The following is a 72089-nucleotide window of genomic DNA, read 5'->3' as shown; positions in this document are numbered from 1 at the left end:
AAAGGAACTTCTCTAGGCAGGAAACACAAGAGAAGGAAACGACCTACAATAACAAACCCAAAACAGTTAAGAAAATAGTAATAGGAATGGACAAATTGATAATTACCTTAAATGTAAATGGATTAAATGCTCTGGCCAAAAGACATAGACTGGATGAATGGACACAAAAAAAAGACCCGTATATATGCTGTCTACAGGAGACCCACTTCAGACCTAGGGATACATACAGACTGAAAGTGAGGGGATGGAAAAAGATATTCTATGCAAATGGAAATCAAAAGAAAGCTGGAGTAGCAATTCTCATATCAGACAAAATAGACTGTAAAATAAAGACTATTACAAGAGACAAATAAGGACACTATAGAATCATCAAGGGATCAATCCAAGAAGAAGATGTAACAATTGTAAATATTTATGCACCCAATATAGGAACACCTCAATGCATAACGCAAATGCTAACAGCCATAAAAGGGGAAATCGACAGTAACCCAATCATAGTTGGGGACTTTAACACCCCACTTTCACCAATGGACAGAGCATCCAAAATGAAAATAAATAGGAAACAAAAGCTTTAAATGTTACATTAAACAAGATGGACTTCCTTGATATTTATAGAACATTCCATCCAAAAACAACAGAATACACTTTCTACTCAAGTGCTCATGCAACATTCTCCAGGATAGATCATATCTTGGGTCACAAATAAAGCCTTGGTAAATTTAAGAAAATTGAAATCATATCAAGTATCTTTTCCGATCACAATGCTATGAGACTAGATATCAATTACCAGAAAAAATCTGTAAAAAATACAAACACATGGAGGCTAAACAATACACTACTTTATAATCAAGAGATCACTGAAGAAATCAAAGAGGAAATCAAAAAATACCTAGAAACAAATGACAATGAAAACACAGTGACCCAAAACTATGGGATGCATCAAAAGCAGTTATAAGAGGGAAGATTATAGCAATACAATCTTATCTCAAGAAACAAGAAACATCTCAAATAAACAACCTAACCTTACATCTCAAGCAGTTAGATAACAAAGAACAAAAAAAGCTCTGAAGTTAATAGAAGGAAAGAAATCATAAAGATCAGATTCGAAATAAATGAAAAAGAAATGAAGGAAACAATAACAAAGATCAATAAAACTAAAAGCTGTTTCTTGGAGAAGATAAAGAAAAGTGATAAACAATTAGCCAGACTCTCATCAAGAAAAAGAGGGAGAAGGCTCAAGCCAATAGAATTAGAAATGAAAAAGGAAAGTTAACAAGTGACACTGCATAAATACAAAGAATTATGACAGAGTACTACAAGCATCTTTATGCCAATAAAATGGAAAACCTGGAAGAAATGGACAAATTCTTAGAAAAGCACAGCCTTCTGAGACTGAATCAGGAAGAAATAGAAAGTAGAAACAGACCAATAACAAGCACTGAAATTGAGACCTTGAATAAAAATCTTCCAACAAACAAAAGGCCAGGACCAGATGGCTTCACAGGAGAATTCTAACAAACATTTAGAGAAGAGCTAACACCCATCCTTCTCAAACTCTTCTACAATATAGCAGAGGGAGGAACACTCCCAAACTCATTCTATGAGGCCACCATCACAATGATACCAAATCAGACAAGGATGTCACAAAGAAAGAAAACTACAGGCCAATATTACTGATGAACATAGATGCAAAAATCCTCAACAAAATACTAGCAAACAGAATCCAACAGTACATTAAAAGGATCATACACCACGATCAAGTGGAATTTATTCCAGGAATGCAAGGATTCTTCAATATATGCAAATCAATCAATGTGATACACCATATTAACAAATTGAGGGAGAAAAACCATATGATCATCTCAATAGATGCAGAAAGAGCTTTTGACAAAGTTCAACAGCCATGTATGATAAAATCTCTTCAGAAAGTAGGCATAGAGGGAACTTACCTCAACATAATAAAGGCCATATATGACAAACACACAGCCAACATCATGCTCAATGGTGAAAAACTGAAACCATTTCCTCTAAGATCAGGAAAAAGACAAAGTTGCCCATTCTCACCACTATTATTCAGCCTAGTTTTGGAAGTTTTAGCCAGAGCAATCAGAGAAGAAAAAGAAATAAAAGGAATCCAAATCAGAAAAGAGGAAGTAAACTGTCACTGTTTGCAGATGACATGATACTATACATAGAGAATCATAAACATGCTACCAGAAAATGACTAGAGCTAATCAATGAATTTGGTAACACAGCAGGATAAAAAATTAATGCACAGAAATCTCTTCAATTCCTATACACTAATGATGAACAATCTGAAAGATAAATTAAGGAAACACTCCCATTTACCACTACAACAAAAAGAATAAAATTCCTAGGAATAAACCTACCTAAGGAGACAAAAACCTGTATGCAGAAAACTATAAGACACTGATTAAAGAAATTAAAGATGATACAAACAGATGGAGAGATATACCATGTTCTTGGATTAGAAGAATCAACATTGTGGAAATGACTATACTACCCAAAGCAATCTACAGTTTCATTGCAATTCCTATCAAACTACCAATAGCATTTTTCACAGAACTAGAACCAAAAATTTCACAATTTGTATGGAAACACAAAGGACCCTGAATAGCGAAAGCAATCTTGAGAAAGAAAAACAGAGCTGGAGGAATCAGGCTCCCTGACTTCAGACTATACTACAAACCTACAGTAATCAAGACAGTATGGTACTGGCACAAAAACAGAAATAAAGACCAATGGAACAGGATAGACAGCCCAGAGAAAAACCCACGAACATATGGTCACCTTATTTTTGATAAAGGAGGAAAGAATATACAATGGAGAAAAGACAGCCTCTTCAATAAGTGGTCCTGGGAAAACTGGACAGCTACGTGTAAAAGAATGAAATCAGAACACTCCCTAACACCATACACAAAAATAAACTCCAAATGGATTAAAGACCTAAATTAAGGCCAGACACTGTCAAACTCTTAGAGGAAAACAGAGGCAGAACACTCTATGACATATATCACAGCAAGATCCTTTTTGACCCACCTCTTAGAGAAATGGAAAGAAAAACAAAATAAACAAATAGGGACTAATGAAACTTAAAAGATTTTGCACAGCAAAGGAAAACATAAACAAGACGAAAAGACAACCCTCAGAATGGGAGACAATATTTGCAAATGAAGCAGCTAACAAAGAATTAATCTCCAAAATATACAAGCAGCTCATGCAGCTCAATATCAAAAAAACAAACAACCCAATCCAAAAATGGGCAGAAGCCCTAAATAGACATTTATCCATAGGAGATATACAGATTGCCATCAAACACATGAAAGGATGCTCAACATCACTAATCATTAGAGAAATGCAAATCAAAACTACAATGAGGTATCACCTCACACCAGTCAGAATGGCCATCATCAAAAAATCTACAAACAGTAAATGCTGGCGAGGGTGTAGAGAAAAGGGATCCCTCTTGCACTGTCTTTGGGAATGTAAATTGATACAGCCACTATGGAGAACAGTATGGAGGTTCCTTAAAAAACTAAAAATAGAACCACCATACAACCCAGCAATCCCACTACTGGGCATATACCCAGAAAACCATAATTTAAAAAGAGTCATGTACCACAATGTACATTGCAGCTCTATTTACAATAGACAGGACATGGAAGCAATCTAAGTGTCCATTGACAAATGAATGGATAAAGAAGATGTGGCACATATACACAATGGAATATTACTCAGCCATAAGATGTAATGAAATTGAAATATTTATAGTGAGGTGGATGGACCTAGAGTCTGTCATACAGAGTGAAGTAAGTCAGAAAGAGAAAAACAAATACTGTATGCTAACACATATATATGGAGTCTAAAAAGAAAAAGTTTATGAAGAACCTAGGGCCAGGACAGGAATAAAGATGCAGTAGAGAATGGACCTGAGGACACAGGGAGGAGGAAGTGTATGCTGGGACGAAGTGAGGGAGTGGCGTGGACATATATATACAACCAAATGTAAAATAGATAGCTAGTGGGAAGCAGCCGCATAGCACAAGGGAGATTAGCTCGGTGCTTTGTGACCACGTAGGGTGGGATAGGGAGGGTGGGAAGGAGATGCAAGAGGGAGGAGATATGGGGATAAATATATATGTATAGCTGATTCACTTTGTTATAAAGCAGAAACTAACGCACCATTTTAAAATAATTATACTCCAATAATGTTGTTTAAAAAAAAAAGGGCAAAGGTTACCCATAAAATGGAAGAGTGTATTTGAAAATCATCTGACTAGGGAACTATGTTCAGAAAAAAATAAAGAACTCTTAACAATTCAACAAAAAGACAACTCAACTTAAATGAGCAAAGAATATGAATAGACATTTCTGTAAAGCTCTTATACAAATGGCCAAAAGTATGCTTGACATTAGTCAATGTCAAAGTGCAAATCAAAATCATAATTAAATACCACTCCACCACCTCCCCACTAGAATGGCTATAATCAAAAGCATAAAATAACCAGCGTTTGTGAGGATGTGGAGACATTTGAACTCCCATACATTGCTGGTGGAGAAGTAAAATGGCAGAGTCTCTTGTGGAAAACAGTTGGGACTGCCTCCAACAGTCCAACTTTAAGTTCCCATATACCCCAGCAATTCCACTCCAAGGTAAATATCCAAGATAGACAAAAACATGGAAGGTAAACAAAAGCAAACATAAACTCAAAAAATTGTACATAAGCGTTCTTATCAATATTATTCATAACAGTCAAAATTGGAAACAATTCAAATATCCATTAACTGATGCATGGATAAATAAAAAGTGGTATGCCCATACAATAGAATATTATTCAGAGATAAAAATTAATGAAGTATGGGACATAGATAAACCTTGAAAATATTAAGCTTAGGTGAAAAACATAGTCACAAAATTTCAAATGTTGTAGGATTCCATGTACATTAAAAGTCCAAGGGCTTCCCTGGTGGCGCAGTGGTTGAGAGTCGGCCTGCCGATGCAGGGGACACGGGTTCGTGCCCCAGTCCGGGAAGATCCCACATGCCGCGGAGCGGCTGGGCCCGTGAGCCGCGGACGCTGAGCCTGCACGTCCGGAGCCTGTGCTCCGCAACGGGAGAGGCCCCAACAGTGAGAGGCCCGTGTACCGCCAACAAACAAACAAACAAACAAACAAACAAGTCCAAATTAGGCAAATCTGTAAAGAAAGTAGATTAGTGGTTGCCTAAAGCACTGATGGTGGGGAGGATAGGGAATGTCTAATGATTATGAGCTTCCTTTTGGGGATGATGTTTGTATACTCTGTGAATATACTAAACATTTTCCTATTATACACTTGAATTGTATGTTGTATTATATATATCTAATAAAACTTCTAAAAATACTTAGAAACCCAAATTTGTTAAGGAAAAATATCAAATTTTCTTCAATTTTTTTCACCAGTGTGAAGGTTCTTAGAAAAATATTTTTTTAATTCATTGTCATAATAGAGCAAATAGATTACAAATATATACATCACAGTTTCTGTCAGATATTTTTCAGACTGCTGTACTTCAAGGCATTGGATGTAATGTATACATTCCCTTATAAAAATGAGGTTACCTAGATTCATTTTTTCTTCATTCATAGTCAATAATGTTTGAGATCTTCAAAAGTTTATTTCTACACACACGTAAAAACCCATGACTTAAAATGTGCAATTTTTGTTGGTAAATGGGACATTTAGAGATAGAAGATTACCAAATTGGTACCATTATCTAACACAGTCTCAGAGAAAGAAGAGACTATAGAAGCAAAATTATTTTTCCACCCATTGGATTTTGACTGTAATAAAGAGAAAAATCCTCTGTTTTCTTATGCCAAAATGAATATTTCACTGGGCTTGGATTTAGTAGAAAGGAGATTGAGCTGAGGCACCCTGCTGGGCACCCCATGAGTAACTAGCAGTAATTTAACCCTTCGGCTATTGATTAGTAGGAAGGATGACTTAAATATTCACATAAGAAAGTATATGGGTTTTTCTCTGGCTTTCTCTAGGAGAGCAAATATTTTCTTACTTACTAATTAATACATAAACATTCCAAAGAGCATTACATAATGAAATGAAAATTTTTGCAGGAAAAAAACCCTGACTTATGAAGTAGTTACTCTTGTATTTAACTTTCAGAATGCAGTCGTTGGCATGCTTCTAACGCTTATCATTTGGGTCACATATGCTGTTCCCACATGCATAGACCTAACTATGATTGTGCCAACTCTAGCATCACAATTCTCTTTTATACAGTTTTCCTTGGCTTTTGTAGATTTGCTTAAGGCTTTTTACATGGAAGGGATAAATTTTTCAAAAGAGAGGACCTGCCAGAGCATTTTGTACATTGCCAATGACAGCTGCAGGCTTCTGATTTCTAAAGTACCACATTTTAACTCTGTCATAGGAGTGACATGAAACTACTGCACTGAAAAGGAGAATTGGTAAATATAATTTAAAAATATGATATATTTGTAAACAAAACAATTTGCTCAAGCATTGTAAACAGCCAATGCCATTTCATTGGTAAAGAGGTAATTATACGTATATCAATGGCAAAAGGAATGAGAGTATTAATACAAATTGTATTTTAATATCTTGTTTCCCATCCTAATCACTTAAAGAAACTTAGAAATAGAAGAATTGCTTTCATTTTTAAAAACGATTACAATTTATATATGGGCTAACAGTTTAATATACAGAGTTGAGAATCAATTAATGTTTCATAACTGAATTACCAGACTCACGAAGTTCTTCTCAGTGAATACATATACACTTGAGAATTAGTGCTTAAAGGCAAAAAAGTATGTAGTTGTTTAAAGTATCACTCCCTAACTATAATAAACTGAACATATTTAATTTGAAAATATGTTCTTTCCAAATACAATATTATTATTCAGACTTTTTTTCTTAAGGAAAAAATAGTGAAATCTCTTCAGAATGATGTGTCTACTGATAAAATGAAGTTCATATGTAAAGCAATTGTCCAAGGGATAATGGCAAAACAATTTGAAGGAAAGATGCCTGCATTACTCAGATTCTCTCTTTTTCTATTTTTGTCTCTCCATAGGTATATGTATATGCATATATATCTGTGTGTATAAACCTTTATATATTTACACATAATGATCATAAATATAACATGCATATGACAGAATTCAAGATATTATAAATATATATGTACATGGTATTTTATATAATAGAAATTACATAAAATATACTCAAATGTATTATTTTATTAAATATTTTACTTTATGAATATTTATCAGCTATTAGAGTGTGCCTTCTCTATTTTGTTTCTTCTATATAGATCAGGTATACAGATGGCTTTCAAGGGAGACATTAAAGACCTGAGTATCGTATACAAATAATCCTTGTATGTATATATGCACACTTTTTCTAAGTGAAGTTCTATAAATTTCACCAGATTCTTAAAGGTTACACAAAATATACTCAATCATTAGACATAGACTTATTCTATGGGACTTGGTGAAAATATTACTGGAGTTTTGTTTAACAGCATAGGTGTAACCAAGTGGTTGCAAAGGGAAATTTACATAGAGTTTCCTGGATGCCAGTCTATGCAGGTGCTAAAAAGATGCCAGTCGGATATTTTTCATGTTATTTTGCTCTAGCACTATCTTTAGATTTGTTGAACATAACTACACATGAAGGCAGATTGTTTCACTATGTATTGGAACCTCCAGCCAAACTCAATAATACTGACTGTATCTTACCCCCAACAGCAAGTAATCTCAAGACCCTGCTGTTAAAAATTTTATCAATATACTTACTATGTAAGGTGCAGGAACTTTAAGTCATGAGGGAAGGAGGGAGGGGCACAGCAAGAGTGAGGAAGAAGTAGAATCATCAAAAACCAAAAATGGCTGTAAGTCTGCACATTAAAATGTTTTTGACAATGATTATTATACTACCTGGTTTTCATCAAAAACACATAAAATTATTAAATAATGCTATAGAATAATGCTGATTAACTATCAGTCATATGTAATATGTATGTATATCTATCTAACATTATTTATATGTATTATATACTATAAATAAATCTATTCATCACCTTAACTTATGAGGTAGGTACTATTATTTTTACTTTACAGATGAAGAGAGTGGGGTTTAGAGAGGTTAGGTGATTTGTTCAAGGCCACACAGTGTTTCTGGCCTTTCACCTTAGACTGTATGACTAAAACATCTCCACTTGTAACATCTGTGTCATTACTGACTCTCAATATTAAACTATCTCAAATTAAAATACTGAACCAGAGTAACAATGTGTATATACTCCATTGCTACTGCAACTCTGTAATTATGACAACCAATTGTTACAGCTATCTGTTCAAAAACTAATAAATATTTCAGCTCTAGAAGAATTAGAGTCAGGAAATGAAATCAGTCCCAGATTCTTTTCTTCTTCATTGAACAAACTTGCACAATGGTTTTGAATTTCACCAACACACACCATTCTGTTTTAGATAGAACTGAAAAGGAAATTAAGCACTCACTGACCTGATCTCCTTTCATACATAAACACAGGTAAAACAAAATATATTTGTCATTTCTTAAGGTAGTAAAGATTTCCATCAGAATCTTATGTTTCAAAAACTACAGTTAATTTATTTATGTAAATTTGAACACACAACATCGTTCTGTTCTTACTCTGGTGGAATGAAAGTCAATTTAATGACCATGAGCTCAACTGCGGGAACATTAAAGAACCTGTTTGACGGTAACCTTCAGTCATATGACTGGTGGTTTTTTATGGTGACAGCATTGGAATTAAAACCTTCAATTAGTTTTCTGAGTGTCCTCAAATAGATGACACGGAGCTCATCTATCTGGAGATGATAGCCAATTTCAATGGCTTACTCTGACATGGATATGCAGGTTCCTTGAACCAACACTGCTCTAGTTTTTTCAGTGTCTCTGTTCTACACAATCAGTAATTAAACTTTGAAAAAAAACAAGGAATCTATCCAAATATCTCAAACATATAAGGTTACTCCAAAAATGCTGTTTTGGGAATGAAAAGTTTGGAAAATGAGATTTTATAGATTTATTAATAACAGATATGCTAAAATGGACTTCTAGGTGTCGTCTGTTTCCTGCAACATACCCATGCATGTACACACATGCTCCCCACTGCTCTTTTTATCCCCTGGGAGCCTATTCCATTTGAATTCTATCCTTGTGGTTTCTGTTAGGTTTCACCGGTCGGAAGATCCCACAAGAGATTGGAGGTGTGTGGACAGTGCAGTAGGGGTATTTGCTAAATTGTGTCCTTCCCTGTCAGGTCACCATGGGTTAGCTGCATCCCTTGATTGAATCATTCTTTTTCTATCCTGGTTCCAGTACTGTTTTTTTTTTTTTCCTTTATCCTTCAGATTCTCTGCAGTTAATAATTCTTGGAAGCTACCTATGAATGCATTTCCTTGCCTTTTAACCACTTTGAATAAGAAGAAGCCAATGATACAAGTTGAGATGTTTCAAAATTTGTATCATGTTGAATGAGTTTCAGTTATCAATAGACATAACTTTTCAGTTTATGTGTATTAAAAATTTAATGGAATGATGAATAATTAAATATGCCAGGCATAGTAGTAGATGATGGGAAGTACAAATTATATATTATGTTTGTATTTTAAGAGCTCACAACCCTTAGACTCTCTTATTACACTGATATTATAAAATTATAGGACATTAAACACTGTGAAACATAAAGCATCTCAGAGAGCATTTAGTCCAATACTGTCCTTTTCTGGATAAGAAAACTAATACCCAGCGAGTTAAATTCCAAGTGAACATTGGTGCTCTTTCCAGTATATAATGTAATATCTACTTTTTTCCCTAGACAATCTCAGTAATTCATGAACTTACAGATCTATATATTTTGTTTCCATTTTCATAATTGCATTGGAATATTCCCTAACAATTCACAAAAATGAAGCTATAATATCCATAAAAGGAACCAAATAAAATGTAGACTATTTCCTTACCCTTCACTATGTAGTCTTTCTCAGAAAAATATAATAATACAGTTGTAATAATACCACCATAAAGACTGATTTTTCAGCAAAAGTATAATTTACATATAGCAAATATAGATATGTATGTACCAAATATCAATATTTAAATTAAAAGTAATGAAATAAAGTGGGAAAATAATATGTGTAACACATGCATTAGGTAATGTCCTAAGGTATAAAATAATAAAGAATCCGTTTAATGAAACACAACAGCAGCCGGTTGAACAGCCTACTGAATTCACAATGACTTCCAGAACTTATAACAACTAGTGTTGAAGAGGATTTCTCAAAAGAAGATATCTTATATGCTGTTGAAGAGTGAGAGAAACAGACACACTTTGTTTATAGCATATTCATATTGCTTTTACTTAGGTTCCAGTAAATGTAAATATTTAAAGACTAGGTGGACACTGCTCCAGAGTTTTATTTGTTTATATTCATAACATAATTAGTAAGCCATGGCCAAGTAAGGTTTTATTGAAAAAAACAAATTTTATGCATTATCTAAAAACCTCAATATTGGATTCTATAATGTCAAGAATAGAAAATTTGTAATATTCTTTAACAGTTTGAAACCCACAAAACTGTTTAATATGTGAAGAAAAGGTCTGCAATTTTAAATGTGAACTTTCTCCAGTAAAGAAATTCCCACATTAAAACCCACTGACCTTCTAAATTTTATTATCCTGTACTTTTAATGCTTCTTAATTTAGTTCAATCTAAATTCATGTTTTAAGGTCTCAAATAGAAAAAAAAAAACCCTATGTGATATCTTTAATCTTAAAAAAAGAATTTATTAGAGGAGGAGTTGTGATGAGAATAGAGGACTTCAAGTCAGGTATTAAAGCAACAAAAAGAGGAAAATCACAGCAAATTGTCATTATTTGGATCACTATTTGTTTTTGCCTCATTGCTATAAAAAGACTGCCTTTCAATTTCTGGTATTTCCAATCAAAAGAGTCACTTTTTTCCTTAAAAATGCTTATTATATAAAACTTAATGGTTCATAGTTCTAACTTTAGTTCAAATTTGGAAGAAATAGGAAATAAAGACCATTCTAGAAATACATAGTTCCAATACACAAGTCTTAAATATGCAGTCAAATGAAATTCAAAGAAATGTACACGTTATGTAACCACTAGCTAGAACAATTGAGAACTTTAGCAGCATCCCAGAAATCTCCCCACTGCCTCTTCTTAGTCATTACCTTCCAAAGGTAAGCACTACTTGACCTCTAATCAACACAGATTAATTTTAATCTGTTTTTGAATCTCATGTGAACAGCATTATGCTATCAATGCTATTTTACATCTGGCTTCTTTCCCTCAGCATTATTTATGTGAGAGGCTTCCATACCACTGCTTATAGCAACATCCTGTATATTTTCAATGCTATATTGTATGAATACACAAAGATGCACTCATCCATCCTACAACTGATGGACATTTGGATTGCTTCCAGTTTGGGGAAACATGGATACTTTTGCTATGAAAATTGATGTACAGCTTCTGGTGAAATTTTTATGCATTTTTTGCTGGATCTATTACTACAAATGGAATTTATATATCTTAGGTTGAGAAATTCAGCTTTATTAGTGACTTTCAAGCAACTTTCCAAGTGGTTGTACTAAGTAGGACTCCTACCTATCAGCACCATTTCAGAGGTCAAGTTCTTTTAAATCTTCTTGAATACATTTAAAAATATATTTTTAAAATTTTAGCCATTACGGACTATCTCGTTTTTTAGATCATTTGTATTTCCCTAATGAGTAATGGAGTTCATAAAATTACCTTATGTTTGTTGCCATTTGGATATCATCTTTCATAAAGTATCTTCTGAAGGTTTTTACCCATTTATAAAAGTAATTTATGGTATTTCTATTAAAATATAGGCTTTATTTTTATTCTTGGATATATGCTTTTTATATAAGTTTTATTGAGATATAATTCACATACTTATAAAACACACATTTAAACTGTACAATTCAACGGTTATTAGTATATTAGAAGAATTGTGCAAACATGGCTGTAATCAATTTTAGAACATATTTATCATCCTAAAGAGAACTCCAAAGCAGTCACGCCTCCCACTTTCTCTCAATGCCCACTCCTCAGCCCTCCACGACAACTAATCTAGTTTATGTCTCTATAGATTTGCCTATTCTGGGTATTTCCTACATGCAAATTCATATATGTTCTTTTGTAATGAATTCCTACCATATATGGTCTTTTGTGACCTCTCTTGTGCCTTCTTTCACTTAGCACGTTCAAGTCCATTCAGGTTGCAGCTTGTCTCGGTACTTGATTGTTTTTGATTGCTAAATAATATTCCACTGTACGAATATATCACTTTTTATTTATACATTTATTAGTTGACTGATTTTTACGTATGTTCAAAGTTTTGACTTTTAGGAATATTGCTGCTATAAACATTCTTGTACAATTTTTTGGTATATGTTTATTTTCATTTATGTTGGTTATATACGTAGGATAGCAATGGCTGGATCAGATGGTAACACTGTTCAGCGTCTGAGCAACTGCCTGACTGTTTCCCAGAGGCTACACCATTTACATTCCCACCAGCAGTGCATGAGTGTTTCAGTGTATCCACCCTACCTGTCTTTTCACTACCTGTCTTCTTCATTTATTGATGTCCTAATTATGTGAGTGGTGTTTCCTTGTAGTTTTGCAATTCCCTAAATAGCTAATGAAGGTGAGCATATTTTTATGTGATTATCATCCATTTGTATGTCTTCTTTGGAAAACTGTCTAGTTAGATCCTTTGCCCATTTTTAAATCTTTTTTTTTAATTGAGTAGTAAGAGTTCTTTATATATTTTAGATAAAAGTCCCCTATCAAATATATGATTGCAAATATTTTTTCTTATTCTGTGTGTTGTGCCCCTCTAGTGAATTTTTCATTTCAGTTATTGTATATTTCAATCTCAGAATTTCCATTTGATTCTTTTTTATAATTTCTACTTTTTAGTGATATTCTTTATTTGATGGGTTGTTATCATACATACTTTTTAAATTCTTTAAGCATGATTTCATTGTTTCTTTAAAGATATTTACAATGGCTACTTTGAAGACTTTCTCTGGTAAGTGTATACCTTGTTTTTCTTGCAGACAATTTCTACTGTCTGTTTTATTCCCCCATTATGTGTCACACTTTTCGTACTTTTTTATTTTTCAGTTCTCATAGTTTTTTGTTGAAAACTGAACATTTTAGGTGACATAATTTTAACAAGTCTGCAAACTCATTGCATCTTCCCTTCTGGGGCTTGTCATTGTTGCTTGGTTATTGGTTGTTGCTTGTTACTGGTTGTTTATCTGTTTACTGACTCAGCTTGACTATTTTTGCAGCGTGGAGGTTCTGATATTGCTCCTCAGAGGTATCAGCCATGGGTGCATGTACATCACCACGTGACAATAGCGGTTTTGGCCAGGCTCTCTCTCATCATTGCTTCCCCTGATCTCTCTGTTAAACCGTTGACCTCTGTCACTATCATGCCAAGATGTTAGATTACACTAACCATCAGTCAATCACTCTATTGGGGCATACATTTCTCCATAGTTTAATCCAATTAAATATGGGTCTCTTTGAATGGGCAGTTTTTGAGGCCATATTGTGAAAGCTCTTTTTAGCTGTCTCATTCTTTGATATTCCTTGGTAAACTACCTGACCCATGGACCTCTGTTCTTTGGCTTGCCTACCTCCTGACCACAATATCTGAATCACTGCTCTAGACCACAGGAGTGGTTAACTGCTCTCAGAGGGATTCTCCTGCTTTATGAGGAGAGAGGTGGGTGAGGGCAGGAGCATCTGGTTTTCTGAGCTTGCCTCTCCTGGAATGGAGACTTTGACTACTAGCAAGTTTGGTTAAGGTAATCACGGACTCACTGTTCTCAGTCTGCCATGTCTGGTGTAGAGCTCCCTTCTTTTAAGTGGGGGTTGAGTAGAGGATAGGGGCTCTCCCCCTCACAACCTCATTTACCTGGATATTTGTCTCTGCAATACAGACCTGGCTGAATGAGAAATTCTCTATCTCCTGACTAGGAACAGAGAGAGAAGAAGACTCATCTTGGCCACAGCTGTGTGGAGTGCAAAGTCCAATGTAGATATTATATTCTAATCTTTGATGAGAGAAATTCTCAAGTGAAACTTTGAAAGAAGGTGATTTACTACCATATGCATTTGATGAAAAATAACACCAAGTTATATATACAAGTTACTCCTTCATAGTGATCATTTAAAGAGTTAAATTGATTTGTTTACTGAATCCATGTTCTGTAGTGTTAACTTTATCATACTTACTTCTCTATCAGTTTAACTGCAACACAAAGAATGTATCTAAAAGGATTTCTTCAAATCGAAGTGCTAATATATCCACAAGAAATGGTGATTGCTGAAACTGAGAGATGTCTTTAAAATGGCAGGGAAAAAAAGTAAAAGAACAGAAAAACTATAAAATAGAGCAAAGGAATTCCCAAAGTATAAGAGATTAGGTACTTTAAGTAGGTCTAGCAGCTGTTCTTGTGTCAAGAGATCTCAGAAAGCTGGGTTATTTTCTCAAGTTTCCAGTTCTGTTTACCTCTCACCATTGTATCACTTCCCCACCCCACCCCAAGCTTTCCTTGATACATTCTCATTATCCTTATCTGCTCACACTGGTGGTCACAGATAAATGACTGAAAATTCCTATCTGTATTACGGAAGTATGGTCAGCATTTTTTTCTGCATACATTTGAAAAATTAAATTCTTACTCATAATTTTACAATGTTTGAACTCCTTCAGCAGTGAACTTTCTGATTTTGTCTTTACTGTTAGAAAAGGGTATTTCACACCTAGCATGAAAATTAAAAAAATAAAAAATAGAAAAAGGTATTTCACACCTAGCATGAAAATTAAAAAAATAAAAAATGAAAATAAAAAAATAATGGGAGCCACATACCCCACTGGCACTTTTTTAAAAAAAATTTATTTAATTTATTGTAATTTTGGCTGCGTTGGGTCTTCGTTGCTGCACACAGGCTCTCTCTAGCTGCGGCAAGCAGGGGTCACTCCTTGTTGCAGTGCACAGGCCTCTTCACTGTGGTGGCTCCTCTTGTGGAGCACGGGTTCTAGGAGTGTGGTCTTCAGTAGTTGTGGCTTATGGGCTCTAGAGCGCAGGCTCAGTAGTTGTGGTGCACGGGCTTAGCTGCTCCGTGGCACGAAGGATCCTCCTGGACAAGGGCTCGAGCCCGTATTCCCTTCATTTGCAGGTGGATTCTTAACCACTGTGCCACCAGGGAAGCCCCCCACTGGCACTTTTATCAGTAGTCACTCTAAAGTTGTACAACACCAAGAAAATATTATGCTCTTGTAACATCTATGGAGTTGAAACTGTGGATTTCTCTCTAGTCTCAGATCACTCAGCTGCAATTTCAAAATTCCTAAGAGCTGTCACAGTATTTGCTTCAGAACCTTACCTTTTCGTTCAAATAAACAGACAACTCCAGACTATGTCTCACATATAATATTTATATAGATAAGTGAAACAGACAACTATGCTATTATCTGTTAAAGAGTAGTTTCTTTTCCCCAAGTGTCCTGGGTTTCATTTCATAGGTTTAAATCCATCCCATGAAAATAAGAAAAAGAAAAAAGAAAACTCAAACGGAGGGGCAGGTCATTCTGGGTCAGGCCAAATTGGAGGACACATCAAATATAAAAATATATGAGTCACTGGCAAGCTGCAGAGTTAATTAAGGGAAAGGATCGAGAGATACATAATAATGTGAATTCAAAAGATGATTCTAAACAAATGAGTGGGCAAGGAGGATGGAGAACCATTAGAAAAGATCTAGGCCATCAAAGAGATGGGACCAGGAGGAGTTGAGGGAATTCAAAGAACTGCTGGTCTTGATCTTAGTCACCTGTGAGACAAGAACATCCACATGCATGTAAAGTGGCTGAAAGAAGATGAAGGCTTTGAGAGGAGTTAAAAAAAAAAAAGTGAAACTGCAGAAAATGGGAAAAGAAGCCAATTAGGGCTAAATAAGATTGCTGAGTAGGGCTGAATACCTAGCCAAGGTTAGAAATCATAAATTTTGATGAGGCAATTAATACTGTTACGCCACTTCTCTCTGTTAGGCTCTGGCTGTCCACGGGTGTGGGGAGATATAACCTGATGCAGGAGCATTCAGTGGGAATGAGGGCATACAAAGAGAGAGGGATTGAGAGATTATTTTAAGGACAGGGTGTTTTTAGTGTCTTAAGTCATTCTTCAGCTGATTCAGAGGGTCCTTAGACCAATACTAATAACCATGAATTTTTCCAAGTGTCTACTATATGCTAAGCTCGTGTTCCACATTTCACACTATCTCCTTTATCTCGCAAGGAGTCTGTGGAGGGGCTTATAACCTCTTTTAGAAACGGCTACACTGAGGTTTGAAAGGTTACTCAGCATTCCAATGTTACCCAGTCACTAAGTGGCACATCCTGATTCAAACACAAGCTTGTTTAGTGCCACATTCCATGATGGGATAATTCTCTTCTCCTGCTCTTCTAGAGGCTTTATGCATTGACGATTTCAAGACGTGGCTTTAAAATTAAGAACCTACAATGCATTGAGAGGATGCTGTTTGTACGTGTGTGTTCAGTTTGTGAAAATCCAGCTAGTTTATACAATTCTGATATGTGGATCTGTCTGAATGTAGTTTGTACTTCATTACAAGGTATTAAAAAATGAATGAGAACTTTGAGGCTGACTGAATGTGTCTAAGAGGTTCTGAGAGAAACCAGAAGGTCATTTTTAGTGGCAAATGTGATTCATAATAATTTCTGCCTGTATTCTGAAAGTCTTCTCCAGAATTCTACTTCTTACTAGATATATTATTTTGGGTGACATAGTTCACCTCTGTACTCTCATATTATCTCATCTATAAAATGAAGAGTTTAGAATTCTTGAGTTATAAAGAGTCTTTGAGCTGTATAAGACATCTATGCATCTTTTTTTTTTCCTCCCTCAAATTTGATTTTTGTGTTTGGACTGTTTGGATGAAAGAATATTTGAGCTCTCATGAAATGTGCAGGATGATTAAAGTTTTATTACATGCATAATTCTTGGAAATGTATACTCCTTCTATCATATATATTAGCAAATAGTCATCCAGCCCTTCAAAAATAGAATTTACATTTTAAGAGACACTTGAGTCAAGATGCCATAATTTATACATTTACGTTAAACTGAAACAATAAGAGAACTGTCAAATAAACAAAAGCGAAAGCAAAATAAATCTGGACTTAGTAAGAAAAGACTTTATTCAAAAGAGTTGTCGTCATGGGGGAAAGACCTACAGAAGGAGGAGGATTACTGCAATGGGGGCATTCTCTGATCCTACAACCATCAAGTGTCTCAAGGGTTATGAAAAAAGGGGTTTTCTTTTATAGAGAGAAGTCAACAATGCTGAAAAGAACTGTGTGTGTGGAAATAGAATGAAAGGTGTGAGAAGTGGGAAGAAAGGATGGTATGATCAGAAAGCAGATCCGAGAATGTTTTATCCTAAAGCCAGCCTATTTCCCAGGAGGACCTATTGAGGATGGATTTCTGCTGGCTCAGCATAAGAGTGGGCCAGATGTCCCAGAGTCTGGGGGAAGGAGATTATCTTAACCAGAGTTTGATTAATAAACATCTTATTCCAATTAATCAACGAGGACAAGCAGTTCAGCTAAACATTTATGAACCAGAGTGTGGAAATTTGGAGGGGTGATTTTGTTCTTGTCCTAGGTAAACAAAGAGGGTATCTAGGACTATTTATTTGAGACATATGGGGAAATATGGTTGTTTAGAATAAGTGGTTTTCCAGAGCATAAGTAGAATTTCTTTTTCTTTTTTTATTAATAAATTTATTTATTTGTTTTTATTTTTGGCTCTGTTGGGTCTTCGTTGCTGTGTGCAGGCTTTCTCTAATTGTGGTGAGTGGGGGCTACTCTTTGTTGCAGTGCGCGGGCTTCTCATTGTCCTGTCTTCTCTTGTTGCGGAGCACAGGCTCTAGGTGCACAGGCTTCGGTAGTTGTGGCACGTGGGCTCAGTAGGTGTGGCTTGCGGGCTCTAGAGCGCAGGCTCAGTAGTTTTAGTGCATAGGTTTAGTGGCTCCACAGCATGTGGGGTCTTCCCAGGCCAGGGCTCAAACCTGTGTTCCTTGCATTGGCAGGCAGGTTCTTAACCACCGCACCACCACCAGGGAAGCCCAAGTGGAATTTCTTAATCTTTGCTGTTTGTCAGGATAACAAGACAGGTAAAATTTACATGGTCAGAGCTATAAAATAATTAGTACATAGGCAAAGTCTTATTGGAGGAATATAATGGCAATAGATAGGGATAGTTTACAAATACACTGTATTATATAATCCTTATCTTGTACTGACTCTGAACAAGAAATGCAGATTCAGCAATTTTTACATAATGACTACAAGGATATGAAATGGAATAATGCCTTAGTGTGCCCAAGGAGAAGCCAGTGTATGTACCAGGATTGTACACTGAACATAAAATAAGCTTCATACTCAGCAGGGAAATAGAATACAATCAGAATCCAATTTTTTGTCTGTTCATGTTAAGAATAAACTGTATTTAAAAATAATTAAGAAAAAAATGAGCATCGCACAATCTAAAATGTAATTTCTACCTATAATTTAAAGTAGTAAAGTAAAAGTAATGCAGAATAACTGATTTGTACACATATTCTTTTAAGAGAAATATTTAAGCTTGCATTATTTATTCAAATAACTGTGTTGTAAAATGTCTACCAACCTAGCACCTCTTTATACCTCTTCCCAAAATAAAGCAGATTAAAGGTTTTTATCCAGATATTCTTGTTATTGTCAAACTGAAGCATGACAGAAATATAAATTGGTGATAGAAAGTCTCCCCTAAATATAAGCCAAAACAATCTTGAGAAAGAAGAACAGAGCTGGAGGAATCATGCTCCCTGACTTCAGACTATACTACAAAGCTACAGTAATCAAAACAGTATGATACTGGCACAAAACCAGACATATAGATCAATGGAACAGGAAAGAGAGCCCAGAAACAAACCCACACACTATGGCCAATTAATCTATTACAACAAAGGAGACAAGAATATAAAATGGAGAAAAGACAGTCTCTCAAATAAGTGGTGCTGGGAAAACTGGACAGCTACATGGAAAAGAATGAGATTAGAACATTCTCTAACATCATGTACAAAAATAAACTCAAAATGAATTAAAGACCTAAATGTAAGACCAGATGCTATAAAACTCTTAGAAGAAAACATAGACAGAACATTCTTTGACAAAAATCGCAGCAATATTTGTTTGGATCCACCTCCTACAGCAATGAAAATAAAAATAAACACATGGTACCTAATCAAACTTAAAAGTTTTTGCATGGTAAAGGAAACCATAAACAAACAAACAAAAAACCACCTTTGGACTGGGAGAAAATATTTGCAAACGATGCTACCGACAAGGGATTAATTTTCAAAATATACAGACAGCTCATACAGCTTAATATCAAAAAAACCAAACAACCCAATCAAAAATGGACAAAAGATCAAAAGAGACATTTCTCCAAATAAGACATACAGATGGCTAATAGGCACATGAAAAGATGCTCAATATCACTAATTACTAGAGAAATGCAAATCAAAACCGCAATGAGGTATCACCTCACACCAGTCAGAATAACCATCATTAAAAAGTCTATAAATAAACAATGCTGGAGAGAGTGTGGAGAAAAAGGAACCCTCCAACACTGTTCATGAGAATGTAAACTGGTGCAGCCACTATGGAGAACAGTATGGAGTTTCCTCCAAAAAACTAAAAATAAAGTTAACTTATGATCCTGCAATCCCACTCCTGGGCATATATCAGGAGAAAACTCTAATTCTAAAGCATACATGCACCCCAATGTTCATTGCAGCACAATCTACAATAGCCAAGACATGGAAGGAGTCTAAATGTCCATATACAAATGAATGGATAAAGAAGATGTGGCATATACTTACATATATATTTGTGTGTGTGTGTGTATATATATATATGTGTGTGTGTGTGTGTATATATATATATATATATAATGAAATACTACTCAGCAATAAAGAATGAAATGCTATTTGCAGCAACATAGATTGACCTAAATATTATCATACTAAGTGAAATAAGTCAGATAGAGAAAGACAAATATCATATGATATCACTTACATGTGGAATCTAATTTAAAAATGATACAAAAGAACTTTATTACAAAATAGAAACAGACTCTCAGATCTTGAAATCAAATTTATGGTTACTAAAGGGGAAACATGGGGGGAAGTGATAAATTAGGAGATTGGGATTAACATATACACACTACTATGTATAAAATAGATAACAAGGACCTACAGTATGGCACAGGGAACTATATTCAATATTCTGTTAAAAAAAAAGAAAGTATCCTCATACTCATATTCTATATTTCTCATCTGTTTTTATTTTGCTTTTGTAGCTCTGGAATTCTTAGTAAATTAACATTTACTTCTGCATTTATAAAGCAATTTCTGGTTCTGCTCATTCCGTTAAATGGGGCCAATGCATGAATGACCTATTCAGCAAAATTACTGTCACAACTCTACCTTGTGAAACACGATTCTGTGATTTTTCTGGGTCTATCTCCTCAAGATTTTCAAAACTTCATGGACAACAGAGGATTAACAATATGTATCCACTGTGTGATGTCAACTGAAAGAAAAACACTGACAGGCAACTTGACTGTGAAGCAGAGTAACAGCAGCTCTTTAAAGGGTTTGCAAACTGGGGAGACATGGTCTGGTTGAATACCACATGGTGTGCCCACCATTGAGGCAAACGGGCAGAGTCTATACAAAGGTAAAAACCACAAACAAGGTATGAAAGTCATTCGGTCCTGTTTGGTGGGGAACTGTAACAGTTCTTTTGGTTCAGTACTTTCCAAATGTCAATCCAAAGCAGAGGAGAGACTGTCAGATAGCTGTCTTTTTCCATTGCTCTGAGGACTGTTATCAGTCGTCACGGTGTTTCTCATGCTAACCCTGGCCTCTTTTTTTTTTTTTCTTATTGTCAGTGAATTTATTCACTGTACATTTAATCTCTTTGAGTTTATGAGTCTATGTTATTAACTTTCATAGTAAAGCAAAATGTATTTATATAATCAGGAAAACTTAATGTCCATAAATGATAATATCAAAGGGAGATAAGGGAGATTAACATTGCATCACGTTTGTTAAGCTCCTACAGTGTGTTTTTAACTGTAACAGAAGGAATTCTTCAATTTTAAATATATTTTACAAGCCAAACACTGCCATATATTTGACCTTAAGAAATCCTTGCATTTATGGAACAAATGTATTTAAAAAAAGAAAGAAAGAAATTCTCATAAGAACCCTATGGAATTGGAATTATTAATCTCATTTAAACATGGGAGTATTGAGGGTGCAAGGGATTGATTAAATTTAATGACATCACATACTCTGGAAGTCAGAGCAGAAACTCAAATCTAGAGCTCTTCCCCTACATGAGCCATGCTTTTTTTGCCACCCTTTTATTTTCTATAGATCATAATTTCAAATAGACATTGATGTTGTATATGTCAATAAAGTTCCTAATGGCCACAATATATATCATATTGAACATTTACCACAGGTAGCACTGTTTAAGTGCAACACAACTATTGTCCCATTCAACCCTCACAGCTGTCCTAGGTTTTTGGTATTTTTCTCCCCCATTTTGCAGATGAAGGAAGCAAAGCAATGGAATTTCAATTTACACAGCTAGTGAACATTGTAAGTAACTAGGTGAGATTCAAACCCCAGAAGTTTGACTTCAGAGCCCATATGCAATCATCATTTAATAAAATGACACTACATAGAATAAAAAATAATGACTAGGGTAAATGTACAAATATATGTTGCATTCAGTTAATAATATGGGAATAACAAACGTAGAGCAGAGATGGAGGAAGCCATGGTGATCTAGACTGAACTGAGAATGTGTCTTCGTATTTCATCCAACCGTTTACAAATCTTTTGCCCTCAACATCCTGGTATATATTTTGGTGCATATATTTATGCATTTGTGCTTAGTATATACCTAAGAGTAGGATTGTTAAACTATGAGTAGGCATACTTTGGTTTTAGTGTATTTATAAAATGATGTCACAACATTATTATTTGGCAGATCGAAGGTGGCTAAGGTTTTCTGATCGACACATTTACAATTAAGCTCTTTATTTACCATTTCTGTATAGTGACTTGACTGAGTTAGAATGCGAATAGACATCAGCATCTGAATAGCAACTGAAATATTTTCCCAAAATGATCATGTTGTTGGTATTCTGTTAACAACAGAAAACTCATTTTTTTCAACAATGTAAATATAGCAACCTCACTTTATGTATCAGAATCATAATTGAAGTTGTGTAGCTTTCACCATTGTGAATTTTAGGTTTAACACAAAATATCACTGTGTTAACCCATTTTTATAAACACATTTTATGTCCCTAAAACTATCCCAAAAGCAGGAGATACAAGAGTGAACAAAACAGACCTACCGCTGCTGTCCAGGAACGTGAAGTTCACTGAGGCAGACAGACATTGTTATTAAATACACTATTTCTATTTATGTAGATAATTACATTAACCATTAAAAGAATACAAAGAGTTTTTGAAGGAGAAATGTGGGCACAGTGGAACGAACAACTAACCTGGGGGAAGAATTCAGTGGGAAAATTTATTCTGTTTTTCCATAAAATGTCTCTTTGATCTTGAACAAGGGCTTAAAACTGATGTTTCTAGATATCATCCAATAGAACCCCTTATGTATAGAGAAATAAAGCAAAGTGCAGTAAAACCACCATATCATACATTTCTTGTATGTGTCTTTATTTGAGGGAGTGAACAATAGATATGAAACCCAAAGTCCTCCATTAATTTAATCATTTCCAGCTTTCTAGTGTGTTTATTTTAGAGATACCTGCAAGGCCCACAGAAGTATGTTGGAATATCTGTCCCTGGACTAAATGGTTCCAGATTCCTGTTTTATCACATTTCCTGGGTTTGTTTTTCCAGGTACTCTCCCTTTTCTCTTGCTGTTGACTCCTTCATTTTATTTTATTTTCTCACGGCTTATTTGATACTTGTCTGTAGAACAACAAACTCCACTTCTATTTTCTAATTCTAAACTATCAGAGCCTGGACTCCACACCAGAGATTCATTTATTTGTTCCTTCATTTTACAACCAAGTATTGAGCACTTTCCTCTGTTAGGTACTATGCCCAGTGCTTCAGAGTCAGAAATGAAAATACTTGATCACCACTGAAGAGAATCATGGAATCCAAGCCACAATTATCAACACTACTAAAACTACATGAAATATAGATGGGGAATTTTGGGCAGATGGATAAACAGGCATTATTGAAAATATTAACAGATTTTAAAATTATAGTATTGTTTAATAATGTATTAGAAAGCACCACAAATCATAGCTGCATTGCTGAGTGAACTTTCACATAGTGAACATAGCCATGTAACCAAAAGCCAGATGAATTACAGGACATTAACAATAGGCCAGAAAAAAAAACCCTCAACCCTGCTCCAATCATTATCACATCCTTATAACACCTTAGATTAGTATTACCTCTTTTTGAAATTTATATCAATGGAATTATACAATCTGTATCTTTTTATTTCTGTTGCACGTAATAATAGTTTATTTTTCTATTGCTACAATCATTCATGCACATATTTTTTGGTGCACACCTGTATACATTTCCTTTGAGGCATGGGTATGCACATACTCAGCGTTAGTATGTTTATGGAAAATGTTATTATAATATAAATAATTTGGCAGAATGACAATGACTAAGGGTTTTTAATCAACTCTTCTCTATGTAAAAAAAAAAAAAAATCATGTCCATGCATTACAGGGTCTCACAATTCTCATAGTTAAGGAGCCTCTATATGCTAAAGAAAATTACTTAAAACCTCGTCTAAGAAGCATTCATATGAACACTTTATAATTCATTCAATTATATGCCTCCCTGGTGTTTTATGTATCATATACATACATATGTATTTGATCCTTTTGTTGAAGCTGTATTTAACTTTATGTTTTGTTTTAACAGCATGTCCTTTTATTAGAGCTACTGCCTGGAGGCAGAGAGTGATAACAAAAGGAAAATATTACATGCACCATAGCATTTTTTACTTTATTGTTTTTTCAAAATATGTAGCGATTAAATTATATAGCATTCCCAGAATCAGAGAAGGGAAGTGAAGGATCCATCCCCTTCTCCTCAGAGCCTCACCTCTCTCTGGAGGGTAACACGATTTGCTGCCTCCCATTATGTGTGAGAACCCTGCACTGTAGTTTAGCATAGAAATAGAGGAGGATGACAGCTGTGCTAGGAGCTGGCAAGAAACTGTAAGGAAGCAGAAACGCAATTACCCAACTTGGAATCTGACCAGGAGAATGGAAGTCATTCTGGGTTTCTTTTTTTCACTTAAGTTTTAGACACTTTTAATGAACAAATGATCTTTGTACTTTAGTTTTCCTCTTCTTGCAAAAACAAAATACAACCAACACTTTTATACATTTAGTTCTCAAAAAGAGTCTTTCTTTGATTTAAAATTGAAAAAGTGTCTGTCTGTAAAACAACATACTAGAATTATTCCGGCAAGTTTTGGCAAGTAGTATATTGAGTGATTGCATATTTTCTAAAAGGACAGAAAACAAAAAAACAATTTTCAAATGAAAACGATCCACACAATTCTTCTACATAAAAATCTAAAATGCAGGGCTTGAATTAAGAGCCTCAAATATTCCTTTATGTACCTCATTCTTGGATTATGATACGGTCTAATACTTTACTGTTTTTGTTGAACTAATAATAAAGAATTTATGAATTATAAACCCATAAGGACCATGGAAAAATCTCAAAAGTATTTTTATTGAGCAAGCTCTAAGCCATAATAGACTGGCTGCTATATATTGTTGCTAAATGTAAGGGGAAATATTTTGGTTGTAGTTCCTCTGTTGTCAAAAAAGACTTAATTTGGTAGCAAACTGGTTTGAAGAACATTATTATCTACAGTATCATTATCTTTAAATTTTTTAAAAATATTTGAATTTTATTGTTGGTATTGTAGGATATTAAGGCAAGGGAATCTGAGTTTTATCCTGGCTCAGCCACTTACTGGTTGAGTAATTTTAAAAAAGCTCGCTCTATAAGTGCTAAATATTTTTACAAATTTATGCAAGTCACTAGGAAAATGAAGTTGATTTTCCCAGCAAGATTGTTTCGTAGGCAGAGATGTCAATATTTATAACTTGTGAGATGGCGTGCTATTCACTACTTCACTTGCTGGCACTGAGTGTGACCAAATCAGTAAGAGAAATACTCAGATCTATCAATGTGTGCCCTCCTCTCTTTAGCAAAAATTCCATATTTATCTCCAAATCTTCGCATGAGGTTTTGCACCCTTAATTACTAGCTATTTCAAGCGTAATATTTCTTCCTCAGCATTAAATCATGACTACAACTGTGATGGCTCCATGCAGGGGAATTCACACTGGCACAAGCTTAGTCTGTGTCTTATTCAAAACCTAGCTATGTACTTATCTCCTATCCCTACAGTAGCCAAAGGAAGGCAAACAATCTCATACTTAGGTTAACATTATATCCTTGTTTAACCTTTTTCTCCGTAAGATCTCACCAGGCCACTTTTTAAGCCTATTAAACTTTACTGTTTTTATAGCTACACACTAACTTTGATGCGTTTTTCTTTGCTCATAAAATAGAACTCCTGTCTGCATTCCGTTTTGTATAATTATTGCCCACTCCACAGGTTGGGGAAGAAAGGAAATATCATGCTTATTAGAGATATATACTAGAACAAGTGGGAAAAATTATATAGCTATCCAATAGAGAGCCATCCCTTTTGGGGGTGGGAGGGCACTTTTATGGCCTTTCTAAATGGAACTATGCACGCACCTGTTCACACCAGAGAGGTGGAGGCTGCCACGTTCTCCCCTTCACCTCTCACCACTAATCAATCAACAAGTCCTAGCTCAACTTCCGCCATACTTCTCAGAAGTTATTCATACTGATAATCTCTGTCAATCTTCTAACCTAAATGTAAATCACATCTCACCTGAATCACTGCAGAAGCTATGTAACAGGTCTGCTCATACCATTTCTCATCCCACTCTGCGCACTCCTTCTCCTTAGGAACTGTTCTAAAAGCAGCCCGGAGGGGATTCCTGCGTGTGAAGTCCCCCACCATGGCTGATCTCAAGTCAACAATATGAACATGGGATTGGGAAGAGAGGTGTGGATAGATGTGCCCCATCTGTGAGCCAGTTCTCGCCCAGGCCAATTCCAGGCACCTGGGCAAGTCTAATATCCGGGACCGGCTTAAAGCTCCTCTATGGTTTGTATGTGTGGCTCTCAGTGAACTGGACCTCGTCCATCTCCCCCTTTACCTCTCCTTGCTTGCTAATCTCCACAGAGAGTGGAGATACTTCCATCCTTACTTTGTACTGTCCCTCCTTCCAGATTTCCCACATGTGATATTCCGTTTGAAGGAACAACTCTCCCACCTATTATTCTAATCCTGTCTAATAATTTCAGGTCACAAATTGAAATTTATTTCCCTGGAAGTCTTTTACCTTTAAGACTAGGTCATACATCTTTTCTATGTTCCTATACCATCTTGCAATTCATTATAATGCTTATCAAAAAGTGATGTTTTGTGTGTATTCTCTTTATTTTTGTATATATTTTTTTGCTATATGATAGTAGCAGGTCCTCTCATATTGACTGTCATTACTTCTTGCCAAGTAGTGTAGCTCTTTCTTAGTAGGTAATCAAGAAATATCCGTTACATTATATGATTATATATTTCCCAAAGTAGATGTTAAAAACTTCAAGAATAACTAAAAATGGACTAATTCTAGTCTTACCCAGAGGCAATGGTTTGGAGAAGGAAGAGGTTCTCATGACTTGGGTTCCTGTTAAACATTTCCTACTTTGTACTTGTGCCTTGGATAAACCCTCTCAAAACGTCTCAATCACAGTCTTATGCCAGCTTTATTATTACAATTAAGAAAATATATGTGAATACTTTATGTTAGCTATAAAGTCTATGTATGCTGTCTCATTGTCATTATTCTTATCTCAAATTTAAGCATAAAGCACAGACAATAGAATCGAAAACTAACATGACAGAAACAAGTATTATAAAATTAAATTAATATATCACATTTTATAATATTCAAATAGTTTCATCATTATTATGTATTTTATTTTTGTGGAAGTTTAGGTACAATCAAGACTTTCGTGTGTGGATGCTACTTTTTCCTCATCATTATTATATTTTGTAACCTATTAGTAGAAGTTCATTTTAAAGATCTATTAGTTTAACATAGATTGTTAAGGTCAGTTCAGTGCCAAAACCAGAAACCACTTACAGCCATCAGCCCTTCATCTCCCAGGAGAGCTACAGTTTCACTTTATCCTTCTCTGACCTAAATCCAATACAAGGAGAAAAAAAGCGCCTACGTTTCCAACATGCTGTTACACCACCACAGCGTGGTCATTAATTTGGCTTTAGCCTTTGCAAGCTGACCCTCTGCAGTTCCAACCTTCCAGATTTTATGTATTCAGTTTGAAAAAGGCCAATTTTTTCAAAAGCAGCTAGCTATTAACAGAAGGAAGAGAAAAACAAAATTTATCTTATCCCACTCCATCCAAAACAAGGTGCTGTGCTTTCTGTGACTTCAATTTGACAAGTAAAGCCCTGAGCAGACATGTAGCATCACTGCTTGTCACTATAAGGCAACAGAGTGGAAAAGATAGTGTAGGAATAAGCAAGTGTAGCAGGTAACTAATTAAGATTAGGAGTCAACAGTGAAAATTTTTCTATATCCAAGACACCCAATCCTGTCATATCTACCATAATACAAAAGATATATAACTGTCATGCAACAAACTCATTTGGAAAATATAAAAATTTTTTTCTTCCAATTTTTAAAGCAAAAATGGGAGATGAAATGAAAATCTGAAAGTGAAGCAAAAAAAAATGTGATAATTCGACCTTTATTTTACAAGTTTGTCACATTCAGAAATCAAATTTCTTCCAAATGAGATCAAACATTTCTATTCCCAATTCCCAATATTTAAAATAATAATCTCCCTCTCTCTCTCTCCCCCGCCTCTCTCTCTCCCTGTTCCTGTCAGCATATAAAACTATCTTCATCTTAACATATTTAATATATGAAAGCCAATATATTACATGGAATCACATGTACTCCAGGTCCTTCACTGCGAATTTTCCCATTTCTTTCGCTATAGCATTTTCCCTGATTTTTTTCCCCAGAGTTATTTCTACCAAATTCTTTCCTTCTTTTTATTTTTTTTCTTTTCTTCCTGTTTCTATCCATTAGTCTAAAATTATTGGGAAAGCTTGTTTTCTGAACCAGGCTCTGTTTGTACTGAATACATTGTGTGTGAAAGTGACATGCAGGAGTAATTATATGCAATTATAACTTTGAAATCAACTATTAAAATTGTGTTGAGAGATACAGACAAGGAGACATCCAATAGAGCTCCTTTTTTGTTCTATCCCTCCTTACACTTTCTCACATGTTTGAATTTATTCCCAAATCTAGTCATTTCCCAACTTCTAGCCCTAATCTTCCATTATGGAAATTGACAAATGTTGAAAAAGTAAGTCTTCTAGGCTACTTGTACTTTCCACTTTTTCAATGAAGTATAAACTCATTACTATGGACCAGCTGACAATGTGCTTAGAAATGAAGATAATATTTTTAAAAAGTCATGATTTCTGTCCTTCAGGAAATAATGAGTAAGAAAAAACTCACAACTTCTTTAATACATTCCTTTTTACTTTCTTATAGGTTACCCATCGTATTCCCATGAACTTCCTGGCCAGGCTGCTGAGAATCTGAGGTAAAGTTATGCTCATGTCATTTCCAACAATGGAAGTTCAGTGCCAAGATACAGGAGGTTGAAAAGGAATTAGCAGAGCAGCAGCGGTTCTGTTTAAGAATTCTTCCCACACTGGCATATATACAATAACCTCCTAACCAAGGAGAGCAATTCTGAGCAGAAGGTTCATACTCATTTTCTTTGTTCTGAAATTATACTTCCAAATGTAGAATGCTGACTGATTTATTCTGGCGCTGACATTCACAATGTCTTCACTGTATTTCCATACAGAGTCCTTAAGTTTATGGTGTGGTCCCTATTGCAACTCACAAGTTATGTCTAGTTCAGGAAGTTATAGATGTTTAGCCACCCGAAGCGACTTTTCAAGTCCAGAGTCCTTTATCACATGGCACTGTCAACTTATGTCCACTTTTCATAGTGATCCCACTAATTTGATTATATCTTGCCAGTTTGCAACCCGTGGACTAGCTGGTGACCATTTGTTATACTATTTTTGTAATTGTTTTCAGTTCCAGTATTCTTACATTTTGTTCTATGCATCAAATGGTAAAGGCTTTAAAGCACAATGAATACTGATCAGGAAAGGTATAAACTGGTGGTAAATATTTCTTGTAATTTCTAAATACCTACTCACTAGTAACAGAAAGAAAACTAACGTGAAATTTATACCTACAACCAAATTTTTCACAGCGCCAGCATCTTATTACTTCCCTCCTCTATTACCACCTCCAGGTGTCTCTTGCCTTTTACTGGATTTTCAAGTATGTCAACTCCCCTTGCCTAGTGGAGAAAACTTAGTCTCCCCCTTCATAGATTCTGAGCATCCTATTATGCACATAACCGAAAATGCTCTCGCATTAACTCTTACTATTGGAACTGCAGCAAATCGAGGAAATGGAGCCTGTTGGTCTCTACCCATAAATCCTATGAACTCAAACTGTACTGTATCTCTCTTTTATTTCTAGTCTTCTAATGACATGAGAAGCCTGAAACATCCAGCGGACAGGATTCCCACCAGCAGTCATAAAATCTCCATAAAACCTCATGAGTCTGAGGATAAAGCAACTCATTTTAAAAGTGAGTCATTGTATGTGATTGTCAGTAACTCCAACCCTTCATAATCAGATGTGTAGTCAGAATATAACAGAACAAATTTAAGAGTGCCATTGGTCAATCAGAGCATATGTTCTTCAAAGAAATGCCTGTGATTAAAATATAAACAAATAAAAAAAAGCTGGACCCTTTGTCACATCAGTGACATCTGAGTAAGAATAGTGGATGGCAGAAGATACCATTTCAAGGTATAATCTTTACACTAGCATGCTTTTTCTCCCCAGGACCTTCTAGCATATTCCCTAAGGCCATAGCTATTCAACTCCAACTAGTGTCACTGCAGCATGTGAAACCACACAGGAAGTGAGATCAACTATTCTTATCCACACTCAGTAGTTCAGAGAATTAAAAATATTCTCAAATATATTCGAGTGAGTTAGAAAACTGAGGAATCTGATCATGGATCTTACTTGTACCTTCTGAGACTCCTACAGATTGTTCATTTAAAAATCATCTATGTTTAATAATATTGGATTTTTACCAGAAAGTAGAAATACATTCTCACTTTTAGGATCATTACCTTACACCAAAATTAACAAACAAACTGGATTACTGACTAACGACATCTTCTGTTAGAATCTGTTGTAATTCTTCATCACCTTCAACCAGTCTATTTCACACATTTCAATAATGGTCATTTATGAGGTAAGAGAAACTGAGTCATCGGGAACCTGAATTTGTTAAAAATATGTCCCTGACTATGGATTCTTTTAAAAGTGAGCAATTTTTCTAGGCACATGGTAAATGGCTCAGATAAATACACTGCCTCCATAATTAAAAGAGCACCACAGGACATGAACCTCTTCCTTAGTGATATCTGGTGAGTACCAAACTTACTCCCAATCAGTAAAATCCCAGAATGTCAGGTCTCTGTCTGCAATGATTGCTTCCAAGTGTCTTCCATGTGTGTGTCCTTTCACGGGGTCTGAGGAGTGCTTCCAAACTACCAGTGGTAAAGGGTCAGCTTATTACTGTTAGTATTATATTTCATATATTTATTTATTAAAATATTTATTATGATATTAATAATATATTTTATATTACGCTCTCTAATTTATATGGAACAATATTTTGTATATAATATAATAAAATGAATTACCAGAAGAATGCCAAAGACATACAGGATATGAGCCCTGATTTTCATCAGTAGATTCAACAAACATTGTCATTCTACAGTTGTAACTTGAGTTATGAGTAAAACGTCAATTCCCCATATTAACTGCCAATACACACACCCTGAACAGAAATAGCATTCCTACACTTGGTATTGTTTTTTGGTTCTAGCGGGAGTGTATGGAGTGGTGCCTCACAATAGTTTTAATTTTAAATTTATACTGTGCCATGTGTTTAGGGTAGCATATAATTAAGAAAGGTATATGCTTTGGCTAAATAGTAGGCAGGTACAGAAGTAACACTAATAAAATAGGGACAGATGGATTTTCTAATATAAAAATAAATTAGTGTTATGTTCCAAAGTGCTCTAATATAACTCGTTTTCAAAAACAGCATTAGCCGTTCCATTTGCCAAGGTGGGAAACTGTACAATGCATCCATGCATCTGCCCCGTACATAATTTACAGATTACATCTATCAATTACAATTAATAGATTATAGGCATTGCTCATATAATTATTATAAATAAAATCATATTTTAATTTCAGTTGATAATCTAATAAAGATGTTCGCTCCAATTTTACAGTGTTAGTAAGTTTCTCCAGTCTGTTCTAGGTATTGTGAGAAATAGAAGGAAATGAAGGCCGTCCTTGCTACTCTCCATGAGCGGCATGTTAATAGAGGATCCATAAACAGTTCAATTAGTAACGTGTAAGGCATGCTGTGATAAAGCAAGAACCAGATTCTGTAGGAGGTTAGGGAGAGACGACTGTCTGTTGGGTGAAATAATCTTTCTACAGCGCAGTGCTGACAGACAGGTTATATTCAGATATGGTTGCAGGGAGGAAATTAAGGAAAAATCAAAGTTCTATGATCTTATTCTCACACTTCTCCAGCCTGAAATCCCCTGTGTTCACAGAATGGGGAAGAGAACTACGTGCCATAAACACAGGATAGGCAGGCAAGGTTTAGGAGATAAGATCTGAGGTTCTACTGTGAAAGATTTTAAGCACTAAATTTTGTGTGTGTGTTTACCTTTATTCTGTACACAATGTGGGACCGTAAGTATAAGCCTAATAGAGCTTGAACCAATGGAGCAGACTTGGGGAAAGAGGAGAACGATTATAAAATAGAAGCAAAATAATTGAACAACTAAAAATGTTGGTTGGAGAGAACACTTTAATAACTCAACTGGGACGAGGCATGCTGACAAGGATCGTGAAGGAAACGTGGCCTAGGGGGACAGAGGCAGGTGAAAACGTATGGACATGCTGGGCTGTTGAGAGACAAGAGAAAACAGCTAGTGGGGAGTGAGAAAAGAAGAAGTGGTCTTGAGAAGAGGGGTCTTGACTGGATAAATGGGAGAATAAGATCATAGAAATGTTAGCTGAAATTATGAAAATAAATTAGAGCTTTGAGGGAATGAAATACATGTAATAAAGAAAGAGATTCTGAGAGTGGTACTTTGTGCTATTTATTTTAAGTGGCTGAATAAGGGCAGATGACTCATTCAAAGAAAGAGAGAAAAATCAAAAGCTTAGGCACATTCCTAGATTTAAATGTTATGGAAGCCAGGTGATTCAAGGGAAAGAGGAAAGAAAATAACATCTATTTAACCTATTTTTTACAAGAAAGTTATGATTTAGTGATTAATATTACTAATTTATAGAAGACTACTGAGAAGCAAAGATACTAAAGATCTTTCTAAACATAAATGAATAATAAAACTGGGATTTTACTCAAATCAAATAACTCCCCCCCCCAAAAAAAGTCCTTGGATAGAGTAAATGATGGATCATTGGTATAATAGGGTAAATTATGTTTGCTGCACTAACAAATTAACCCTGCAACCTCAATAGCTTAATATCACAAAGATTTGGGTGGTTTTCCCTAACTGCTTGTCCAGCGTGAGTCAGTGATGGGGTTTGGGATGGTAGGCCCTGATGCACACAATCACTTTCAATTCAGATGTAGGCTGTACCATAGGGAATGGCACCACTGATGACGGAGAAATTCTGGTGCAAACTTCACTGCCTCTTCGCTGCACTGGCCCAGAGGTGACACATGTCATGTTGGTACATAACCTATTCTGTAGTGATGAACTGAAAGCAGGTTGGGAAATTTGGTCAAGTAAAGGTTATGTATGAGGGGTCCCATGGCTTACCTAGATTGCAAGGAAATGATAAGGAAAAAATGAGAGTAAGTGACCAGTTAGGATCAAAGGATAGTTGAGATTTACTATGCTTACAAACTCAGGGAGAATAATCGAAAGATTATAATCACACACAAAAAGATATATTGATGGATCAAAGACCCAAATAAGACTCCCTTTTTTTGTGTGTATGAAAAAGAAATCAATGCTTTGATTGCAATATTTAGTCTCTATAAAGTATGCTGAACCTAAAATTTCAGATGTCAAGAGTATCCCTAGCCTATAATAGATAATCATCATTTTTTCAAATAAGTGAATGAATAATCTAGTTAAGTTAAAAAGAGATTTAATAACATATTTCCTAGTATGGCTGAACACAAAATCAGAACATCTTCAGAGCTTGAAAAAAATTTTCAAAGCTTGTCAAGAAAAAAGATTTATATGAATTATCATTTATTCAAATGTGTCTTAATCATGTTATTTTAGAAACAAGTTAAGATATTTAGTGAAATAGGATTTCTACAATATCATATACAGTGACATATTTGGTTGGCCAAAAAGTTCATTAGGGTTTTTCCATAATATCTTACAGAAAAACCTGAACAAACTTTTTGGCCAGCCCAATATGCAGTAAAATTTTATATTCTTTTGAACGCAGAGGGAATATTTATTTATTTACTCATTTTTTTAACATCTTTATTGGGGCATAATTGCTTTACAATGGTGTGTTAGTTTCTGCTTTATAAAAAGTGAATCAGTTATACATATACATATGTCGCCATACCTCTTCCCTCTTGCATATCCATCCCTCCCACCCTCCCTATCCCACCCCTCTAGGTGGTCACAAAACACCGAGCTGATCTCCCTGTGCTATGTGGCTGCTTCCCACTAGCTATCTATTTCACGTTCCTTTTTAAGGTTGAGTAATACTCCATTGTATATATGTACCACATCTTCTTTATCCATTCGTCTGTTGATGGGCATTTAGTTTACTTACACGACCTGGCTATTGTAAATAGTGCTGCAATGAATATTGTGGTACATGTCTCTTTCTGAATTATAGCTTTCTCAGGGTATATGCCCAGTAGTGGGATTGCTGGGTATATGGTAATTCTATTTTTAGTTTTTTAAGGAACCTCCATACTATTCTCCATAGTGGCTGTATCAATTTACATTCTTACCAACAGTGCAGGAGGGTTCCCTTTTCTCCACACCCTCTCTAGCATTTATTGTTTGTAGATTTTTTAATGATGGCCATTCTGACCAGTGCAAGGTGATACCTCATTGTAGTTTTGATTTGCATTTCTCTGATAATTAGTGATATTGAGCATCTGTTCATGTGTTTGTTGGCCATCCGCATGTCTTCTTTGGAGAAATGTCTATTTAGGTCTTCCACCCATTTTTTTGATTCGGTTGTTTGTTTTTTGGATATTGAACTCCATGAGCTGTCTGTATATTCCGGAGATCAGAGGGAATATTTGTAATTCCTTAAAACTTTAGTCAATTTTATGAAGTCTCCAAATAAAAATATATTCTATCATCTATCATCCATCACTAATTTTAACTTAAAAAATTTTTTTGAAAAGTAACATCATCTACTCTACCCCAGTGCCTCTTCCTAAAGGTAATAACTACTAATTATTTTTGTGTATCATTTTAGAAATATATATTATATTAGACTAGATAGATCATAAATGCCTAACTAGATAGACTTATGCTATTTTTATTTAAGAAGGTAATATATATACTTGCCTACACTTTCCATACAGATGCCTTAAAAAGAAAGAAATATAAATATGATATAAAAATGAGAAACAAAAATATATGTTTTTCAAATATAGGTATATTATATTGATTTCTAAGTGCATTTGACATTAATTATTAAAGAGCATATACTCATTTTTCAGATGTTTCAAATTCACCATTCAAACAATTAATAGCTTTGATCAGTATTCATGTGACATACTATTTTTCATTAGATAAATATTACCAAGTTGTAATATAATGTACACTTACTAATTGATCTCACTCTTTCATCATATGATAATGCTTGAAGTATTAAACCACAAGAAAAGTGATAAGTTTATGCACCTGGAGTTGTAAACCTACTTATTTCTATTTCAGAAAACTTGGATAGCAAAGAATGAAATTATTTTAGGGAATTTATATAATAATTAAAATATTGTGGTTTTTATACAGGAGAAAATATACATTCATTACTTTAAACTGTTTGCCAACCTTGGTTACACCTCATAGCCCTTGGCTAAGCACCAAGGCCTTATTTAAATCTTACTATATGATATATTGATATATCCAATAAAATGCTATATGGATTAAATAAACAAAAGTACATGATGTATGGTATGTGAATCAACATGGCTGTGTAGGTTATCTGTAACTAATAAAATTCACTTTAAATTCTAATATGAAAAGACCTCTTACCAGACTGTAAGTATCTGAAGAAACTATAGTTCATTAATGCTTGTAGTCACATTGTCTTGATTAGTATCTAAGATCTGTTTGGCACTTAAAAATATACTGAAATGTTTATGAGGGAATTAATAAGTCAAGGAGTGAATTATTGATACTATTTAATGAATAGTCATACAAATTAATCCTTCATCCAGGAACAGTAACTGGCATTCAGGAATTCCTATAATTGAGTATATGACCATAGATAATTATATTTTTAGATCATCACAGTTCCTAATATTTGATGATTATTTATTCTTTTTTGGACATTTGTGAAAAATGTGCTTGCATATAAAGATTACATAAGTTATTAGAAATATAAATTTCCCCTAGAATTTTGACTACTTTTTTATATATCATGTATTCTATGCTTTTGAAAAAGTAATAAAGAGTGCAAGAGAATTTTTTTATTATTGCCACTGAAAAAAACATAATACTAGTTTACACAGAAAATGTTGTTATTAATTGTAATTAATTGTTTTCTTTTTTTAATGGAAGATTTGACTTTACAAATGAGTGGCAAGAATTGTGTAATAAACCCCATACATTCATCACCCAGCTTTAAGACTTATAGATATTTTTCCAATCTTTTTTATCAGTATTCCTCTCCATTTTTTCAGTCCCTGTGTGGAGTATTTTCCAATATACTCCAGATAGGTTTTCTTTATTTTACAGGTAAGTAGTTCAATATGCATTACAGTGCCTGAGTTTTTTGTTTTGTTTTGTTATATGATAATCTCAATGCCATTATCAACCTACCATAATAAATAATAATAATATTTTATCCATATTCAAATTTTCCCAATTGATTAAAATGCCTTTTAACTTTACTCATTCAAATAGGAACCAAAACAAGATCCATAAACTGCATTTGTATATCTCTTAAATCTCTTAATGTATATCAAGTGGTTTATTTTTTCTTTTCCATATCTTTTATGTGTTGAAGAAATTGAATCTGCTTTCTGGATATATCTGATTGTTTCCTTATAGAGTCCTTAAACTTGTTAACATTTCTTCTTAAAACAAATAAATAAAATTGTAGCTAAATCTAGGGATTTCCTTAAATAAGGGAATTGTTTTTGGCAGGTGCAACTCATAAGTGATGTTCTGTACTCCCATTGCATCATATTAATATACACAAAACCTATGTGGTGTAATTTTAAGGTTGCTTAAGACTGAGGATTAATGAGCAAGTTCAGGTGTTGGCTGGGTGATCTAATCATTAGAAAATTTCTCATTAAACTTTAAAATGATTGTTGCAGCATCTACTTATGATAATTGCCTGGAACTATTATTCCTTTATAAAAAGTATTTTTCTTCACTTATTATGCAGAAGAACGTTTTCCCCATTTATTATTTGTTTATAAGAAAGAGAGAGTTTATTTCCCCTTATTAATTTTGAGAGTGGTTAATTCTGAGCTGGTTCTCTAGAACCCCAAAATGGATTTGATATATTTGATATATTTCAATAAGTATCAGTCATTATTTATTGTAATGCTCATATTGCTCCATTCTCAGGCAGGGAGACCCCCTTCAAGCTTATTTCTCTGTCTTTTTGGACACAAACCCAGTAGCTTCTTACTTTCTGGTATAAGATTCCTTAGCTCCATGTGTCCTTTTCAGGGTGGTAACTGAAATCTTCCACAACAAACCTTCTCCACCCCAATTCTTTCAAGAAGAAATGGCATTGAGAAACCGCACTCTGGGGACTTCCCTGGTGGCACGGTGGTTAAGAATCCGCCTGCCAATGCAGGGGACACAGGTTTGAGCCCTGGTCCGGGAAGATCCCACATGCTGCGGAGCAACTAAGCCCATGTGCCACAACTACTGAGCCTACACTTTAGAACTCACGAGCCACAACTACTGAAGCCCGCGTGCCTGGAGCCCGTGCTCCTCAACAAGAGAAGCCACCGCAGTGAGAAGCCCGCAAACCACAACGAAGAGTAGCCCCCACTTGCCACAACTAGAAGGAGCCCGTGCGCAGCAACGAAGACCCAACGCAGCCAAAAATAAATAAATAAATACATTTGTTACCCCCCTCCCAAAAAAAAAAAAAAAAAAAAAAAAAGAAAGAAAGAAATCACACTCTGGGTGTTTGGGATGCAAATTATTATTAGAACATCATTTTCCAGGCATTTTTAGTGGAAAGCTAAGAAATATATGTATCTCTGAAAGAAAAAGTAACTTGAATTTTAAGACTACAGTGATGTATGTAAACTTTGAGAAATTTTTACTCTGGTTTTATGCTGAAAATTTTTGCTTTTAAAACATTAGCATATTTTCTTGCTTGCTTTATGCTACAGTATCTGTACTATAGTTTCAAATGGCAATAATAATATCAATACTAAAATAAGACTCCTGAATGAAGTTTAACATTTTTTTGCATATCTGCTTGTACTCTGCACCTAGGTTTACCATCAATATACATGTGCTTTAAAATCATTTGTTATAATTGGTTTTGTTGCCAACTTGATACAGATTTAGTGTGTTTCAGTTCATTTTCAAGTTTTAGAATTTGTATTTTTTCTTTCCCTATAATATTGCTTTCTAGAATATGTAAAATACTCACATTCTTTCAAAATCTAAACAATAAAACCAGGTACGTGTAGTGAAGTTTTACTTTTCTCTTTGTCCCCTTCATTCTATCCATTTATTCTCTCCCCAATAGGTAACCATTTCAGTATATTTTGTTTTTCTTTTTCCTTTCTGATATAGCATATATATATATATATATATATATATATATATATATATTTATTTATTTATTTATTTCAAGTTTACCCGGGAAGATATATTAGAAATGGGATTTCTATGTCAAATGACTGTGTGATTTCATTTTTCTTGGTATTTTTATGTCTCATTATCTTTGTAGTTCTTCAGTTTCACAGCAATCTTGAGTTTTCGATTTGTTTAAATAGCCCTTGTTGGAAGAGGGTTAATCCATTACAATTTAAAGATTTCATTATTTTTATTTAAATATTATTACAACTTTTATTTGTCCTTTAAATTATCTATTGAGCTTTTTCACTTAATTACTTCTAGAATTTTTGTATGGTACTTTTTCAAATATCCCTTTTTTCCTTTTAAACAATTTATTGTTTTTATCTGAATGAGTCTAATATTTCACTTATCTCTTAAGATTTTTATACACATTGCCATTGCTCATTGAATTTAGATATGGAAGTAATGCCCCTTGGATGGAAGTAATAGCTCCCAGGCAGAGATGGGCAAATCCAGGATTAGTGGGCCATGCCACTGACACATTTTGGGAAATTTTATTAGAAGAGAACATTTATTTGACCATATGCATAGGGCAGTTTAAGTGCCAGGACTCTTGCAAGTGAGGGGTCCTGAAGCTTGAACTTCAGAAACTTTATGGCAATTCTACCTCTAGTCACATTCCGATTCCTGCTTCAAGGACATATTTCATGTTTTTTCAAGTGCAAAGAAGCCCAGATGTCTGCCTCAAATCTGCTACTGCTTCATCCTGGCTTTGGGTGCAAGGGAAAAATCTGTCTCATTCTGCCATCTCTTCTTACCCCAAGTGATAGGCTGGAAACTGACTCCCCCCAACCCCCAAGAGGTATCCATGTCCTAATTCCTGGAACTGGTGAATGCTCCTTTATCTGTCAAGAAAGGGTCTTTTCATATTAGATTAGATTAAGGATCTTATACTGGATTATGAGTGGGTCATCAATACAGTCCTATGTACTCTTATAAAAAGGAGACAAAGTTAGGGGGGGTGCAAATTTTAAACACAGAGAGTAGAAAAGGCAATGTGAAGACAAAGCAGAGCAAGAGTTGTAGGTTCTGGCCTCAAAGATTGGAATGATGCAGCCACAAACCAAGGAAGAATGGCAGCCATCAGAAGCATGAGAAGGCAAGGAAGAGATTCTCCCCCAGAGCCTCTGGAAGGAGCACGGCCCTGCTGACACTTTGATTGTGGCCCAGTGATACTGACTTCAGACTTTTGGCCCCCAGAAACGTAAAAGAAATGCATGTCATTTTAAGCCACAGCGTTTGTGGCAATTTATTACAGCAGCCTTAGGAAACTAATGTACCCTATGTAATAGGAATTTTATTTAGTCTCTCTCGGAATTCATAAGGTAAGGATCAAATACCAATGCAATTGTCCAGGGACTAGTAGCCACATGAAAATGTCTCCATGCTGTGATTAGACATTCTCTACCCCAATAATGTACAGAAGCAACACAGACCTGCAGCTTGGAGGTTACTCAGTTGGAAGAGAGAGGGCAGACGCCCTCCCGTAGCAAACACTGCCACTCTGTGAGGGATCTCTTGAATCACCATAACAGTCTTGACAATGATTGGGAGAATACACGAGAACCCTGACAGTCCCTTCCAAAGGCTCCTCTCTGAATCTTTCTCACATCAATTCCTCACCTTACTTCACTTCACCCAGACCCAACATTCTGGTGAGAGTCCTGTGGATTTCCAAGGTCCTTCAGCCTTCCAAAAAATGTCCTGACCCACTTAGAAAATTTCCTGAATCCATATACTACCTCAAAATATATTCATACTGAAGATCATGTTTGAGAAGAGCAGGCAGTGGCCGCTGAGCCTGCGCGTCCGGAGCCTGTGCTCCGCAACGGGAGAGGCCACAACAGTGAGAGGCCCGTGTACTGCAAAAAAATAAAATAAAAATAAAATAAAACAGGTGGTGAGGCTAGAAAATCAGAGCAGGAACTGAGGTGACTTGTGGCCATCAGGAGAGTGAGGGAGCCCTTGGAATCAGCAAGAATCTTTCTTTTCCTAGTCCTTCATCCAGCATCCCCATACAACTCCTATGGCCAGGGCTCCAGCCATTGTGATGCACATCGCCACTTGCCTGATGATATGCACTCCAGCCACCAACCTTGTGGAGTCCAGCTGATCTAATATGGTCAGAGGACTAAGAATCACCAGACATTCAAAGAGTGCCTTTAGCTTGAGAGTTTGGAAAGTCTTCCCTAACAACAAAAGAGTTAAAGAAACAACAAAATTTTAAAATAAGAAAAATTAATATATACAAAAATAGTATAAGGATATTTATCTACAGTCAAAGAAGAGGCTTTGATACAAATTAAGATGATCTGAAATGTGTAAATAAACCTTTTTAAAACTCAGTATTTGAACCTAATAGCACAAAAGCACAGCTGCAGTTTAAGTCATTGGGCAGCAAATGTGAAGTAAATATATTGTAAAAGGGAAGTGTCACAGATTATGAAACCAGAAGACCCAAACTTTGGATCAGAGTAGTTTAAGAATGCAAATACAAAAAAAAGGAGAAGTAGACATCTTCAAAGTAATAATGTCATAAAAATGAGATTATTTTTTGGCACTTAGTGAAAATAAGGAAATCTATCATACACCTAAACACAAAATAAGATGTATAAACTCTAAGAATAAACAAATTATTTAAATTTCTTGAGAAAACAAAACAACAAAAACACCAAACACGTTAACTGTTAAATGAGCACTTGTCATATTGACCTCTGATTTTTTTCCAAAAGCAAGATAATGAGCAAAATATTCATAGCTCTGAAGAAAAAAATAATTTTGAACATAGATTCTGTCCATGTTAAACAACTGAAAATACTCAAGTTTAAGGGTACAGTAAAGAGGTTTCCCTAAATGCAAGAGCTTGAAATAGTGATAAAAGATATTTATGCAAGAAAACATTGACAAACCAATATAACTTATAATAAAATAAAAATAAAATTTGAAAATAAAACTGTAAAGGTTACTTGTTTTCAACATAGAGTGAAAATGTTAAAAAATGTACAGGTGATTTCACAATGTATAGAAGGTTGCAGGGGAAAATGGATGCAGTGAATGCTTCCAATAAGTGGGAATAAGTTGAAAGAACTGTTATGTTAAATATTCTTATCAAAAAAATAGAGAGACAGTGGAAACTTTTAGAGATGACAGTTAATCTTAGGGTATTGTATATGGTGACAATTTCACGAGTGTATATTTCAATTCAAACTCATCCAGCTATATACATTAAATATGTACAGATTTTTTGGTATACCAATCATACCTCAATAAAAATATTTTTTTAAAAAATTGAATTATTTTCATCCCTGGTAGAAAAAAATAGCAGTTAACTACATCTCTTAAATCATAAGACTGTACCTTCCTTTTGTTTTTATCCTCCCAGAATTCCACTAACAATGAAAAAGGGCTTAAAGCATAGTTATCTATTAGATGCCTGAGAACAAGGAGTATGGAACAGTAGCTGTCATTTGGACATGTTTCTGCAGGATGGAGAGGGAAAAAGTCATGTTGAAGGACAGAAGCAGAACCTCAGGACCAAAACCTTAACCTAGGAGACTAGAGATGTGAGAGGTCCTTCTCACCATGACTCTGGAGAATTCCCAAGCTCACTGAACGTGCAGAGCAATGTGGACCTGGGTAGAGTGTCCCAGTTATTAATGGAGGTACATAAACATCTTGGCAGCCTTTCCAACTTTGGCTCCTCCTGCATATAAGACAGAATTCAGAGGATTGAGCCCCAAGCTTTCTAAAGAAATTGAATGGTATGACTGAGGACACCAGGGATTTTAGTGAAGGTTGGTGCTTCTGAGCTGATTGGGTGGAGGTTACACTCATGGACTGTTTCACACCACAAACACTCCAAAAAATCAGACTCCTTCCACTTATAATCTATAATCAGACTTCCCATTCTGGGTGAGGTTTGTGGAAACAAACTTGTATGACAGCAAAGGAAACCCATTTCAATGACAAATATAAATTGATTTTCATAAGTGTAAACTGACAGCCAGGAATAAAATGAAAAGGGTAGATGAACAAGGTACTCCCACCCACAACAAAAGTAATTCTGGGATTATAAAATTATTTAGAATAATTACAGTTAATGTAATTATAAAGACTTTTAGGACAATACTTAAAAAAATAAGTGTACTTTAGCAGGAAATGATTTCTTTAAAATTAAAAATGCAACTGAAGAAATAAAATTAATTAAAAATCTATTATAACAGAGAGCAAGAAGCCAAAAATAATTAAAATATGAGAGAAAAGTTTAAAAGTTGTAGAAAATAATTTAGGAGGTCCAAAATCATGTATTGGAAGATACAATTAGTGCAGGGAGAGGGACAAATATTCAGCAGTGTAATAAAGGAGGATGTTTCAGAGCAGAAGAAAGAATAGTTAGAAATAAGTGCTCTGATAAAATTTCTTACGCTTTAAAAAGGTGCAAGAAAAAGTATTTGGATTATCTTTGTGAGATGGTGTAACTATTTTCTTATTTATTTAAGAAAAGATATGACATTAAGGTGATTATAATCTCTAGGATTAAAAATAAAGCTGTAGAAAAAGTCTTAGTGCCAACAGGAAGTAAGCTAAAATATGCTGTTTTAAAATAAGCAATTGATGAGATTAAAGAAAGAAAATCTATTTGAACTTGATTTTTTATAACATTCTCCTTTGAGCAGTGATATTTAGTGAAATAGAATCACACTTCTATTTCTATGAGCTATTTCTATTCCTGTTTTTTTTGTAATGGAACTTTATCTATTTCTTTTTTTTTTTTTTATTGGGGTATTGTTGTTTTACAACATTGTGTTAGTTTCTTCTGTACAGCGAAGTGGAGTTCCCTGTGCTATACAGCAGGTTCTCATTAGTTAACTATTTTATACGTATTAGTGTATATATGTCAATCCCAATCTCCCAATTTATCCCCCACCACCTTCCCCCCTTGGTGTCCATACATTTGTTCTCTACATCTGTGTCTCTATCACTGCCTTGCAAACCACTTCATCTGTACCATTTCTCTAGATTCCATATATTTGTGTTAATATACGATACTTGTTTTTCTCTTTCTGACTTACTTCACTCTGTATGACCGTCTCTAGGTCCATACATGTCTCTACAGATGACCCAATTCCATTCCTTTTTATGGCTGAGTAATATTCCATCGTATATATTTTTATTTCTATATTTATGGTATAGTATAGGTAGCCACACTACTAATAGTATCACCATCTATAAAATTATTTGAAAATAATAAATTTCTATATAGTAAGTATAGAAAAAGATAGACAAGAAAATCTCTATTAGAATTAATTCAATAATTAGCTAGTACATCACTTTTTTATTTGGAAAATAAGCAATATTGCCTATCAAAATACTCACAGTCTATTGTAGTTCTTTGTAGTTGTATACATCCTCCTTTTTTGAGTGAACTCATCAAAAGGTAAACTTTTAAAAGTAATTACTTCCAGTGTCAAGATTCACAGTGCTGCCCAATGTAATTGTGTGCCATGATGGGAATGTTCTATTTCTGCATTGTTCAATGTTGTACCCACTAGCCACATGTAGTTACTGAATGCTTGAAATGTGACTACAGTAAGTGAGGAGCAGAATATTTAACTTTATTAAATTTGATTGGTTTAAATTTAAATTCAAATAGGCATATGTATCTGTGGCTACAATATTGGAAAGTGCATGTCTAGAACATTTCTTAGTATATATGTTCTCAATAAATATTTGCATCATGAGTTTTGAAAAAAACACAGATTTTCCCCAGTACATTGACCAATTACCCATATTTTTTAAAGTATAATAATTAGGATATTTATTATGATAAGGGAAAATAACTATTTCCCAATAATCTTCTTGACTAGAAATACAGGTAATGATCTGTGGAAATTTTTAAACTGCTGATTTCACCTAGTTTTTCACATTTTGATCATTTAAGAAAAAAAAAAAATCAACAACCCAAGCAAGACCAGTTAGTTTTGGAAAATCAATGGAGAAAATATGCAAAAGTTATCAAAGAACGTAAAGGAATAGCACAAGTAGAGCTTCAATGGCTAAACCAGAAAATTAGGAAGTCTGATAGCCTTTAATATTCACTTAGCATTTTTAAAGGATCACTTTCTGGCTGTAGACCCCTTAAAAATACTGTATTTTTTCTTCAGACATATTCTATTTAAGCATAAGGATAAGGAACAGATTGGTCCTCATTATGGCTGTAACAAAAGAACATGCTTGAATGACAAAATAAAATTATAAACATGAGGATATATTTTTTTTTCCCACAAATGAATATCCACATGGGATTTAGCATTCATCATTTGAACAGATGTGGGCTCTTTCACAGGATGTCAGAGAGTGACCTAATATCTCAAGGGCAAAATTATCTGTCTTAGGAAGACAAAATTCACTGTGAACAGGAGGAGTGATAATTGAATAAAAATATAAAAGTGGAGATTTATTAAAGAATTTTACGTTTAGAAATAGCATGAAAGTTTGAAATCAGAAGCAGGTCAAAATTTTTGATTACTCATATATTTTCTTTTAAATGTTTTTCTTATCTGCAAACACAATTAAATATATTGTGGTTACAGAACAGAAGTAAGAGTAGTAACAAAACTTTGGTACTTCAGAAATCTATGCAGAACTTGAGGGCATAAAATAAACAGATGATTATTAAATATTAAATATTTTTCAAGAATTATTACATGCTAACTTGTATGCTTTAAAAATAAAACAAGGTTTAATGAAAAAGAATATGAAAAAGAATATATATATGTATAATTGAATCACTTTGCTGTACAGAAATTAACACATTGTAATTCAACTATACTTCAATAGAATAATTTTAAAAAAAGAAACAGGGTTTACAAACAAAATCATCACTAACTATATATATATATATATATATATATGAAGGAAAACTGTTAGAGTGTCAATGCTATTGTGACTGGAATTAAGGCTAAATGATTAAGCCACTATTTTGTCAAATAAGTAGCAGTAGCTCAGAAAATTACTTTCAATAAAATAAACACAATTTTACTATTGATTGACTAAAATTTCCAATGAGGTCTTACATATAAATGTCTGAAAGAAGACTGTAAACTTACATAGTTCAGTTCTAAAACTTGAGACTTTCCATTAAACTGCACTGGCTTCTAAATGCTATGAATGTAACATTCACAGCATTTGTGAACATTTTCATAATCTTAAAGAACTATAGAAACACACAGAAATATATATATAACATTTATAATCTATGAACAGAGGGAGCACCATAAAAAGAAAGTAAGCATGTAGAAACAAAAAATAAATAGAAAATATGGAAGACTATTAAAAGTTATTACCTTTGAAAAGCAAACCATAGTAACAAGAGAGACCTAAATGTCAGAATAGTGATGACCTATGGTCCAGAATAAAAGACTACTAAAATAGGCAGTATTATTATCATTATTTCACCTCCATGTAGCTGATAAGTGCCACAATAGTAACAAAATATTTTTGAAGTGAATAAGGGTGTCATTAAATGGCAATTATTGCTTAAATTAAGTCGGTAAGTCTCAATTCTTAGTCTTCCAAAGTAAGTCTAGGGCCTGTGTCACTGTTGACTACAACTTACCTTTTAAAGTACCTAAGCAAGCCAATCACACCCACCTACGTCTTTAATAATGTTAGTATCTGCCTGTACCCCCTTTTGTATCCAAACCCTATCAAATTTCTGGGTCTAATTTTTATCCCACTTCATCCATAATCTCTCACAATTACTTTACTAAATATCTATTGCACTTACTTGCATATTATATTTACTATTATATATTTTTGCCAATTTTAAAATATTTTCTTACTTCCTCAATTGTGCCATATGTTACTGAAAAAAATGCATCACAATTATCAGAAGAATTAGATTGTAATTCTAATCCTGTAGTTTATCAACTCTGTATTCCCAGCAAGTAAAATTCTCCATTTCTCGCTCAAAAGATAAAGATTTATGTCTAGATAATTTACTCAATGGACATGACTCTAACATTCTAAGTTTCTCATTTCTTTTATATACTCCAAACTTCTGCAAAATGAAGAAATGGAGTTTCAGATGTGGAAGGGACATTACAGTTCGCCTAATTCAACCCCTTTTGGCTATAGCAATAGCAGAACTAAAAGCTGGATTCACATTACTTATTCATTTGTCCATGAAACACTTATTGAATACTTTCTATACCTGACATTGTGCTAAGTGTCAAGAAAATCAAGATGAATAAGTCTTTCAGGAAATGTGCGGCAATGTGAAAGAAATGAAAAATAAGTATATACTTATTATACAATTATTAAAGACACAAGTAAAGCTATGAATAGGGAATTGTTGAAATACAAAAGGCTAAGCCTGAAGGAATAAGAGCAATATTTCTAGAAATGTTTATGCTTGAACTGAATGATTAAATATTTGTCAGAGGTGGAAAAGTGAAATCCAAATTTTTGAGACCCCATTCTACAATATTTATGGACTCATGTTAGGGAAAAGGGGGCATTAAGCAATCATTAATTCAATAGAAAATAAGACCCCCGAAGACTGAGTAGTTGTTGGATTCATAAACAACATGTTTAGATAGAACTCTGAAAAGATAAACATCAAGAAAAAAATCTCCAAAGAGAATGTGAAATTCTAAAATTAGACTGGATAAATTCTTTTCGAAACATGTCATGCTGTTCTTTGGGCTGAGACAGATTAAAGACCAGCAGAGTAATGCACATTGTGGAGAAGGACTCGGAAACGTAGCATTTTAACCAGTCGATAAATCAAATCCTGGGCAAGTGCAATACAAAGAATGCAAGTGTTGAGATCCAGGTAGTCAAACAGGTGGGTCTAGAGTCCTGATTTGATCAAGGTCAATTGGGTCTTGCAAAGATTAAGTCAGGACTTTCAAATTAGAACAAGTAGCTAAAGTCTACTTCATTAGACTTAAAGCCCTCAATGTTGAAATATGGGTCAAAAGCAGAGAAGAGCAATGTTATCAAAAAGGCTTTAACCTCTTGTCTTAGCGCAGAGGCTCCTTCCTCTTAGATTTGATTCTCTTTGCTCTGATGGATGTGGATAATTAAAAATCATAAAGGTCTGCATCTCTGAAGGTCAGAGCCCTAGGATGTCAATGGAAGCATTGTAGCTGGGTCTGGTACATCAGTGCTGACAGGATTATACAGAGAAACCCAGAAATGTATTCCACTTAGATTACAGATTCAATAACTATCACTGACCTTCTAGCTTCACAAATAAATTGTATGCTGGATATGAACATTGTTGATTCATTTATTACTACTTTCTCTTTTCCTCCACTGACAAAGCAAAATTAGTGAAAAATAAAGCCTAAGAGCTCTTTTCCAGCCAAGAAAAACTAAACACCATGCAGCTTGTGATTCCATCTGTGCCTCCTGCTTTCTATCCAAAACTATCAGATTTCCCCAAAAAAACCAAAGAGAGGTAGGAAGTTCAATAGTGTCTCAGAGTCTGGGAGGAGAAGAGGGGCCATAGTGGCACTGAGATGATTGTGGAACTCTTTTGCCTGCAAATACAACCAGAATGTCTTCTATGTGACAGGTATGTTTGTTCTATAGAAAGGCAGTCAGATAAAGTGGAAGAAGCACTGGATTAAAAGTTAGGAGACTTCGGAATTCCCTGGTGGTCCAGTGGTTAGAAATTGGCACTTTCACTGCAGAGGCCTGGATTCAATCCCTGGTCAGGGAACTAAGATCCCACAAGCCACATGGTGTGGCCAAAAAAAAAAAAAAAAAAAAAAAAAAGTTAGGAGACTTGCCTTCTAGGTCCAGCTCTGCTACTAAGTTCTAGGAGTCAATTTTCTAATCTATAAAATAGTGTTTCAACTAAATTACCACTAAGCCTCCATTTAGTTTTATATTTAACGGAACAGAATTTTTGCTTAAAGACAGTGGAATAGTCTTCTTCTTACTTATTTCCCTCTTTTGTACCTCACAAAACACAGCAACAACAATAAAACATATAGAAAGATGGAGAACCACCTCAATGTCAGACTGTGACAGAGCAAGGCCAGTGCTCTGACGGCTAACCCAGGCTGAGAGGTGGCGGGGCTGTCTCTGGCCATAAGCAGTTCAGCAAGATATATAGATCATCCAATGATAAGAGATACCAATACAAAATAATTTTGATTAAAGTACAAAGTTTTGGGCAAAAACTAATTTTTTTCAAAATTGAAAAATAATCACAAGTGAACAGTAGAAATTTGTCTTAAGACATTAAAAAGAAAGTGGAGAAAAAGACAAAATTAAGAGGCCGATAATGGAAAGCTCACAAGAGTCCTCATTGAAAGAAAGAAAGAAGGGTTCATCAAAATATGAAAGAGATTATAAATTACATAAACTATCTTCTAAAACCTCAAATGAGAATTAGAACAGTTTAAAGAAAAATATGTATCATTAAAAGTATCAGACTGACATCCTAGGAAAGAAATATAAGAGAAATTCAATGTTAAACAGCATTGAAAGCCTTATGATACGTATCAAACTAAAAATTAAAGCAACTGAGACAGTAATGTGATGTTAGGCTTGAGGAAAGCACAAGATATAGAAAGGAGAAGAATATATGAGAATGGTTACTGATTAGTTAATTATATAAATCAAATAAATAAGATTTAGCAGGGTATAACTGGTATTACTATAGAATAAACAAAAATAAAAGAAAAATATTCATGGGTCTAAAAGAAAAAAAATTTCCTTTACTTAAATAAAGATTCTGTTATAGTGAATGCCTTACTCTGTATCAGAAAGGGAAAAAGAATGATCCAACGGAACGCAGTGAGTTTAATCATAAAGAAGAAACCAAATGTGCGTCTAGGTAAAAGTAAATAATAATACGTCACCGATGTGTGGAAAATCAGGTCTCAGAATTTCTGCAGCCATACTCTACTCATATACAGATGACAAAGAGTAATTCCAACAAAAATCTGAGAAAAAGAATGAACCAAGCATGTCATAAATATCCAAATGATCTTTTAGGTTTGATGGTAAAAGACAGACATTTGCATCATACCCATACCAGAATTCAGAAAATTGAATAGATATAAAAAATTATTGAAATTTTATATGAAGATCAATTCTTGGGACAGGATATGATTCAAAATAAAGCAGAATGAAGAAAATATGGTAAAAGGATTTTTGGTAAGCATTAAATATATTTAGAAAGGAAAAGAAACAAAATCTCTGAAAAAACAGAACATAAATGTTCTGAACCTTTGTGTTTTAAAGTTAACACTATAACAAATCAAAAGACAGAAGATTGGAATGAAGTTAAAGTTAGAATATATACTAATCTTCTCATTTTTCTATAGCAAGAACTTGCTTTACAGAGTCTAATTTAAAATACAAATTTGTAAATGAGGTTAATATCTTATTTATTTTATTTTCTTTGTTGGTTTGTGAAGAATATTTGTCAATTACTATCTCTTATGATAAAGAATTACTAAAAATCCCTTAAGATATACTTTTTTTTTAATTTGGTCAAAATCAACTTAGATCTAATAATTTGCAGATGTTAAACCAATTTCTTTTTGTTCTTACTTTTTCTTTATAACTAACCATATTCCTTGAGAGATATCTAAAGTGATTTCAGCAAATATTAGTAATATTTTTCTAGGTATTGGCATTGTTGGTGATTACTCATTTAAAACAAAATTAGCCTTATATAGCTGTTTTTTGAAATCTTACGTTTTATATTTAGCAAGTATTATTTTTAAAAGGTGTAACTCCTTATAAAAATAAAATAAAACAGCATTGTAAGACATGATATCCCAAACTGATTATATAGGATTTTTGGTATCACATTTACCTCCTATGTAGATGTGTTTCTCCCAGTAAGCATTTGGAGCTTATGAATATAGCATATCTCTTACTATTAGTAAGTGAAGCTTTATTATGACTTGACAAAAATTTCACTTAAGAAACTGGAAAAAAACTAAATTATTAAACATATTTAACTATGTAGATAACTGTAGTTAGTGGTAGTTAGTTAACTACAGCACTATAGTTTCACTTCAATTGGAGTCATAGAAGAATGCTAAACCTTAACCTTTCCCCTCAGTCATTCCTGCATGCCAATATGCTTGAAAAGCAGGAAAGCTTTTCACTGTCATCTACTGCAATTCACACACACACACACACACACACACACACACACACACACACACATACACACACACACACACACCTCTTCTTTCCTTGGAAACATATGGACTAGTGTAAGTGTGGGAAAAAATAAACAAATAGCTATGATATTATAACACATGAAAAACAGTTGTACAGATCAATTATGAACAATCACTTAAAAGAAATATCTACTACAGTTGCATTGGGACAGAGAAGACTTTTTTTTTTTTCTCTCCAGAAACTCTTGGCACGCTTTTCTTAGTCATATTAAATCTTTTTGTATTTTAAGCCTTTTCCCGAAGAAATAAATAAGGTGATGGAGTTGCATTACACAGCATAGTTTGAGCCCAACATGGCTCATATCACAAGCAGCTGATGAAACCGCACAGCTGATAACGGGAGGTTGTGTTTTCCAATGAATGTCGGGAGCTGTGTTCCAATAAAGAGGAAAACTGATGCTGGGCAACAGTAAGTCTTCCAACTTTATTTGAGGGACTAGCAATGAAATAGAACACAACATCAGCTCCCTCGGCACTTAGTGCCCTCATTGAATCAAAGTGAGAAAACTAGTACTTTTTCCTTGTGTATGTAATTCTCCTTGTTCCTGAGGAAGGGTTAGCCAAGAGTGGCATCCTTTAGAAACCAAGTAATAGAGAAGTCATTTATCATTTGATCTGCTTCTAAGAAAAATAGAAAGTGTGAATTGAGAAGCTTTTAACTGCTAATATAAAAATCCTAGTATCACTAATATTTCTCATATCAATTATAGAAATATAATTTATCTTCAGTCCATAACACTTGACTTGCTTCATTCTGTCCTCTACTCACTGTCTTCTGGATAATCTTTCAAATAAGAAAATCTTGCAATATTTGTTTCTTGCCTAAATCCCTTCGGTGTTTTTCAAACTCACTAGTCTTAGACAAGCCAAATCTCCTTAGCAAGATGTTAGTCATTTTGACATATAATCGATTAAGACCTGAGACATCATATTTTCAACCAGTCACCTATTGCCAACTTAAATTCACAGAGATAGGCAAAGGGTGTTTCATGTAAAAACAATGCTCCTTAATACTTGTTAACACTTTTGACTAAAACAAGAATCCATATGCCAGCTAGTTTGAACCACTTGAGTTGACAAGGATTTACATTGTTAGCAACGGTCAGTTCTGAAGACAACACAAACCAGTGCAGCCAGTGTCTAATGTGGGCGGCTCCCTTGCTTTCGGGTTACAGCCAAATCGCCCCACTGTGAGATATTATTTCTCTGCTGTTAAGGAATGGCAAATGTGAAAAAAAAGTTTACCAAGTTAAAGAAAGGGGGCATTGCCTCAATGTGTAGAGCAGATCTGATTCTAAGCTATCATTCCAGTCCTTCCCAGAAAGAGTTTCCTCTTGCTAAACTGTAGATACCAGGACTCCTTTATGTTATTGACCACTTAACACATCAAGATCCCTTACTTCTATAAATTGACTACAATTCAGACCTATTTTGGCATAAGTTTTAGGGTAGAGAGTAAGGTACTTCAGTTTCACCACTAACAGGTAGGATATTTACTCTGTGTTATCATTAACATTTTATTATTTCTCTCTAGCTCTCTGCATTCTATATTCAGCCATCATATGTTATTTGCAACTTATGTTTGTGACTCATTTGTAACTCATGTTATTTGTAACTACCTCTGCATTTTTTATGTCCCTTGGAATCCCACTACCCTCACTTTGTCTGAATTAGGAGGTCAATCTCTAAATTCCCAGAAAACTAGAGGTTACCTGCATTGTACTTAACTGTATCATTTTTTGTTAGACCAAGTGGCCCCTGAAGTGAGTTATCATATCCCTGATGTCAAACATAGTGACTGAAGCAGTGCGTATCCTGTATTTATGTATAAATACATAATAAAATTTTGTCACTTAAACGTATTTCTGAAGTTAATAAGTTACAATCCATGACTACAAAAGACTTTTAAAATATTGAATACAGATATATTTATTCTATATGATGACCTATAGAAAGTTTTGGTTTTGACCACAGCAGCTAATCACAGCTAATACTAAATGAAACTAGTTTACAATACTAAATGAAGCTAATTTAATGTTTCCTACTATAAGGGAGGACAACTAGTTTTTCCCTTTACTCTTTGGAGTTCTTAGTTGAAACCCCTATAATAAAGACAGATTAACAAGAGAAAAACATACAGAAGTTAATTAACATGTATACTTTATGAATACTTGAGAAATACCCAGGGGAGAAAAGTATTTCAAAGAGGTGGTTTAGAACTCTAGCTAAATACTATCATCACCTAAAGACAAAAGAAAGAAAGATGTAGGGGGTGAGGGGAGACAGTTATGGAGAGGTTACCAGGAAAAGCATGGTAAACAAGGGTAAAGTTTGTTATACAGATTTAAGTCTGTGCTTTCTCCATTGATATGGGTCAAAAGTTTTCTCTAGGGAACAAAAAAATAAGTCTTTATAGATAAAAATAATAGAAGTACTTCTTCCAGCAATGTCGAATTATCCTGTATCCTACAAATCTTCCAAACCCAAACTAGAAAACCCAGATAAATTTTTTTAAACAGTTACTTCAAGGCTGCCAAGATCTGAGGGAACAGGATCCTGGACAGAAGGGAAGCAGAGAGGTTGCCCTGGATTTCCTGAGGGCATTTCCCTCTAGGCATTTAACAATCCAACTGTGGTTCTTTAGAAGCCAAGATGTTGAACAACGATTTTTGCAATCTCTCAAAGGTGGGATAATAGAAATTGAATGTAACATCCATCAAGGAGCTGAGTACTCATAGATAGTTTAGCTTTTCATTTATAAGACACAGAGCAATAAGCTGCAAATGTAACGGCAGCCTATAAACAGATGAGCTCTCACAAAGACTGAAATCACACCAAAGATGAGCCCAATCACTGAATGAATTATGGTAATTTGCCTACAACCGACATCAAGCCCCAGAGATTGGAAACTGAAGATAGCTATCAGTAATCTTACTAAACATGGAAGAAACATTGGCATTCAGGGCTTGCAGAGGTGGAGCTTTTTTTTTTTTTCCCTTCGGTACGCGGGCCTCTCACTGTTGTGGCCTCTCCCGCTGCGGAGCACAGGCTCCGGATGCGCAGGCTCAGCGGCCGTTGCTCATGGGCCCAGCCGCTCTGCAGCATGTGGGATCCTCCCGGACCGGGGCACGAACCCGCGTCCCCTGCAACGGCAGGCAGACTCTCAACCACTGTGCCACCAGGGAAGCCCAGAGGTGGAGCATTTTTGATGAATACACTAGGCTTTCAGTTGCCCTGGGACTAAATGTCAATGAGATGTAATCAGCTCTCCAAAAGACTGGTATCCAGCTTTAAATAAGCTGAATTTCATTTTGCTTAATATGGACCTCATTGAATTGCCTGTGAGAAACAAAAGAAAACCTCTATGAAGGAAGATAATCCAATATGTTATATTATTTCTAGAAATTTTCTTCTACAATGTCCACAGTTCAATTTTAAAAAATGGCATAAGAAGAGATAAAAAACAATAGAATGATCATGATGACAATAAAGATGACAATTGAAAAAGAAACAGACAAAAAAAGTAGTTCCAGAGGAAAGCTAGATTTGGAATTTTGAGACATAGACTTTAAGATAAGTTAAATTAGTATTTAAAAATAATAGAGATGTTGGAAATTTTTATCAGGGAATTGGATTCTATAAATGATTTTAGGAAGTTTAAGAATGGAAAACATGTTATAGGTGAAATTAACAATTAAAAAGCTAGATTGGAAAACAGATGAGACACAGCAAAATACAGGTTTGGATATCTGAATAATAAGACAAATGAAAATATCCAGAGAGAGGAATACAGAAAAGAAGAGATACAATGAACAAGTCTCATATATGTATAATTGGAGTCCTTGTAGAAGTAAACAGAATGAGACAGAAAAATTATTTGAAAATAATAGCTGATGTTTTCCAAAACTAATCGATTACATCAAGTCAAAGATTTAAGGAGTTTTTCAAACCTCAAATAGAATATATAAAATGGAAATAACACGTTTGTTAAAATGTCAAAAAGAAAGAGAAAATACTATAAACAACCAGATATTTAAAAAATAATAATAAGATAACAACTGAACTGGCAACATAAATGAGAGAAAAAAGACCATGGGATGATTTTTTTTCCCCACGTAGCAATAGAAACCAGCCAACAAAGAATTCTACAAGCAGTATAAAAAAAAAAAAAAAAAACCTGCAAAAATGAAGGCAAAATAGACATAAGTTTTAGGCAAACAAACACTGAGACTCTTCACCAGCAGCAGATTTTCAGCAAAAAAAAAAAAACAAAAGAAGTTTTGCAGGTAAAGGTGTGTTAGCACTGATGAACAGGACTTTATTAGAATTAAGAACTTCTGCTCTGAGTCAGATAATGTCAAGAGACTGCGAAAATAAGCCACAGACTAGGGGAAAATATTTGCAAAAGTCCTATCTTCTAAAGGACCCTTAACCCAAATATACAAAGAACTCCTGAGACCCCCAAAAAAGGCCAAAAACCTGATTAAAAAATGGGTGAAAGACCTGAACAGAGATCTCAGTGAAGAAGATAGACAGATGGCAAATAAGCATATGAAAATATGGTCTCATCATATGTCATTAGGGAAATTAAAATTTAAAAAATAATGAGATATTACTACATATCTATTACAACAGCCCAAAACAGAGAACAGGGACAGGGCCAAATGCCGGCAAGGATGTGGAGCAATAGGAACTCTCATTCATTCCTGGTGGGAACGCAGAATAGTATGACCACACTGGCAGACAGTTCGGTGGTTTCTTACAAAAGTAAACATACTCTTACAATGTGATTCAGCAATCACAATTCTTGGTATTTACCCAAAGCTGAAAACTTAGGTCCACAACACAACCTGCACATTGTTGTGTATAGCAGCTTTATTCATAATTGTGAAAACTTGGAATCAACCAAGATGACCTTTGGTAGATGAATAAACTGTGACAATGATATATTATTCAGCACCAAAAAGCAAGCAATGAAAGAAAAAAAATAATAATAAAGCAAGCAATGACCTGTCAAGCCATGGAAAAGACATGAAAAAACCTTAAATGCATATTATTAAATGAAAGAAGCCAGATTGAAAGACCACATACTGTGTAATTTCAAGTAGATGACATTCAGTAAAAAGATCAAGGTCTCCAGAGAGAGTGGGGAGAATGTATAGGCAGAATCTTTAGGACAATGAAAACACTTAATGTGAGACCATAATGATGGATACACGTCATTACACATTTGTCCAAGCTCATAGAATGTACAACACCAAGAGTGAACAATAATGTAAATTATGAACTTTGGATGATTACAATGTGTCGGTGTAGGTTCATCAATTTTAACAAATGCACCACTGCGGTGGGGAGTGTTGAGAATGGGGGAGGCTATAGACACATGGCAAAATGAGAAAAAACTCAAAACAAATAAGGTGTGTGTGTGTGTGTGTGTGTGTATGTGTAGATAGAGAGAAAATGAGAGAGGCAGACAGTCAGAGAGAGATAAAGGAAGACAGAGAATGAGTTTAAGGAACTGGCTCATGAAATTGTACAGATGCAAGTCCAAAATCTGCAGGGTAGGCCTGCAGGCTGGAGATGCAGGGAGGAGTTGTTTAGGTCCATATGCAGCCTTATAGCCAAATTCTCTCTTCTTCAGGAAGGTCAATCATCTTAAGATCTTTCATGATTATACGAGGCCCACCACATTATGAAGGGCAATCTGCTTTACTAAATGTATACTGATTTACATGTTAACTCTATCCCCAAAAAACAAAAACCAAACAAAAAAACCCCACAAAACCTTCAGCAAAATATCTAGAGTAATAGTTGACCCAATATCTGAGTACCATGGCTCAGCCAGGTTGACACATAAAATTAAACATCACACCCTATTTCCCAAAATACAATTTTCTTGTTTGTCCTCCTTAATCATCCTGTAATTTCCCCATTATGGTATCTGCCACATCCAAATGGTCATCTTCACTGCTAGAGTATGATCTGCGTAAGAGAGTCTATCTAATCTATTTCATTGTTGCTGCTTCAGTGACCAGAAAGCCCAAAGCACTTGGCAGATACTTAATACTTATATGTAAAGTGAAAAAATAAAAGGTTGTATATTACAGATACTATGAAAAAAAAAATGTGAGAAAATTTGGTCACTGAGACAGGTGGTGGAAAAGGTATAAAAATTATTTCCAGTTATCAGGTCATGTGACTGTGGGTACTAATAATAGCAGTATAAAAAGCTGACTGAAGAGCAGACATGTAGAAACTGAGGTCTTAGCAGGATACCATGGAGGAACAAACCAAGAGATATGAAAGTATGAAAGGTGATTACTGAGAAGAGAATGGGACAAGATATGCAAGGGTAATTGTAAAGGTTACAAAAGAGGTTGAATTTCCAAGAGAGCTACACAAAGAAAAATAAAATGCTACCCAGTAAATCATTCAGTTGTAGAAACTGTACATTGTGCTTATATTGATTTTTATCATTTTCATTAATAATGCAGTTGATAGGCTCTAAGTCAGAGTGATAGAAGCAGAGATACAGCAGGAAGTGAAAGAGGAATTGGAAATCCTGAGGGTGTAAGTAATTTATTCCAGTTCACACAGCGAATAAGTGCCAGAGTAGGAACAACCAGGTGCTTTGGCTTCAGCATCTGTACTCCTAGCCTGCTGTCTCTTTTGACTTATTGGAAATTGAAGAGATGGAGAGAGGATGGACAGAACCCAAGCAAATGCTCACACTGAGGGGATGGATTCAGAGAAGAAGCACTTAAAGAGACTGAGAAATTATAGCATAGCCAGCCAGGATAATATATTGATAATATTACAGAAAAGATAGAATTTTCAATGAAAGATAGCAATGCCACAGAAATATGAAGAAGAGGAAGATTGAGTAAGAAACTGTGGGGTTCCCTTTAATTTTTAACATCTGCAGTTTAATGAAAAGCTGACATAAATCAGGTACCTTAAATTTAGAAAAGGTGTCCTCTAAGGTATTAATTATTTTTCCCTCTGTTCTCTGAACTGAAATAATTAATATTCACTAGCTTTTTTGCTGTTTGGCATTTTGACTTTTAGATCTCAATGGCACCACCAACTTGGTTGTTCTTTCAAATATCTATTATAATGGTAACTGTCAGCTATTTAGAGCTCTTTTAATGACATAATACTCTTTGCTGCCAATCAATTATAATAAACAAGAATGAAATTCTATTTGTTTCCAGGCTGCCAGAATGATTTTATTCTAAAATTTGGCATTTATATTATCCAGAAAAAAAGAAATGAAGCATGCCCTAATCATTCTGAGATCTTTTCTTAACCTGATAGGTGTACTTGAATGTGTTCATATACTCCAATAAAGATCTATTAAAATTTTTTTTAATTAAAAAAAAGACATAGAAAGTCAAATTTTGTGTTTATCTCAGGATCTCAGAGACAGCTGCAGGCAATATCAGACAGCATGTCAAGTTTTTATTTGGGGTCATTTAAAGTCTCAAGTACTCATAGGCTCAATGCAAGAAAGAGACTGCATGGAGTTGGATTGGTTTCTATCCATTGGTTTCCACTTAAGAAATAGATCAGCTGAAGGTCAGCTGAACGTGTGAAAAGAAGCAATAAAATGAAGTACTCCACAGATCAGAGGTCAACAATTCTCAGTGTCTGAATGATTGACCTTCACTGGCCAATATAAATTGCCCATAAAATATATAATATAAATGACACAGGGGGAGTGATACCCTATTAAATGACATAGGAGTAAGGACATACTAAATTAAGGAGGAAATCCGAAAATCTTTTCTGTTACCCAAATTAACTCTCCTGGTGGAGAACAGAAAATTGTATAAAATACTCAAACTGGAAGTAGTCTATGGTTTCACAATATTTTTTTTCCTCTGTTTACACCTATACCTGAATACCTAAAGCCTGATATTCATCCAAACAATTAAGACAGTACTTTCTCTCAAAGTTCTTCATGCCCATCTTCATTTCTAATCCCTCTGACCTGTTCTCAGTCATCACTGACCTGTTAAACCTTCTGAAGTATTTAACTCCTTTGACCACACCCTACATGTGTTTTTTTTTGCTTTTCTTTCACATCGTTATTCTCGAAATCTTTTCTCATTTGTCTTGCCTAGTAATGCACTAGTCCTATATCTGCAATCATTATCTGTAAGCCCACTTTACTGGCTGTTGTCTTCTGATTAAAAAATAATAAGCAAATAAAGGAAAAGCAAACCAAACCTCCAGGCACTATTTTCAGCCCCTTTTTCTTGCTTTACATGGTCACTTGGACTATTTAAGTCACAAGACAGCTTTGCAGACCAACTCTCTGACATGACTCTTAAGTCTTCAACTTAACACATGAACCACTCACTGAATCTCTTTCCATGACTCCTTTTAGAGGAGCTTGTGATTCTCTCTAGGTTGTTCACTCTAATAGCTGTTCCCTTTTCCATATCGAATTCTACTCTTTCAAAACACAGCACAAAATGCACATACTCTTTGAAGGTTTCTGCTACTTCACAGGAAAAAAGGAGTATTTTCAGTTTCTCTGATCATAGAGTGTATTACAGTGTCTAGCACCCCGTGCCCTCTATTTTGATTTTTTCTTTTAATTTTTCTACCGCATTACATTGTGAACCGAGAGAAGGATACAAGTCTTACACATCTTTACCTTTTCCATTGGATTTAGCCTTGCACACTTTCAACATGGAGGGCCCTTAATAAATGCTAGTTGTTTTTCTTTGACAATGGCATTTTAAATCTCCCTAAAACCTTATGAGAAACTACAAATAAACTGCCATGATGTAGTGTCTCTAAATAGGGAAGTGCAAGAATAAGCTAGCTTTACTTTTTTTTTTCTTTTTTTGCAAGATGGGTATAGTTTTAAACATACTAGAATAATTTCTTACGTGGGCCTATATTGAAGATGTATCATTAATCTTAATATCTTCAAATATGTGCTTGGTATATTGGATCTTTTGTTTGTATTTTGTTTAATTAGAGCATGTATAAACTTTTCTTTTTTTTTTTTTTTTTTTTTTTTTTGCGGTACGCGGGCCTCTCACCGTTGTGGCCTCTCCCGTTGAGGAACACAGGCTCCGGATGCGCAGGCTCAGCGGCCACGGCTCACGGGCCCAGCCGCTCCGCGGCATGTGGGATCTTCCCGGACCGGGGCACGAACCCGTGTCCCCTGCGTCGGCAGGCAGACTCTCAACCACTGCGCCACCAGGGAAGCCCTAAACTTTTCTTTTTAATACACATATTTTATATGCATTCTTTCAGTACTACTCCGAAGGCTCTCTCATCATCTTTTCCAGAAAATAGATGTTACAATGTGTGTATGTTTTTTTGTATGAGTTTTTCCAAAGCCCCTTCCTCATTCTTGTCTTTGGCATGGAGTTGATTCTAAATAAACATTTATTGGAAAGAACTGACACTTTTCTGAACACATTCCTCTTGTTCCCCACTGTTTCCCTTTTATTATAAGAATTTCAGCTTTATAAACCCTGCATGTATTTTAAGAAGAAAACAAATTTGACATTTCCTCCATGAAATGTGTCTAGTCTTTTACCTTCTGTTCTCAAAAGTCAGTTAATTGAGAGCATCACATGTTCCAAGATTCGGTACACAATGATAATATAATAAGTTCTGGTCTCGACATTCAAAGACCTTGAAATTTAATGGAAATTTTATTGTATTCACAGTCAATATCTCAACATTCTTTGGTGCTCAGATACGTAATTTTTTATTATTTCTTTAATGCTTCTTTTTTTCCAGTTTGATTTGAAGCTTTGTGAGAAAAATAAAATTATCTTTCACTACCTTGCAGACCAATATGAGTATATTCGTTTGATTCTTTTCTTAAATGTCGGGTGAGATCCACATAATTGGTCAAAACTCCAGATGAATCATCCTTGGTCTTTCTGTTTCTCTCACATTTCACATGCCATCTATCACAAAATCGTTTTGGCTTTGCTTTCAAAGTATATCTAGAATCTGACCTCTTTTCTTCATCTCCACTGCTACAGCCTTATCTCACCATCATCTCACACCTGGAATACTGGAGAAACATTCAAAGAGGATTCTAGCTTCTACCTTTCATCCATGAACCATTCCCAACACCACCACTAGAATAATCCCCTTAAAGCACCAGTGAGAAAGGTCAGCCTCATGCGCAGTGCCTTATTTCACTTAGAATAGAGCCTACCATCTTCATAGATGCTTACATGGCCCTGTATGACCGCCAACACTCCCACCTCTTTTCCACTCTACCGGATCTCCTATTACTCTTTCTTCCCTCTCTCTGCTCCATTCACACTGGCCCCCTTGCTGATGTTAAAACATGGGAACCCACCAGGCCTTTGCTCTACCTCTTTTCTCTGCTACACAATACAAACACTCACTTGCACTCCCAAACAATTTCCTTAGAAAAGATCACATTATTTTTGGATGTTTAGAATCTTCACAACCACATTCATTGCTGCTGGTCATCACATCATGTAAAAACCTAGAGCAAGAGTCAATAATTATGTCTTCTCATGTCCAGAGTAATGGAGATGTCAGTATGTTAAACACACTCATAAGATTACAACCTTCCTTATACCCCAGAACACATACGACAGTTAATTTAATATCTTGTATGATGGAGAACTCTAGCAAATCTAGCGACTCCCTGATGGCGACTTGCCGCAGCTGCTTGATGGGGGAAGACAGTGTATCAAATTTTTACTCCTATTTAAGCTAGAGAAATGGACTTGTTTATTTATAGCAAAACAAAACTGTATCAATAGCACTTAAAATATATTGCCTGCACAAAAACAGAAAGACAGATCAGTGGAACAGGATAGAAAGCCCAGAGATAAACCCACGCACATATGGACACCTTATCTTTGATAAAGGAGGCAGGAATGTACAGTGGAGAAAGGACAGCCTCTTCAATAAATGGTGCTGGGAAAACTGGACAGGTACATGTAAAAGTATGAGATTAGATCACTCCCTAACACCATACACAAAAATAAGCTCAAAATGGATTAAAGACCTAAATGTAAGGCCAGAAACTATCAAACTCTTAGAAGAAAACATAGGAAGAACACTCTATGACATAAATCACAGCAAGATCCTTTCTGACCCACCTCCTAGAGTAATGGAAATAAAAACAAAAATAAACAAATGGGACCTAATGAAACTTCAAAGCTTTTGCACAGCAAAGGAAACCATAACCAAGACCAAAAGACAACCCTCAGAATGGGAGAAAACATTTGCAAATGAAGCAACTGACAAAGGATTAATCTCCAAAATTTACAAGCAGCTCATGCAGCTCAATAACAAAAATACAAACAACCCCATCCAAAAATGGGCAGAAGACCTAAATAGACATTTCTCCAAAGAAGATATACAGAATGCCAACAAACACATGAAAGAATGCTCAACATCATTAATCATTAGAGAAATGCAAATCAAAACTACAATGAGATATCATCTCACACCAGTCAGAATGGCCATCATCAAAAAATCAAGAAACAATAAATGCTGGAGAGGGTGTGGAGAAAAGGGGACACTCTTGCACTGCTGGTGGGAATGTGAATTGGTTCAGCCACTGTGGAGAACAGTATGGAGGTTCCTTAAAAAACTACAAATAGAATTACCATATGACCCAGCAATCCCACTACTTGGCATATACCCTGAGAAAACCAAAATTCAAAGAGAGTCATGTACCAAAATGTTCATTGCAGCTCTATTTACAATAGCCAGGACATGGAAACAACCTAAGCGCCCATCATCGGATGAATGGATAAAGAAGATGTGGCACATATACACAATGGAATATTACTCAGCCTTAAAAAGAAATGAAATTGAGCTATTTGTAATGAGATGGATAGACCTAGAATCTGTCATACAGAGTGAAGTAAGTCAGAAAGAAAAAGACAAATACCGTATGCTAACACATATATATGGAATTTAAGGGAAAAAAATGTCATGAAGAACCTAGGGGTAAGATAGGAATAAAGACGCAGACCTACTGGAGAACGGACTTAAGGATATGGGGAGGGGGAAGGGTGAGTTTTGACAGGGCGAGAGAGAGTCATGGACATATACACACTAACAAACGTAGTAAGGTAGATAGCTGGGGGGAAGCAGCCGCAAGGCACAGGGATATTAGCTCGGTGCTTTGGGACAGCCTGGAAGGGTGGGATGGGGAGAGTGGGAGGGAGGGAGACGCAAGAGGGAAGACATATGGGAACATATGTATATGTATAGCTGATTCACTTTGTTGTAAAGCAGAAACTAACACACCATTGTAAAGCAATTATACCCCAATAAAGATGTTTAAAAAAAAATATATATATATATTGCCTGCCATTTGTAATATTTATTATGTCATAAGTGACTGATAAAAACAGAAAGGAATACAATTTTAAAGACAGAAAGAGATAAGCTTTGCCAAATTGCTTCTCAGACTCAGGTTAAGAAGGCTACCAGTGACAGCTACTTTGAAAGAAGAAACATTATTTAATTAAATTTCCAATGATGAAAAATAATGTGATAACAGATAAAGGGAAACTACCACTTACTGGCTGTCAGACTATAAATTCAAATTGTCATGTAGATAACATAATCACTTCTCTTTCTATGACATATATGTGACTAGAAAGATTGAAAGGTAAATAATCAAGAAAATGCAAAGATCTATCCTTATGATAGAATATACGAAAACGTCAAGAAGCAATTCCAGAAAAGGGATTCCAAGCGAGGAGTGTGTGCATTGAAGTTCCCTCTCTTTCCTTGGAGAAGATCCTCATACATGAATTTCATTTCAACTTGCCATTACTTCCACTCATATTTCTAAGTTGTTTTTTTTTCCCCTTGAAATCACTTCCTATATTTTTCTTCAGTAGAAAAACTAAAAAAAGTAATCTGACCTAGTAAAAAACTTAAACAAACATCTATATTTTGAAACATTTTAGTCTATATTTGGAAAAAAGAAAAATAATTTCTGGCTTTAAAATGCACTTTGTTATTACTATTTTGTTTAATTCCATAAAATTAAAAAAACAAAAACAAAACAAATTTGAGAGGAAGGGCCAAAGAACACTGGTTTTAAAAGCTGGATAAATGAGTAAGCGATAGAAATGGAACCAAGATATCAGCAAACATAAGCTTCCTGTGGATAATTTCATAAATGACTAAGAACTCATGAAGTATTTTGGCTTACATTTTCAAGGATTATTTAACCAAAGTAAAACTTTGCAAGTCTTTTGAAAATCATAATCCTATCTAGAACTCTACAATTTTAAGAATATGGGGCTGTCTTGGGAAAAAGTTGAAGCTTCATACAAATGGTCATGAGATCATAATTCAAGTGATAATACTGATATCCTTCACCAAGACACAATATGCTCTGTGATCTGCCCCCATCCAGCTGTCTCTTTGCCTCACTTACCTATTTTAAAGCAGGTGATATAGAACAGGTCAGAATTTCCTGCATGCAATATTCTCTTTCACATCTCTCTGACTTTTCTAGTACTCTGAAAGGAAAGGATTTCTCCCACCCTGTTTCTTTAATGAAAAAAAATCTCATTTATCTTCAAAGAAGCAAATCAAATATCTCATCTATAATTCCTTTCCTGGACCTCTGAGATGGACTGAGCTCCCTTCAAGACGATGCAACCCAAACATACCATTATAAAATCACTACTTAGTGTGCTCTGGAAATTATCTGTTTTCTGGGGTTTGCCTCTTCTAGAGGCTAGAAAATCCTTAATCAGAAAAACTTGGCTTTATTTATCTCTGTCTTTCCAGTGCCTGGTACAATGAATGGTACTCAACAGGTGCTAAAAAATGTCTATCATAAAATAATGAGATCATCCTCAGAACTAGGCACCTGGTGATAGGGTCAAATTGCCTTGGTATCTGTGGCATTAGGATTTTACCTCATTTTGTTTCCTACAAGCCATGGAATCATTATACACCATTATTAAAATAACAAGGAAAATCTTAAAGAGGATTACATCCTCCTGCAGATGGAGAAACACACCATAACTACTTCGTTTTGTGTCTGCCTCTTCTAAAAGATAAGCAGTTAGCATGATGGTTTAAAGTTATGTGATACATATTGTGACGTTAGATCCTGTGGGGTAGAAGGAAAACCAATGCCTTGGGGATCTTAAGTACTGGGATTACGTGGTTTGTTTTCTGCAGGTAAAGCCTCTTGGCTCAGTGTAAAGAAGATCCATGATATTTGTTCTGATTAGGACTAAGGCACTCTTCATATTACTAAGGAAACACTGTGGAAGACACTGGAATATGAGAGAGAGGGAGGGGGAGACAGAGAGAAAGGTGTTGAGAAAGGAAGGAAGGAAGAAAGAAAGGAAGGGAGGGAGGGGAAGGAGGGGAGGAAGGAAGGAAGGAAGGGAGGGAGGGGAAGGAGGGAAGGAAGGAAGGAAGGAAGGGAGGGAGGGAGGAAGGAAGGAAGGAAGGAAGGGGGAGGAGGGAGGGAGGGAGGGAGGGAGGGGGAAGGAAGGGACAGAATTGGATCTTTCAAATTGAAAATGTACCAAGTGCAACTTGGGTGTGCCTCCTGGGAGTGTGACACTCACAAAGTACCTCTTCTTACATATTTTAGTGCTTCCTGCATCATGGCATCTATAAATATCATCACTCATCAGGACTAACTGCAGGGAAGAGTTGGTTGATATCACCGTATTCCTTTAATGCTACAGTGATGTAACTTCATTAAAATCAAAGGAAATTTGGAGCCACTAAATAATCGGAAAACACAAAAATGCTTAAGGGTTGGGTTTGCTTCCAAACAATTTAAAAACGAGGATCGAGAATTCCCTGGCGGTCCAGTGGTTAGAACTCGGCACTTTCACTGCCAGGGGCCAGGGTTCAATCCTCGTTGGGGAACTATGATTCCACAAGCTGCATGGCCAAAATAATAATAATAATAACAAATAAAAAATAAATAAAAGCGAGGATCATTTTCCTGTTACTCAGTGTACATTTTTGCTTCTTATCTCTATTTTCCTGCTATTTGACAAGAAATAAAAGAAACATTACTAAATCTTTCATAGGGTATATCTTACTGCAGTCTATATTTTACATTTGATATAAACATTTTACAGCAGGTGTTTTACACTGCAATTTTTTTTTCATTTCTTCCCATGAAAGGAAATAAAAATGATAGGCTGAAATACCTTGGTATCTAAGATTTTAAAGCATTAATCCTTTCACTGAAAGTTACAGATTATGTTAACACTAGGCTGTAGGCAATAAAAATACTCTCTATGTTTTAGCATCAATGGTCTGAACCTCAGTCAGTTTGCCTTAAAGCATGAAAGCCAACAAATTCTGTTACTGGGTAACAACTTGACCTAAATTCTAATCTATGTTGATCCAATTAAATGAGAAAAATGAAAAACAAATATATGGAGTCTTTTAGATGTTGATCAAAACATTTAAAATATAAATATTAAGTGCAGTGATAGGCAGATATTAGTTTTAATCATTAACACTGAATATAAAAACATAAATTACAGTTTTATAACAGTCAGACACCAGTGTCAGCCTTAATCATTACACTGGTAAGCAATTTTCTGCTCTAACATTTTATTTTTCTGATTCCCTCATACAAATAACAGAACTTGTATCATATAATCAAAAATCTGTAGAATATTAATATTGTTGACATCATCTAGGGAATTCTCTTAATTAAGCTTAGCTCTCTAAAATGTGTATTTGATGTCAAATTCCAAAGTAAAATAATAACATTAATCTATATTTTCTTTACCTCTGGAATTGTAAATACAGGACTTAACTCAAAGCTTGCTTGTTCCTCTTGGGAAAAATGTTCCATGAGTCTTGAATATATATTTATCAACCAGTAACTACAGGACAATAATTTGAATCATTTTAACCAGTGTTATTTCATCTCTTGATCAACATATAGAATGGGTGTTCCATTTAACTGACATAAAAGATAATAAAATAAGTTATTACCACTCAGAGATCATTCTGTTGTACTAAAATAAATATAAATTGTACAGGGAAAGACTTAAGGGCATATTAACAAGGTGAAAGTATATGTGAATGTAGCTTTTGAGATATTTTGTTAATTACTAGATCTACAAACACAGAGGGCTTTTTCCTACTCTGTTAATAGTTATTATTAATACTTTTTATATATAAATAATTGTTAGTCCCAGATGATTTTAGTGGAGAATAAGAGGCAGGAAAATGTATCTATAATTATAGGATGATACTATGAGCAAAGGAAAGTTCAGAGAAGAGAGATGAACAACATTGCGGAGAAAAAAACATCATTTCTAAAACTGATCAAACTTTTTATTAAAGTCCTCAAATATTTTAGCAGCAGTTTTAAGTGTAGAAGATTAACAAAAGCTAGATGTTCATACTACTGGGTTGGCAAAAACATTCGTTTTTTTCCACAAGATGGTTCTAGTAGCGCTTAGTTGTCTTTAACTTCATTCGAAACAATTTTGTTAGATTGTATCGTGACACCTGTCATATCAACATGCATTTTAAAAAAACTTATCAAAATGGCTGAATTTTTGTGCAGCCATTTTAATACTGAAGGTGGAAGAAAAAAAGCAAGGTTTTCGGCATATTACGCTTTATTATTTCAAGAAACGTAAAAATGCAACTAAATGCAAAAAAAGATTTGTGCAATGTATGCAGAAGGTGCTGTGACTGATCGAACGTGTCAAAAGTGGTTTGCGAAGTTGCATGCTGGATATTGCTCGCTGCTCCATGGTCGGGTAGACCAGTTGAAACTGATAGCGATCAAATCGAGACATTGAGAACAACCAACGTTATACCACACAGGAGATAGCCGACACACTCAAAATATCCAAATCAAGAATTGAAAATCATGTGCACCAGCTTGGTTATGTGAATCTCTTTGGTGTTTGGGTTCCACATAAGTTAAGCAAAAAAAAAACACGTCTTGACCATATTTCCACATGCAATTCTCTACTTAAACGTAACAAAAACGTTCTGTTTTTAAAACAAAATATGATAGGTGATGAAAAGTGGATACTGTACAATAATGTGAAATGGAAGAGATTGTGAGGCAGGTAAAATAAGCCACCACAAATCACACCAAATGCCAGTCTTCATACAAAGAAGGCAATGTTGTGTATATGGTGGGATTGGAAGGGCGTCCTCTATTATGAGCTACTTCTGGAAAACCAAACAATTAATTCCAACAAGTACTGCTCCCAGTTAGACCAACTGAAAGCAGCACTCGATGAAAAGTGTCCGGAATTAGTCAACAGAAAACGCATAATCATCCATCAGGATAACGCCAGGACTGCATGTTTCTTTGATGACCAGGCAAAAACTGTTACAGCTTGGCTGGGAAGTTCTGATTCATCCACCACATTTACCAGACACTGCACCTTTGGATTTCCATTTATTTTAGTCTTTACAAAATACTCTTATGAAAATATTTCAATTCCCTGGAAGACTGTAAAAGGCACCTGGAACAGTTCTTTGCTCAAAAAGATAAAAAATTTCAGGAAGATGGATTACTATGAAGTTGCCTGAAAAATGGTAGAAGGTAGTGGAACAAAACGGTGAACATGTTGTTCAATAAAGTTCTTGGTGAAAATGAAAAATGTCTTTTATTTTTACTTGATAAGCGAAGGGACTTTTTGGCCAACCCAATAAAAAGTAGTGGTTTTCAAATCTTAATGTGCATTAGAATCTCCCAGAATTTTGTTAAAACAGAGACTACTGCACATTCATTCCACACCTACACCCTCCAGCTGAGTCTCCAATCACCTGGGTTAAGGCCAAAGAATTTGCATTTCTAATGAGTTACCAGGTGCTCCTAGGATAGAGACTACACTGGAGGGTCAATCCTGGCTACACATTATGGTCATGGGGGAATATTTACAATACACTGATGCTCAGGCTTCACCGGAGTTTCTCATATAATGGATTGTTGGAGGACAAGACATCACTATGCACTTTCAAAGTTCTCCAGATGTTTCCAATAAGTCTAGAGGAAGAGGGCAGTCTTCAGGGATGATGTGAAACTTGGCCATTGACATATAGATTGAGCACCCAAAGCTTAAAAAAACTGGAGAAGGATGTTTAATGATAACAGTGAATACATTTACTTAGCATTTTCCACTTTACAGTGTGCTTGCCTGTCCTTTATCTTGTTTAATTTTGATCTTTACAACAATTCAATACATACATAAAGAAAGTATTAGAATTTCCATTTTTCAGAAAGAGAATCTGAAGCTCAGGAATATTTCTTAATTGCCCCAGGTCACAACATTCATATGCAGGCATCATAACCGAAGCATTTGGGCTATAAGTTAAGTGATTATTGCTGTCAGCAAGATTATTGCAACCACGGAACACTGAAGACACCAATCTAGGCAGAGCAGAGACTTTCTACGTAGTAGTGAAAATTGTCATAGGATATTTGAAGGAAAATAGATATCAGTAGGGTAGGGCAAGATTATGGAGTATCTTGAAAAAAATCAAGTCAGGAATAGGAAATTTGTGGCAATCAATGAATGAAAACAGTATATGTTTTAGGAAGTTATATGTTAACTTCAGTATATGTTAACATCTTACTATCTGGAATTTATGTGTAGAATGCTCACAAATTAACTCAATGCATAGCTGTAGAAGGAAATACAACCCATCATTTTTTCTAATTGCTACAATCAGCTTCATTACAAACCCCAAGTCCCAGAGTAACAGGCCAGCTGGTGGGATAGGGAGGGAAAGTACAGGGACAACTAAATTCAGTGTAAATTTTAATTCCAAATTTTATGCCTCTTCTGCTCTCCATTTCCCTCTCTGGTGTTGAGGAAAAAGTGTGGTCCTCTCGGCTGTGTGTAGTCTGCACTCATCTCATAATCAATTTACTCCTGTGCCATTTTGCCAGCTTCATTGTGGCCGATGACAAAAGCTGGCCAACATCAAGTAGCCCAGACATTTTCATATTGAGTTGTTCTTGGTGAGTGCTTTCTCATGGGTGTTAAAATGTAAAATACTCCACAGTTTGTGTCCACTCCCATGTCCACCCACAGGCTGTGGCTGCAGACTTCAAGTGTGATCCTTTAATTGACCGTATCATTATCTATCCAAAAATCCATATATATTCTCACCACAGGCCACTGCTCTTTCCATACAAAGTAGATGATCATGTGCCCTTACCACTACCTCCATCCATGGAGAAGATTTTTTCCTCACTTCTGTCTTTCAAGGTCACTCCTGTATGTAGCTATGATGCAAAAATAGTTCATTACCAGCTGGCACCCACTTATAGAGCCAATCCGTCCATTATCCAAACACAGGACTTTCATTCCTCTTTTACCTGATTATAAGGGACCTCCCCACGTGGTCATGGTTGTATAAGCCAAGGGAGGGGCCTTGGGGTAACTGTGGTGGGCGACATGGAGATGTAGGCTACCTTGTGCTTCTATGGCTTCCTTGTGTCTCTGGTCCTAGTCAAGCTTGATGGTGGACTCTCTTGTGATGGAGTGTATATAGGCCTGTCCAATTTCATGACTGACAGACCCTAAGTCACAGTGTGAAGTTCCAGATGTATGGTTGTAGGGTGGTTATCATCAAGTATTCTGTATCTTCCAGGAACCAGTAAAATGCCTGAAGCTGGTTGTCAAGAGGTGTCTAATTCTCAGCCTCACTCCAGAATCTCAGGGGCCTGCATTCTATTTCTCCCTTTGGGGTTACTCATTGCATTGTTTCCTACCACTGACATTTCTGAAACTATGGGTTTCACTAACTTTTATGGTCACTGGCAGGGTTGTTTTCCTCAAGACCCAGATCTGCCGCACAGCCTTTCATGCTCTGAGACTCACTCAAAAGTGGCAGAATTTCCTGTACAGAATGTGTTGCCTCCAAAACTCAAGGCAGTCTACCAGGCATTGTGCTTCCTTCTTTGTGGTATGGGGTTCCAGATGCAGCCATCTGTCTTTTGCATGGGAGGAGAGGGAACATGGAGACCCTTTAGGCTATCATGCAAATTTGCCCCCTGAAAAGGAGAGGAGGAAGAGGGGACGGATTTCGTGGAAGAGTCTACATCACAATGCAGTTCTAAGAATGTCTGGGCCATGCCCATGGGGAGTCCTTGAGCTGAAGTTGCCTGTTGGCGGTACCTGGCATCTCACAGAAGTAGGCCTGCCTTAGTACCCCTTTCCACGCTCAGTCTTTGACTGGGAGCAGCCTGTGAACATGTGGACTAGGTAAAGAGTCAGTGGCAAAAAGAGTGTCAGTGGTTGGGGGTGCCCTTCAATTACGCTCTCAAAAGCAAGAAATAGGAGAAGCACATTTTTGTGGCCTCCGTAGACATAATCAAACTTCCAGTTCTGTTTTTTGGCCACATAGGTTGTGATGCACCAGGAATGCTGAATCAGACTTACACATCTGGATGCTACACGCTGTGGCTGCTACAACTGCTGTGCTATCAGCCCTCATCTGGGAAGAAAGCCACCTTGCACAGCCGGCTCTTCCCAAGCTTCCATGAGGAAAGCAGGCCAACACCCAGCTGCTCTGAGCTTTTCCTCCTCAGCCTCTGAACCCACCTCTGTGTTCCAGGAGATCAACACTGTTTCACTGGTTTGACCCTCTTCCTTTCCCACAGTCTTCTGGGCCTCAGAACTAATACGTTTTTATTCCCTTCACTCATGGTTGGGACTTCTAATATTTCATATCCTTACTTCTTATTACCACAGCTTGAGGTTACTAAATTGCTATGATCTAATCAACGAGAAATGTGTCAGTGGAATATGAGTGAACTAAGAAAACCTTCTGAAAAAGCTTGATTTTCAAGACTATCGCCAAAATTTTACTCTAGATATCAAAAGGTAAATGTATTTTTTCCATCTTCCTCATAAAATTCCTCCTACAAATCCTATTTATTTATTTTTGAAGCAAATGGATGACTCTGGCAGATTAAAGAATAATCCTGAACAAGGGAACATAATGTAGAAAAAGTAAGTATTTTTTAAAGTATTATCTTCACTATGAGTCATGACAAATAACAAAACTAAGCAAAGGGTTATAAGTGCCGAAAGGGGAAGTGACTTAGCCAAGGAAAACAATCAGAGAAACAGCTGTACCAGTTTATAGTT

This window comes from Phocoena sinus, chromosome 1, assembly GCF_008692025.1.
Source record: "Phocoena sinus isolate mPhoSin1 chromosome 1, mPhoSin1.pri, whole genome shotgun sequence".
NCBI classification, from domain to species: Eukaryota; Metazoa; Chordata; class Mammalia; order Artiodactyla; family Phocoenidae; genus Phocoena; species Phocoena sinus.
Note: the sequence above shows the minus strand (reverse complement) of the source record.